General features: G+C 47.0%; 1 protein-coding gene and 1 long non-coding RNA gene across 9 annotated transcripts; one reads left to right on the top strand and one right to left on the bottom strand.

Moving 5' to 3' along the window:
* The first annotated feature begins 28,424 nt into the window (after positions 1–28,424).
* On the top strand, positions 28,425–45,791 carry LOC132007390 (uncharacterized). Its single transcript, XR_009401334.1, has 3 exons — positions 28,425–28,563; positions 34,501–34,588; positions 45,589–45,791. It is a non-coding gene; the product is annotated as an uncharacterized LOC132007390 (long non-coding RNA).
* PNPLA4 (patatin like phospholipase domain containing 4) lies at positions 37,236–63,615 on the bottom strand. 8 transcript variants are annotated; one of them, XM_059386157.1, is made up of 10 exons: positions 62,259–62,342; positions 61,290–61,457; positions 60,423–60,933; positions 60,005–60,185; positions 58,994–59,191; positions 58,559–58,653; positions 58,256–58,391; positions 47,609–47,674; positions 38,214–38,366; positions 37,237–37,510 (listed from the first exon to the last, which is right to left on the bottom strand). In XM_059386157.1, exons 5-10 carry the CDS (start codon positions 59,003–59,005, stop codon positions 37,379–37,381), a joined length of 594 nt encoding a protein of 197 aa, XP_059242140.1. In that variant the 5' UTR covers positions 59,006–59,191; positions 60,005–60,185; positions 60,423–60,933; positions 61,290–61,457; positions 62,259–62,342; the 3' UTR covers positions 37,237–37,378. The 8 variants fall into 8 exon arrangements, with proteins under 8 accessions (XP_059242137.1, XP_059242138.1, XP_059242140.1 ...); XM_059386152.1 differs by lacking the exon at positions 58,994–59,191 and having other exon boundaries at positions 60,005–60,933; XM_059386154.1 differs by lacking the exons at positions 58,994–59,191; positions 60,005–60,185; positions 60,423–60,933; positions 61,290–61,457 and adding an exon at positions 63,557–63,615 and having other exon boundaries at positions 37,236–37,510; positions 62,259–62,443.
* Positions 63,616–71,236: the final 7,621 nt, after the last annotated feature.

The following is a 71,236-nucleotide window of genomic DNA, read 5'->3' as shown; positions in this document are numbered from 1 at the left end:
CATGATCCCCGAGTCCTGGGATGGAGCCCTGCGTCGGGCTCCCTGCTCAGCGGGAAGCCTGCTTCTCTATCTCCCACTCCCCTTGCTTGTGCTCTCTCTCTGCCAAATAAATAAATAAAATCTTAAAAAAAAAAAAAAGTTGAACTAAATAGTGCCATTCTGTTGGACTTTCCTCTGCTTACCAAAATGAAGATCCTTAGAGCTGGCCGTCTGTGGTTACATAAATTTTGTGACTTTGTTTCTTTAGTGAAACTGCTTCCTACTCTACAGTGTATTTTTTTTTTAATATTTCATTTATTTATTTGACAGAGAGAGACATAGAGAGGGAACACACACAGGAGGAGTGGGAGAGGGAGAAGCAGGCTTCCCGCTGAGCAGGGAGCCCAATATGGGGCTCGATCCCAGGACCTTGGGACCATGACCTGAGCCAAAGGTAGATGCTTAACGACCGAGCCTCCCCGGTGCCCCTAGTCTACAACGTATTGAATCTGAGCTGTATGCCGTGTATGGCATGGTTCATTCCTTGGCCCAGCTAATGTGCAGATCTGATCGTGGTTTCACTTGGCATTTCTTGTTCCCTGTTTAACCAGATTCTAATGGCACAAACCGCCCACTTTTAACAAAATTCCTTCTCTTCTGTCTTTTGCAACTGCTTTTTATCAGTTTCCTCTTGTGTTTGTATCATCTCTTGTGTGTCGTTCAGCTGGGGCTCACTGATGGACACAGATGAAGAAATAACTCCTACAAAGGTAGAAATCTCCTACAGGCTTAATACTAGGGGAATGAGCCAATGTGGGTTCATCCACTGGCATTTGTGCTTTTCTTGGCCCGTATGGATTTTGGAGTAGATGGAAAATAAGGTCCATTTGGAGCATGCACGGACCCGAAGGTTGGTCTATGCTTCTTCCTGTTTCTGTCCTAATCCACCACAAACCCAAACCCACAGTCTTCATCGAAATGAAGGCAGAGTGTCTTATACACAACAGGCTTTTATTTCTCATGGTTCTTCGGCTGGAAGTCCCAGATTAGAGTGTGAGCAGGGGACTGGTGATACCTGACTTCCTGGTTTGTAGTCTCCATGACTCCTCTCTGGGTTCCCTTTGTAAGGTCAGGAACCCCACTCATGATGACCCTCATCACCTCGTCACCTGCCAGTGACCTGTCCTTCCAAACAGCATCCCATTAGGGCTGAGTTCTCACTTGAATTTTGCGGGGGTGGGGGGTGGTGGACAGAAACATATACTTTGCACCAAATTTGGAAACCTAAAACGTGACTGCGAAGGGAACAGAACACCACGGCAGGATTTATTTCTCTCTAAGAATGTCATTTCTTAGAGGGACAGAAACAATGACATGTTATAAACATTTGATATAAAATAGCTATTCCTAAAAGAGCTGTGAGTCCCGGTATCGAGTCCTTAAGGTCCCATTTTTACAAAAATGAAACTCGAGAACCCTAACGCTGTGTGATTTGTATTTATATCTTGGCTTCAGTGGGAGGGAGGGCAGGAGACGTAACGGGAACTTCAGAGTCTGGCAAATGTGAGGTCAGAACCAAGCTCTGACAGGGGACTTGACGTTTTACGTCTCTAAGCTTTCATTCCATTCTCTGGAGGACACGGAGAATACCATCAACAGAATCTGTAAAGTGCTTAGAGGGTTAGACCCACGATCTTTCAAAATGGTTGTACCAATTCACCATCTTCTAGTGCCACTTGAGAATTCCACTGACTTCTCTCCGTCTTGGCCCATGACCAACGAGCTGCTAAGCTCTTGGCATCTGGAACAGAGACATGAATGGCCATGTGGTGGAAACTTTGGGTACCCGCGTGGGACGGTGTGTGGCTGGTGAGATGTTGCCGAGAATGCGGGAACAGCCAGTTCGTGGAGAACCCAAGGGTCATACTCGGTTAATGTTGGTCTTCACCCTAAGAGGTGAGGCTCTTTCAACGTCTTCTCCCCTTTGGTCATCTGATCTGTCTTCCTTCCCACGTCCCTTGCTTCCTGTCTGGATTGGCACTTGTCTCGTGTTTCGAATCACCTTCCCCAAAATGGAACTTTCTTTTTTTCCTTCTCTCTCTCTCTCTCTCTCTACCCTACTTTATTCTAGTCCATTGCAAATTCCTGGTTCATCCCTGATGTGACTTTCTCCAGGAAGCTTGACTTACACCTGTCCTTGACTTGGGTGGCGTTCTGAGTAAAATCACGTGTCCCTCAATGGAGATACCCATCCCCGCAATGGTTTTCAGAAAGGCGCCTGTTTCTCCCCTATGCCTCGCATCCCCAAGGCAGGAAAGGCCTGCACTCTGTTCTCCATCCCTTACCAAATACTCTTTCGTTCTCTTTGCTTAATTCCCGCCCTCCAACAACGTCCCCCTTCCGAGGCTCCTCTGCCACCAGCCTTGGAGGATCCCTTGACCAACCCACGTGATTTGAGGATCCATGGATCGTGCCTTACAGAAGCAAGCCCCCAAATCCTGATTGAGCGACAGAAGACAGTGAGATTTATAAAATGTAAGTGGTATCAAGTCCATTTGCCATGCCTCTAGTGAACTGTGTTCACAGCTTCGCCTGCGCTGTTTCTTACCGTGTTGTTTAGAATCGGCTTCCTTTCTCTTCCTGTTTCTTTGTTAGTGAGTTTCCTCATTTCCCCCAGAGACATATTGAATCCTAGATTTTGCGGCATTTAATTAATTTCTATTGAGTATGGTCTCAGCATACGTCAGACGTACAGGCAGCATCTACGGATCTCCATCAGCGACTTCCTGGCACATCCTGAGTTATCCGCCCGCAGAACAGGACACGTACAGCCTCATTAATCTCGCCTCAGCTACCCCAGAGTCCCGCTCCTCCCAGACCTCCGTGGGAAACGTATTGAGTACCCAGTTTCATATATTATTTAGAGAGCCCTATTGATTTCTACAACTTTTCCTGGGTCAGAAGTCTGGTGATTCACTGCCTCCACATTCTGTTTCACTGCGGGAAGAGAAACCGTTGACGCGAGTACAAGTTCTCCGTGCACGAGACCATGGCAGAGGGTTTTATCTGCTTTCGGCAAAGAAGAGCTCTGTGTAGGTACAACCAACCCCTGAGCCGTGGGGACTGCTTGGGGAAGACACTTTTCGCAGATAAGGAACAGTGAAAATGGTGGAAGCGATCACGGCGACGAAGCTTTCCCCAAGTCAGAGATTATCCCAACACTGATGTGCGGATGAAGAGACTTGAGAGTATTTTGGATCCTATTTCTAGACCTTTCCACAGTAGTGATGAACAAAGGAGTCAGATGGGTCCACAAACAGCTCCCGTTTCTTAAAGCCATTTCTGTATGAGGCAAGTGCCCATTCCTTACTAAGAAGTCCGAAGTCCACTTCCATTACGCGTTTCTTGTGCACATCCTAGAATCCCCACCTTGGCTCACCAGACGTCCCGAAGTTAGCCAAACAAGCAAATCGTGCCTCAGTCCCTGTATTTTGTGATGTTTGAGAATTTCAACATAATGGTACAGTGAAGAGTTTAGAAGGAACCTGAATGCCAACATCTTAACACCCTTGGAAAAGACAGGGCCCCCGGGGCAGTCTGGCAATCCATTCTTTCCTTTGGCTCTGGACATGGAGGAGAAGAAAGACAGGTGTCAGCTCTGGTCACTCTGTGCAATGCTGTCTCCTAGCGGGAAGGGCCCCATGCTGTCTCGTGGTGGGGAGTCCGTATCTGTGATCTGCTTCAGCCAAACATAGCTGGCGTACATAGGATTCTTTGTGGATTTAGTATTCTTTGTGGATTTATTCTTTGTGCATTTAGTATTCTTTGTGGATTTCTGGATTTATTCTCCCCAGAAACTACTACAGGATCTACGTCACCATCTGACCACAACAGGAGACGTTTTGGAGACCATGTTCTTTATACAGACTGTTCCCACCAGCAGTGCTTAGTGACTTGGAACGTTAAGCAAGGACCAGAGAGTGTCCTCATGAAAAAAGACAGAACTAGAACAGTGTGGACGACCCCAGGCCTTGTTTTCCAGTGTTGAATTATTAGGAAGGTTTGATCCTGGGTAGGATCTGAGGATCCCGTGGAGTAACCCAGTGTAGCTCATCTCTACGCTGATTTTAATTTTCTTTACTGTTGCCTGTAAACATACACATGTCACATTTTAACATTTTATATAAATCTTCACTTAGTTCCATCATATTTGTGAAGAAGAAAGGAAGCTGTTTCACGGTGTATTGTATGGCTGGACTCTGAATAATAGGTATAGAGCCTTAATAATATAAACTCATAAGTCTTCTGATTTAGCCAAGAATTGTGATTGTTACATGGGGTTATGGCGTAGACGTGTTGGAGTAGAAATGTAAGGGACAGAAATCCGTAAGTAACAGGTGGATAATCTCTAAAACTAAGAAATAAAAAGAGCACATCTTTGCTTTAAAAAAAAAAAAAAAAAAGGAAGTTAATTCTCAAAGAAATAGCTAAAATAGTTAAAAATGCCTACCTCTCGAGTTCCAGAGACGGGGAAGAGTGAGATAAAGGGCTACAGGTTTTAATTATAGCACGAGTAAAGTAATTTTGCTTTATATACACACGCACATACGTGCCTTTAATACATCTTTAAATTAAACACTTTTACAAACTAAAAAGGCTGACGTAGCCCTGCTTTCCACCAACACCCTCGGTTTCCAGCTCCCGGGTTTTCTGTCCCAAGCGTGCATACCGCACACGTATGCAGGAGCCGACTGATCAGGGTCATCACTTTGGGGCCGTCTGACGGCGAAGCAGACTCGTCACTGACTCTTTGTGAAGCAGACTCAAATCTGATTTTTTTTTCTATTACCGCTAAGGAAATGCGTGTTTTGTCCTGTGTCAACGTAATAGTTTAATTTGCATCATCTTTACCAATTTTGTCCCTTCTCCGTGGTGGCGCCATCAGGCCACGCTGGGTCCCTTCATTCTAGCTAACACCCTTCTCACTTTTCGTCTGTTCTATGTTATCCCACGCACTGTCTCCCACTGTGGGCGATGTTTGAAGCTGTCCCCCAGCTTTTTCAGCTTCCTGGGTCACCTACCACTAACTTCTTTTACTCACTCTGAGAGAATGAAAATCTCAGAATGCATTTCTTAAGCTTTTAATTCTTTAGGACTTTCTAAAGCCAACACTGCATTCATATGCGTCTGGTCCGTCTGTTGTCCCTCCTCTGCCTACAGGGCTCTGTTCTCTTAACCCTCAACCACATACCTGGTTTCCTGTCTGAACTGAGATCCTCCAAGGTGGGGAATTCCTCTTGATCGCTTGGTTACAGGGTGAAGAAGTCAACGGACAAATGTCTAGCCTTCTCGTGGTGTAAGGGAACAGCGATCATTCTTTCTCTCCTACGCGCAAACTCTGCCCGAAACCTAGAAACGCAAACCTACAATGACACCAACCATTGTTCACAGGCTGTTTTTATGGACACCGAAATGAATTAGTTCCCTTTCCAATTCTCAAAGCATCCCCTTTTATACGAAAACATAATGGCGTTTTCATAAGACGGTTGTCATAGTGGAAGCAATTGTGTCTATCAGCAGAGGACGCTCGGTTCTGTAATGGAAATGAAACCACATGCCGCAGGACGCACCTGTGTTCGCTCAGACTGAGCTTCCCGAAGTACTTTTTGTGAGACCTCATTGATGTGCGACTATTTATCTGTCTTTGCCGTATAATTACACATTATGCAGATGAGGCAGCCGTGGTAGAAATCGTCTCTGAACGTTGCAGAGAAATTACGTGCAAGCTCTCGGAGCTGATCGGGAGCTATTGTTAGTCTTCGTTTGGTCTGTGATGTGCGGAAGGGAACGCTGAGCATTTACTATTTGCTAAACCAAGTCGACACGTTGACGTGGAGGTCGGTGTGTGTCCCCCCTTGAGCAACTGAAGCTGGATTGTGACCTTCTGTCTGTCCTTTTTTCTTCACATTTATACAAACGGATGCCTCGCTGACGCGGCATGCTGGGTTTCCATTTATTTTTACATAGTCAGCATCTTGTACCTGCTTGGATACGAGTAATTATTATTATTATTATTATTATTATTGAGTCAATGTAGGGAAGAGAAATGCCGTCTCTGATGGTGAAGAGAACACAGACGGACCACCAAGTTGCCTGTGTCCATGAGGACCAGGAAGAACACAAAAGGAGTTCTCTTCTTCGCACCATTTTATACGTTTCAGTATTTCTAAAGGCCAAAATGTCTTCGAAGAGCTGTCATTCACCTCGTGGCCCGCAGACCTGCTGCCTGCCCTCTGCCTGTCCCCTGGGAGCCTCTGAGAAATGCAAACCCTGAGTCCTGCCCCCAGACCTTCTGAATCAGGTTTTGCATTTTGACAGGCTCCCCTGTGTTTCATGTGCACGTTAACGTTTGGAAGGCACGAGTCTAAAAGATTTGCCTCGAGATCTGGCAAAACATGTGTCTCCACACCCCAGCCCCAACTTTTATTTATTTATTTATTTATTTATTTTAAAAGCAGGCTCCGTGCCCTGGTCGGAGCCCAGTGTGGGGTTTGAACTCAAGACAAGACCTGAGCTGAGATCAAGAGTCAGATGCTTAACGGACTGAGCCACCAGGCACCCCCTCCCCATTTTAAAAAGATACTTGATTGTGCCAATAATGCTTTTTGCTTTCTCAATATACATTAAAATCATTGAGAAATGGCGGGGCACCCGGTGGCTCAGGTACGTGTCCAACTCTTGACTTCAGCTCGGCATTACCTCAGGGTCAGGAGATCGAGCCCCAATCGAAAGACACACTCCGCGGAGAGTCGATCTTGTTCCTCCCCGGTGCTCGCTTTCTGTCTCAAAAAAGTCAATAAGTCTTTAAAAAATATCGAAAAAGACTTGGTGAAAAATATGACTGCCGACTTCATCAGGTGCTGCAGAAGGTCCTGTCTCCGACAGCCTGGAAGGTCATGAGGAAGGAAGCCAAGCGGGTATAGGAGGAAAATCCTAGTGAGGGATCGTGGGCATTGCTCGTGCCTTTGGGCGGGGACATGGCAGAGAGGTGAACTTTACGCCATTTTGATTCATGAGATCTTGGTGGGAGTTCCTGGAGACCAGCAGCTCGAAACCTGTGAAGACCAGGAGAGTTGCGTACCCAAGAAGAACCGACCAAGGAGGTTGGAAACAAACCGCTATGGAAGGACGGAACTGGACAGCGAGGTGTGCACATGAGGAAAGGTTTCCAAGGTGGAGACCATGAAGACTGTGTCCAATGACACACTGAGTCCGGGTGGGTGGATGGTGGAAGCAGGCGGGGAGCTGGTTGGATGCGTTGAGTCACTCTATTGTGTACCTGAACACATTATAACTCTATACACTAACTGGAAATTGAATTTTTTATATGGTGTAGTAAGTTCACGTGGCTGAGGAATGGGCTTGGCCTAGCGTGCCACGTGGAGGTCACTGGTGACCTCGAGAAATGTGTGATAGAGATCCAAAGACGTCATCATCAACCAGGTTCTTTCCAGGGTGTTTTACCCTCAGGAGAGAACTGGGCAGTTCCTGGAAAAGGAATTGGGGACATTCCCAATCTTCCAAGAAGACTGTTTTTTCTGTTTCATTTGGTGGGCGTGAGGTTTGATGGCAGAGTGATCGCCGCTGCTGGTTGGAGGGGTCTAGTCCCGTGCGAGCACCTCATAATGACAGGGAAGGTCAGGAGGGCTGCGGAAGGCTCAGAGACATCCACGCTGACCGGCCAGTGGAGGGGCACCGCGGTGGACGGAGCTCACGGAGGGACGGCTGGATTGTGGGCGTGACGGTGGGTCGGTGGGTAGACTCGGAGGCAGAGCCAGTGGAATCTCTCTGCTGATGGCTTCATACTTTTTCAGTAAAAGAGGAAGGTCATGAACCACAAGCAAGAATGGGGAGAAGGTCCCGCACATCGGACGCATGCCGACATTGAGCTGGGAGATGTAGGATCCTATTAGAACCCCGCCGTTGAGAGTGTGGTCTGCGGACCAGCGGCATCGCCACGACCTCGAGTCCTGCACTTAATGAGTTAGAAGCCACAGGGTCTCTTGTGGGTTTTTTTTCTTCTTTAAAGATTTTATTTATTGACTTGACAGAGAGAAAGAGAAGGACCATGCATTGTGGGAGGTGGGGAAAGGGAGAGAATGTCTCAAGTAGGCTTCATGCCCAGCACGGAGCCCATCATGGGGCCTGAGCTCACGACCCTGAGCTCGTGCTCTGAGCCGAAGTCAAGAATTGGATGCTTAACCCCCTGTACCACCCAGGTGCCCCAATCAGCCATTGATTTCTAAGCCACTTGTTTCCAGATTTGCACACTGGATCCAACTGGGACGGTTGCCTAGGCTGCGCACAAGACGAATTCCGTGAGAATACAAACACAGCATTCTTTGAGACCACCCCCACCCCGGGGTTCTAGTAGGAAATCCATCTTCCTGAGCGTGTTCTGGGTCTGGAGGTACGTGGATGAACTCAGGAAAGCCCCCGGAGGTCCGTGGCCGTCCTGTGCTTGAGGAGCCCGTTCTGCTAGGTTGGATGTTTTTCTCCAGCTCTCGCCTGTGGCACCAATGCAGGTGTGGAATGCGCCATGAGGTGCGTTTCAGGAGGACGGGGGTTTTGCCAAGCGATGGGAACGGGAGCTGAGCTCCGCGGACCCTCCTGCCTCCCTCCCCTGCTCTCTCCCTCTCGCTAACGACAGCAGGTACATTCGGAGCTCTCCTACATTTTCGATTTCTGCACAGGATTTCAAAGAACGTTTTTGAGAGCGGAATGTGCTGATGTGTTGTATGCTTCCCCGGCCCCGTACTCTTGACCTATTGGCTTCAGAACCATCAGAGCATGTGATAATAACAGTGCAGTCCCATCCTCTGTGTGTGTGTGGGCAAACGATATTTTGTTGTTTCCACTTGAATAGACTTATCAGTAAATCTATGATACCCCAGAATCTTTTTTTTTAAAGGCTTTATCTATTTATTTGACAGACAGAGATCATGAGCAGACAGTCAGGCAGAGACAGATGGGGGGAAGCCGACTCCCCACCAAGCAGAGACCCCAATTCGGGGCTCGATCCTGGGACCCTGAGATCATGACGTGAGCCAAAGGCAGAGGCTTAACCCACTGAGCCACCCAAGTGCCCCAGTGACCCCAGCATCTTGACTCTCATTTCCTGATATTTGTTTATCTTTTTTGCTTTTTCATTTGTTTTATTGATTTACACAGATTTCCATGTTCCTCTCGAGGGCTTGATTTAATTTGGGTAATTTATATTTTCCAAGGATTATTCCCAATTTCTACGCAATTTTCTGGTGTCTCTGCACAGACTCGCACAAGGCATTGCCTTACGCATCCTTAATTTATTTTCTGTGTCTCTTACATATTCTGTTTCTCATGTGCAGGTTTGTTGATTTCCTTCATCTGCCATTTCTTTTTTTTCTTGACTCCTGCTTTTTCGTCATCTTTTACAGAGTTTTGTCTGTTTTCCTAATTAAACCAAAGACTAATTTTCTGGGGGCTTATTAGTATTCCCTGTTTTCTTTTTATGAAGTTATATGTATGTGTATATATACATACATATATTAGACACACATACTTCTCGTGGAGCAATTCGACTGCCCACGTAGGAAAGGGGAGGGAGGAACAGCCCTCGGATAGAAAGCCCCTGAGACATTGGATGGCTGTCTGCAAAGGGGTGTCGTGTGCTTTTGTGAACAGATGCCCGCTGCCTACGTCGACTTCATCTGGTCCCTGAGTATCGTCCTAATCCCGTGCTCTGTTTGTGGCTTCTTTCCAGTTTGACAGTCACAAAGTTGGAAATGCAGTCGTGGAGCCCAGAATGCAAATGTTCCCAGCTTCTCACTTTGTACCTACAAGCACATTTCTGTGCCACCGGGCGAGCCTTCCTCCTCCAGAACCTTCTGGGGGAGTCAGAGACCGTCACACCTGCCCCCGGCGATTGTGAATGTGAGCATTAAAATGTGAGCAGAAAAACGTGCATTAAAAACGCACCAGGTCAATGCCTGTTGTATAAGCATCTCTTGGTCCACGCTCGCTGGTTTCAAGGTTTGTTTTATGATTGTAAACAAATTATTTCTGAATCTCCCAATTCCCATCTTGTATGGTGATCTGACTGTGTATACATTTTCCAGAAGCACGACCGTGAGATAAAAGGACCGGAGAGGTTTTAGGTAAATAACCCTCCGGAAAATGCAATCGTTGACAGGGACACACAATGCTTCCCCACTGTATAATACGGCATTTTCAGAGATGAAAAATTGGGTTGGTTTAATATGACTTCATTGGACTACAGTGGGGTTAAACACTGTATGCACGAAAAGTGAGTCCCTATAACCCTTTTCAACACAGATTCTTTGAGAGAATGAGGCCCTGAGGGTCATGATTTTTTTTTTAAATTTTTTATTTTTAAGTAATCTGTGCACCCAACCTGGAGCTCAAATCAACAGCTCCCAAATCAAGAGTCATACGCTCTGTAGACTGAGCCAGCCGGGGACCCCAGGAATGACTTTTCTTCTGTGCGTCCATTTCCGTGCTAGATTTAAGACAATGGTCACTAAAATCCCTGTTTGTATGCTATGGGTCAGATCAACAACCGTCACTGAGAAGGAATTAACAGGAAAAATGAATTCAAAATTCAAATTGGCGTTCAAAAGTGAATGCAAATTCATTTACTGTGCTTAAGATGAATTTTCCTTAAAACTGATTTCGGGAAATTTCATAAATTGGGTATGTTCCATCGTTATCAATTGCCTTCAAAGAACTCATTTTTAATACTGTGACATTAGATGAGTTAAATTGCAAAAAAATTGGCTATTTAGTAAATAGACCCGGGGCCATATTGTTTGATATGTAGCAGTTAGTTCAATCTTATTAATTATTCATTTTCCTTGTTTATTTTTGCCTTGTAATTAGTCAAAAGAAAAGGTTTCTTCCTTCAACTGTCCTCTTTCTGTTTGTTTGCCCATTATTTTTTTTTTTCAATTGTAGAGGCACATTTTTTCTGAACTCATTAGTTGCCATGTTCATCTATATTTGGTTTGCTGTGGTGTTTTAAGGGTCGTTCCCTTTCCTTTTCCGTTTTATAACTAATTAAGTTGAATGACTCATGAATGTGCAGTTGGTTTTGCTCGTTAGCTCTCTGTGAGAAACTTTTATGAGTATGAACTTGCCTCTAAGTACACCTTTGACCAATGCCCGTACATTTCAGTATTCTGCTAGTTCTGGTCACCCGCACCACCAGGGGCCACTGACATGCCTCTCCATTGTGTCCCTGTCACCTTATGCTTCTAAATGAGATGAATGAATGAATGGAGTGGACATTTTGTCTTCTCTAACCCAACTTGTCCAATGTATGTATTTCAAAACATTTAATTATGGATGGCATTGTTGAGTAAGACCAAGAAAACTGAGGGAAGGGCCAATATATCAATATATAAGCCAGTAAGCTCGTGAATAAAAAGGTTATTCATCCTTAGAACAGTACGGCGTGAGCAGGCGAAGAGAGAAACGGGCGAATGGAACAGATCAGGCAGCTGAGAAATAGACCCACACAGAGTCAAGTGATCTTTGACAACGGAACAAAGGAAATACAATGGAGAAGAGATCATCTTTTCACCAAATGGCCCTGGAACAACCGGCCCTCTGCGTGCCAAGAATTAACCCTAGAGATGTTCAGTGAACTCAGTTGGAGAGCTAAAGACTCTTGATCTCAGGGTTGTGAGTTTGAGCCCCATGTGGGGTGTAGACATGACTTAAAAATCCCACAGGGTCGCCGAGGTGACACTTAACTTTACCCTTTACATTCTGTTAAGTGTCTGACTCTTGGTTTTCGCTCAGTCATGATCTCCTGGTCATGATATTGAGCCCCAAGTTGAGCTCTGTGCTTAGCTGGGAGTTTGCTTGAGGTTCTCCCTCTCCTTCTGCCGTTACCTGCAGTCCCTTTCTAAAATAACTAAGTAATTTTTTTTTAAGATTTTATTTTTATTTATTTGAGAGAGAGACAGTGAGAGAGAACACGAGAGAGGAGAAGGTCAGAGAGAGAAGCAGACTCCCCATGGAGCTGGAAGCCCAATGCGGGACTCGATCCCGGGACTCCAGGATCATGATCTGAGCTGAAGGCAGTCGTCCAACCAACTGAGCCACCCAGGCATCCCAAGTAATGTTTTTTTTTTTTTTTTTTTAAATATCTAGAATAAAGACCTTATACCCTTTTGTTTTTTTTTAAGATTTTCTTTTTAAGTAATTTCCACACTTAACATGGGGCTCAAATTCACAAATCCCAGATCAAGAGTTGTGTGCTCTACCATCTGAGACAGATGGCATCCCAGTTAACTCAACTCCATCATAGATGTAAAATGCAAAGCCATAAACATCTAGAGGATAATACAGCCGAAAATCTAGATGATCTGGGTTTTGGCAATGACATTTAATTACAACAGCAATCCCTGAAAGAAAGAACTGATGGCCAACATTGCATTAAAATGAAAAAGGTCTGCTCCACAAAAGACACCATCCCAGCAAAGAGATGACAGGCCCCAGGTTACAAGAAATATTTGCAGAAGACACATCTGTCGAGGGACTGTTGTTTTCCAAACGTAGTCTTCACACTCAACAGTCTCAAAGAAGTCTTAACACTCAACAGTAAGAAAATAAACCACTCAGTTTAAAAATAGGCAAAATAAGTAGACATCTCAGCATAAAGATATACCAATGGCAAATTCATGGATAAAGAGAAGCTCCACAACATATGTTACTAGGAAATTGCAAATTTGAATAACAATCCAGTACACAAATGTTGGCATGGTAAAAATGCAAAATGTTTACAACACTAATTGCTGGTAAGGATGTGGGAAAACAGTACCTCTCATACACTGCTTATACCCTGATGTCAAGCACAGTCTCTTGGGTACTGTGGGTACCCAAGGTGGGTCGATGTTCATTTGTGGATTTTAACACCTTGTGTGAGATGTTAATCGTGATAGTGCACCAATGGCGGCAGGGGGTGTTTGAACAGTCTGATCTCTGCTCAGCTTTACTGTGAACCTAGAATTGTTCTAAAAAATAGAAGCTCTTTTATCTTAAGATTTTATTTATTTATTTGAGAGAGAGAGAGCGAGCAGGAGGAGCGGGCAGAGGGAGAGGGAGAAGCAGACTCCCCAGTGAGATGGGAGCCCAACGCTAGGCTCTATCTCAGGACCCTGGGATCATGACCTGAGCCAAAAGGCAGATGCTTAACCAACTGAACACCCAGATGCCCAGAAACTTTTTTTTTTTTTAAGATAATTCACAGGTTTTGAAGAAAACACCTGAAGTTACTATGATAGAGAGATGTGGAGGGGGCAAATTTTGAAGGGTAATTGGTGTTTTCTCTGAGAGAGTTTAAATTCTTTTTTTGGGGTGAAGGAGGCTGTCTAGTCCCAGGCTTTGCTGCTGCTGTTCAGGTGAGAAGAATATCGTTACTACCATATTGTTGGCAAATTGTATGTGTTCCAAACAATATTTTCAGAACTGTTTTTCTTCAAGCTAATATCATTTTCTTTATTACCTAACATATGATCCTTCTGGTGAATCAAAACCGAAAGAGTGTTCTCTTTCTAGGACTCAAGGTTTCATTTATATCTATTAGCCAACATTATTGATCAGACTGTGCATATTCTCTACATTTTCATTAATTTATTTCTATCCACTTCTTCGGTCAAAGACTGGGAAAGTTTGTCAAAGTTTCCCCCAAACAATTTAGCATTTTTGCATTTTAAAACACATTTTGTAATGTGTAAAACACATTTCAAATATATTTGGAAGCTTTGTCCTCACCTCATAAATATTCATGAGGATAATAGCTCCATTGACATTTTATCTTAATTGATGAGTGCTTTCAAATTTAGTCCTTGACATATTTCACCGAATCAAACTTTGTTCAGTCTTAGAGTTGCCTTTAAAAAAAAAAAAGAACTTTTTTTTGTGTGTGTGTGCAGATCCATTGGTTAAGGACTTGGAACATTAATTTTCTATATACATTTCTAACAAAAGATGAACAGAATTACTTAAAATCAACTTCAGATTATGAGAAATAGGGAAAAGTACTTCTCAATAACCTTTCCTAGGCTGATTAAAAGAAGCACAACCACCGAAGCACTAAATGAAGTCATCATTCGATATGTGCTGATTCCGAAAGGAAGTGGGTGTGACAGTCCAGCCTATATTTTTTAAAATAAGAAAGAGAGAGAACTAAATAGTGGAACACATCACTGGATGTATTTATGTGGTTGAGACATTGGTAGTTAAATTTTATTCAGTGTGTTTCCGAGTGTCTCATCAAATTATGGTTTTCGGCGGGGAGTGCCTAGCTGGCTTGTTGGGTAGAACATGCAACTCTTGATCTTGGGGTCATGAGTTCAAGCCCCACCTTGGGTGTAGAGCTTACTTCAAATTATGGTTTCCATGTTACCATGCCATGGACTTCATCTTAGAGACTTTGTGCCATGACATGCCTTGTCTTGTATTTATGGATTTCACTTGGCAAATTATTAACTGTTAATAGTTATAGGCTTAGAGGTTTCAAAATAAATGCATGAGATTTCGATGTTTTCACATTTTGGGTGTTCCTGCAATAGGCATAGAGAAGATTCCATTTAACAACATTATCGTTGGACATATATATCAGAATTAGATATACATATACACAACAAGAGCATAGCTTTAAAACGGAATGATGTGGTTTTCAAAGTATAATCTAAATTTTATGCCTAAAATCTCAATCTCATTGGCTCTATATGCTTCAGTTTCAGATGTGTGACACAACAGGAAGTAGATGATTGCTCCGCTGAACAGAGTAATGCCCCTTCCCACAAAGATGTCTGTCTGGTTCTTCCCCAAAGGGTGACCACATCACCTGGAAAGTCGAAGGAGAATTCAAGCTGCAAACACAATGAAGCCCGCTAATGAGTAGACCTTAAGATAGAAGGATTATCCTGAACTTGGTCCAGGTGGGCGCGCATAATCGTAATCAATGTGTAAGTGGGAAGCAGAGTCAGTGTTTGAGGGAGGTGACATTGGAGTGGGGGAACTCAATGGGTCAGGGTTGGCTTTGAAGAGGCGAGGGTCCCCAACCCAAAGAATGTGATCAACCTTCCTACGTTGTACAAGACAGGAATCCGTGTTCTGCCCTGGAGGCTCCAGATAGGACTACAGCCTTGCTGACATCTGTGGAGCTCGTTGTGGATTTGCAAAATCCAGAGCTCTACAAAGATCGGTGAATTTACGGTGTTTCGATCATTTATTAATTTGCACTTGCTAGATTGAGTCCCTTGGTATTCAGGTATTTGCCTCAAAGCAAAAACTCCTCTTGGTTGTCTAGAATGATAACCCTTCTGTCCACAGAGCAGCACAGTGATGGTTGGTTGGCCAGGTCAAACATGGTCCACTGGGAGGGGGATCACCATGTGTGTAATGCCGCTGTATCATAACTTCCTTCACATCCCCCGTGCGGAGCTCAGAGAGTCCATTCTGTAAATGGGGATGCTATTGCAATTTTGCAATCTCAAGCATTTAGAGCTTTGTTGGAAACAGCGTGAGGCCTGCCCATTCTTTATTGTCATGTCATGCTTGGCTTTCATCCATGCCATTGCTAGATTGAAACAGAAGGAGAAGAGCTCAATGAGCTTTTTATTTTATTATTTCCTTTCAGTTAGTCAGTTAGTGAGGCACACGCCTGAAGTTAGCAGAAAGCCTTCTTGGCGATGACGTCCTACAGCCATATTGAATTTCATAATTTAATCAATAATTTTATTATTTTATGGGGAGCTCTATATAGCTCCCCTTTCTGTGTACGTATACACATAACTAGTTTTGTTGTTTTGTAACATCCGTTCCTGTCCAAACTATTTATATAATTTTAAAATACTAAAAATGTCCATGTTTTGTTCCTATCAGCATGCTGCCTTGATTATATCCTGGAAGATTGCTGTTGAGATCTAAAATTTTGACCAGTGACCACCACAAATCTATCGATGTTTTCCATTTTACGTTACAGGAAACATCTGTGTGTTGACTGTGCTGCTGAGCTTCCAAAGCATGTTGTGTTCAGCTGATTGGAGTCCTGGTTTTCCCTCCATTTCTGCTTTAGCTCATGGCTCTGACACACAACAGTGTAGCTGTATGAGCTACACCTGGAAAGTGAAAATCTAGGAGATTCTCCAGGTATTTTTCCTCACCACTTACTGCTAATTCCCACCTCAATACAATGCAAGGAAATGCACAGATAATGTCATGTCTCCACTTGTGACATGTAATAATTGTTTTTATTTTTTTTTTAAGGGGAAAAAAGTACTTTTAGGTTCTCTGGCTTTTGTAAGAATCTTTCTACCTAAGTAATGTTTACTCTCACTTTGAGTCCTAGAAATGTTCTGTATATTTATCCTGAGTGATTCTAACTAGTTTATGGGCAGTTTCTTATTCCTCCCAAAGTGGTATTTGAAGATGATTCCTTTTGTACAAGAGCGTAAGTGTGCTTTCTCTTTGTGACGGTCCCTTGTACCTCCTGCATACTCATGCATCTCTTTATTCTTACTTATTTTTTAAAATTTTAAAAACATACAAAGGCTTCAGAGTTTTGCAAACCCACAAAAACCCCCTCTGTTACAAATCCTCTTGTATTTAAGGAATTTTAAACCTCGTTTCCAGTTCCATTAATCCCCTGCCCTTCTTACCTTGAGATAATTATCTGATTTCTGTAGTAGAGGAGAAGTTGGTTAGCATTTTGGCCCTCAGATGTCCAGGTGGCATTTTCCATTGAAAACATCTGCAAAGCATTTTTGGGATCAGGGAAAAAGGAAACCAGGTCTGGTCTGGTAGGTCTTCCTGCTTTGAAGAGACGGCTATCTACCTTATTTTTAGAGAAGTAACAAATATGTGTTGAGCTGCCATCGTCCCCCATGTCTATAGTTTTCATAACAACGTCAGAATGAGTCCCGTATTCATTTGTTGGACCCATTCTGGTTGAGGAGATGAAGGGACTTGCAAGAAACTGAGAGTAGAGGAGAATCGTGTATTGTCTGTGCACCAAGTCCAGGCTCCCGTGTCTGTCTTCTCCCGTATTTCTGCCACAGAACAGGGACGGTTCTCCAGGCAACTCATGTCCCCGGGCTGTGAGGGAGTACGTGGATACACCGTTGAAACATTGCTCTCTGTCCGGGAAAGCCAGAGAAGATGGGGTTAAGTGGATAAAAAAAGAAGAGTCATTTTAGGAATCTAGGTTTAAAAGAGGAAATGAAGCAAGGCAAGATGATAATTTGGTTATAATACATAATGGATTCCTCAAACACTTAAATGTCTTCAAAGATATCAAAATGGGAGCACCTGGGTGGCTCAGTGGGTTAAAGCCCCTGCCTTCAGCTCAGGTCATGATCCCAGGGTCTTGGGTTCGAGCCCTGCATCGGGCTCTCTGCTCAGCAGAGAGCCTGCTTCCCTTCCTCTCTCTCTGCCTGCCTCTCTGCCTACTTGTGATCTCTGTCTGTCAAATAAATAAATAAAATCTTTAAAAAAAAAGATATCAAAAGGGTAGAGGGGAACATCAAAATGTTATGAATACACAGCACTGAAATTAGTTGCTTTCTTGAGACATACTCTAGTTGAGACTCTTAAAAACAAACAAAACACAAAACAACAACAACAATTCCAAGAGAGAAGGCCCTTTGGGAAGACAAAGATGAGGTAATGGAGCTGCTGCAGGTGGTCAGACCGGGGAAGGCGGGGCAAGCGACGGAGAACAGGGAGGTTCATCATAGGCTGGCCTTCAAGAGAGCCTCTGAAGGACGGTGACTTTGTCCACAGCGCTGATTCCATCGGCAATGGAATAAAAGTGGATTCAATTCCATTGCCATCAGATCCTTGAGATTTTGTATTTTCAGTTCTATTTTCTAGAGCGTAACGAATCTGGAATTTATGTTTGGCAGGACTGTCAAGAAAGCAACATTTCTCTTGATCTGCCTGCTCTGATGATTATCTCATTATGAGCCTGGAATCTTCCAAAACGTTCTCCCGCTTTCAAAGGCACAAGGAATCATCAGATTTCTCCCTCAGATTCATATTTTTCCTAAAAAATGCAGTGTCTTAGCATGGGTTGATCTCCGCCAGATGATGGTGCTGGTCAGTGCCGCAAGGTTGTGCAAGTTCCATTCTTTCCTTAAGAAGGCATTTTGAGATTGGAAATTGGATTATTGTATATACTTAAAAAAAAAGTGCTGAAAGGTATACGCCTTTTCTTCTTAGAAACAAATAGTAATTTTTAATCTTAAAAAAAACTATTGGAATTCCAAGGCACGTATGTGTATCAGTGAGAGCACTGTGTCTGGACCTCAGGCTTGCCAACATTTGTGTCTGGATCCTTCCCTGCGGTGGTGTCCTCTGCTTCAAAGGACATATTTTTTTTTTATCATCTGAGGTCTTTCTACCCTCACATCGCAGAAAATGTAAGCTCTGTGAGAACAGGGATCTTGTCCATTTTTCCTTAGCATACTCAGAGCCCCGCGTTTTAATAAATACTTCTTGAATAAATGAAATATAATAAAAATAAATCTGCTCATGCTTTATTGAGTGGATAAAAGAAGATGTGATTTCATTAATAATATATTTAACTCTATTTGAGTTCTTAAGCTTTGTGTTAAATGGAATTTTACTGACCTTGGATTAGTGAATTTTACAAGTAATATAAATCTTCTGCTCTTTCCCATTCTCCTCTCTGTTAATTGGGTTAGAAACTCAATGGATAGGCATTGTGTGCAAGGTTGTAGAGAGATAAATAAAAAATATATTAGATATTGTGATTGCTTTGTAATTGATAAGTGGAAAAAACACAAAAGGTGAGGACACCTTGTTGATTGAAACGGAAAAGGGCATTCGTATCATTTAACTGGTTGCTTGGCTTTGATTAGTTTCCAGCGGGATGTTCTGGGGTCAGGCAGCTTGTTCAGACTTTGAGGAAGGAACTGATGGCGGCCAAGCTCATAGACTTCAAGAGGAATGGAAGCCACCAGAGCAGCTTCACGACAGACAGGTTACCCAGCAACGCTGGAGAGTCAGGGATGGAAGCAGATGAAGGACGTGCTGTCATTCCAGGGGCCACACAGGCTGTGAAGAGGTGAGTACTAGGCTCTGTCTGCAGCTCCAAAGACACCAGACTCAAAGGTCAGAAGCCAAAATGTCAGCAGTATCCAAAATCTATTGTTTATTCATGAAACTGTGGGCAACAGGCCTGGCCGATCTGGAAGCAGCAGGCAACCTGGGGAAGCCATAAAAGGTAGGTAGCTGTTGTTGGGGATTTTGAAGAACAGATAAGGGGAAGTTGCCCATCACTGGGGTGTAGGCACTAGGGTAGGTATTCAGTCCTCTCAGGGGCCAGAGTTACACCTGCCGGTAGACCTGAGGGCTGACGGTCCTGTTGCCTTGGAGGGTTGTCAGGGCTGATGACTGGGTGTTTCCAGACTCATGGATCTCGGGAGATGGGGGGTATGCTTATTTCCTCTGAGGACTTCACCAACTGAGCTTGTAGTGGGGCCATCGAGTCAGAAATGCATGGATCCACGGTGGCCACTGGGCACCCTCTCCAGCCCCCACACACTAGGCCACTGTCTCCCTTCCCTCTCCCGGTGGGCGTCAGAGACATGAGTCTTCTGCTGACGCTGGGGACTCAAGGGTACCACGGTTGTGCCATATTGGAAGGGAGGGAGGAAGTGAAGGGAAGACAAGGGATGGAGAGAGAAGAGGAAAGAGACAGGAAAAATGCAAAGAAGGAAAAGATGGACGGAGAGAGAGGAAGAACGAAAGAACATATGCGGAGTTTTGGAAAAGTCTTAGGTCTTTCATGGGTCTCGTGCTGCAATTACAAGGATAGATTGCACAGTTGAATATCCAACCTGTCGATATTCTATCTAACTCGTGTCTTGCAATCTTCTGTGGGTTCGATAATGTTGGGAGTGTAGACAGTCCTTCTGGGAACTCTTCAGACAGAATCCCCTGGAACAGGCCAGGCTTCCCCTGCCTGTGGCCTTCAGTGCGCCGGTTCCCGGAACAGAGAACGCTCGGTGAGCTCCAGCTCTCACGGAATGCCCCTTCGTAAGTGTGATTTCCAGTCGGAGTGCACAGTTAGGGAAGCTTTCCACAAATGTGAGTTATTGGCCTTCTTTGACTATTAAGATATTCAGGTGCATTTTGTGAATGGCTCTTCCCAACATGTCCCCTCAGGACAAAACTTTCTGCCTCCATATTTCGCTGCTCAACAGCCCGGCTGAGAGCTTCCCCTTGCTGTTATCGATTAGCTCTGCCTCTTCTCTTCAGCGCCCACTTTTAAACCTCCCTCATTCCCCTGATCTCCTTGGGTGCTGGAGCCCGTGGCCCAGCTGCTGCTGGCTCCACTGAGAGATCCCCCCACCCCAGAACTTAACAGGAGGTACCGGTCCCTTTCCTTCCTGGTTTCACTTCCTCCCAGAATGCGTTGTCCCAGGACCCTTCCATTCCCTTGCCTGTGAGTTGTGGGCCTGAGACTGGATGTGGAAGAATCGGATGCACCCTGCTCCTTTCCCTCCATCTCTAGCACGGCGTTGGGTCTTGTCTTCTCTTCCCGAGCACCTGCAACCAGGCCTTTGGAATCTCCCCACCCCCAAAGCTCTACAGCTGCCAAGGCAGCAAACGCAGATACCGATCCGGGTCCCAGAGCTCCCAGCCGGGCTATTTTTAAACACCATGTCTCCAGTTCCTGCACTGAGTTTGTGCCAGAGCAGCCCCCTCTGGTCTAGACCGTACTTCTGCAAGGTCATGTTGTTCACCATTTTCTTCCTCTTGTCCTCTCCTCGGGGCCAAGGCTGCGTTCTCTGTGGCGCCGAGGCTGGGGTTGTTTCATTCTGGTTTGCACTGAAGGGAGGCTCTCGCTTGAAGGTGGGAGCACATCATGTGGCACTCCAGCCCGTGGACGGCTGCCCCCTGGGCAGAGCAAGGGCTCCACCGAACTCCACGCCCCAGTGTGAGCCATGAGTCACTCCTCTTGGAGCCAGAGAGTCTGGAAAGGTCCAGCGTCCCCCTGATCTCTCTGGCTTTTGGCTCCTCCCAGGGACCAGCGGTGTGCAATTCTGTAGTCTTTGCAGCTCTTCAGCTCTTGCAACAAGTCTTTGAAAGCTTGATCCTCATTAATTCATAATTAGGGCCACTAATATTTACGATAAATTTCTAAAGAGTATATAATAACTCGCTTGAGCAGAAAGAGTATTCCTAAAATATCCATTCCCAAAAAAGTATGAAATAATAATGACAAATTTGTGGATGCTTAAAAAAGAGAGAGAGCGTCATTAAAAGGTCATTTCATCCAGATTTAGAAGAATTATTTTGAGTCAGACTGGAGACATCTGAGGGACCCGAGTAGCATTAATGGAAGAGGAAACGCCATGATTGCTGTTTTCTCTGCCATTCCTTTAATCCCGACCCCTGTCCTGCCTTCCCGGAATTGTAATTCTCTCTCATTCTGCTTACTTCAATCTTTCCTGGTTCTCGCTTAGGGACTTGTGGTTTCTGTTCATGAACTGAGGTGAGGCTGCCTTCCTGCTTTCACAGAGATCCTCCGTGTCTCAGACCACTGAAGCACTCCGTGCACAGGGTTCATGTGGGCCAGCACAGCTCTCTCTCCAGAAGGGGCTGCACCGTCATGTCCCACCACTTGCCGTCCTGCGTCTGGAGACACTTCTGATGGACGAAGGTCACGTGAGCATGGCCCCTGCTTCCAGGTATCTGTGTACACGCTCTTTGTTCTCCCAGAGCCATCTTCCCCGTCTTCCCCAGCCGTGCTACTCCACGAAGGCTTCCGTTAACCACCTGTCCCAAGGCACGGACGCCTTCCCCAGTCTCATTTCCTGGGCCTTAACACAAAACCTTCCCGTTGTTCCCGGCTGGCTCTGTTGGAGGAGCCTGGAACTCTTGATCTTGTGGTAGTGAGTTTGAGCTCTAAGTTGGGTGTAGGGATTACTTCAATAAAAACTTAAAAAAAAAAATCTTTCAGGGGCGCTCATGTAGCTCAGTTGAGTAAGCCTCTGACCCTTGGTTTTGGCTGAGCTCATGAACTCAGGGTTGTGGGACTGAGCCCTGTATCGGCTCCTCACTTAGCCAGGAGTCTGCTTGCAAGAGTCTCTCTCTTGCCCCTCCACCGCCCTCCCCGCCCCCATGCTCCTGCTCTCTTTCTCTAACAATAAATCACTCTTTAAAACAAGTCTTCCAGTCTACTCTACATGTCAACACGTGAGGACTGCTGTCAATGTCGTGGTCCTGGTGGGTCCTGGAGCTGTGTGTCACCATTTGCGTACCCCGTTTTCCTCCCTCCATATAGTGCACGCTGTATATATGACATAGAGTAATCCATCCTTAATCTTAGTTTTTTTTTTCTTTTTAATCATTCTAGTATATAGGATTAATGCACGTATGTCTTTGTAGCAATGAGAATTGTGATCCAAATGAATGTCACCCTTAGCAGGAGAAACTAGTCATCGACCTCATTAAGAGGCCACCAAACCAGATGCTGAAGAATCACAGAAAGGGCAGTTAGGGATGAAAGAGAAGCCCGAACAGAGGTGCGCTTTTTACAGTAGGCCTCGGGGAGGGACCCTAAGCTTAGGGAAAGTAAATCCAGGTGTTAGAACAGTCTTCCTCTCTGTTAGAAAGAAGGATTCTCAGACGCAAATAAGAGAAACCCAGAAGGTGTGTTTCAGCCCAGAATCCGCACGGTCAGAGCTAAGCAAATTGGCCGAAATTTTCAAAAAAATTGAAATTGCCAGCTGAAAGTTAAAAAAATAAAAAGTCTACATTTGGTTGTTATCCACTTAAAGCACCCACAGAACTCTGTTCTTCTGGGGTGGTCATGGGAACTCGCACACAATGCTTAACATTTGCATGTCATCAACTCTGAGACATAAGGAACATCTGGTTCCAGAAAAAAAAAAAAAATTATATCCCTCCCATCAAACTTCATTCACCAAAAACGATGCTCACTTTTAAGCATTAACTTAAAGCTACAGGGAAGGAAAATCTTGAAACAGATTTCATGAGCACGAGACAGCAGCCGGTAACCCATCGTAGAAGTCCCCTAACTCCGACATTTGTGTCATTAACATGCTTCAAAGGCAAGACGTGGGTTTGTTTTAATGGAAAATTGTACTTATCTGGAACTTCCGTGATACTTACTTGTCAGTGTGGTCCCTCTAACCATTTTCACAGAAGGTCTTCAATCATGCCTCCGACGGGCACATAGTTGGTTTGAGGTCGTTCCTGGAGATACGTTGCTGTGTTGTCTTTCCGCAGTGAACGGTGAATGAGCGAGTGCTTCACGGAATGCCGCACGCAGGTCTCTTGGCATTTCTTCCTCTTCAGATCCTACCTACCTCTCCAGTGAGATTTAAATGAGGACAGAGGGCATTTATTGGCTTCCTGGCTGTAGCATTGCTTCCTAATTCCGTTCATCAGATTTTCTGGGAGTGGTTAATTTTAGAAGGACCCTAAGCAAATATCAAATTGTGAGGTTGATTCTAATGTTGATTAACACTTAAGCATGTATCGATCGTGTTTATGGGTGTTAATCTGACATACAGACCTTGCTCTCATTTGGAATTACTTTTTAGGACTGGGCAGAAGCACGGCAACATTTTTGTGAGGTACTCCATAAGAAATATCCACTTTCATGAAAATTTAATGAGCTTACCAAATGTTTATCTTCAAATTTTATAAAAACTTGGGACATTTCAGATGGTCCTTTTTTCCTTGTCATATAAAAATTATTCCTTACTCTCCGTTTTAGAAATCAGAACTCAATTAGAAATATTAATTCAAACATCACATTGGTCTTAGAATTTTAGTTTATTTAGACACAATCTGTGAAGCAATGTGCAGACTTCCCTCCAGCTGGACACCATTTGGTATAAGCAAAGAAATTCAATAAAGTAGAATTTCACAAATCCCATTAATCACGTACAAGCCCAGCAAGTATTTGGCTCACAAAGTCTGAGGAGCATGGATATTCGTCCATATGTATCTCCTGTTCTCTTAATTACCCGAGCTCAGACAGAACTCCGGTGCAGATCTGCAGAAAGACCCGTCTCTTCAAACCGTTCCATGTCATGTGTATTGGAGAATGATGTCTGAGGAAACTTCTCACTCCCCAACATCTCCTCCTGTGTAAACTGTAGAGTCCAGCTTTGGACACATCAGGGCTGGCAGAGAAAATTCTAAACAGACTTACCAAGGTAGATGGGTTACAACTCATGGGCTTCTTGGCGTCTCTCATGAACGAAAAGAAAACCAGACGTGGCCTTCATGCTTGAATTGGGAAGTAGGAGTTGAGGGAAAGCCTTGTTTCAAGGCCGAGAAAGGTTCCTGGAGAAGCATTGGGCAATGAGACAATCTGCCTGCAGATGACTTTCAGGACACTTGTGTCTTGGATAGATGTAAATGAAGGAATAAGAAAGAGATGCTGCAAGTTTCCCCCCATGACCCCTCCCCTCGAAACCACGGAGAAGAGCTTTACCCCTCCCTGGGGATACACCATCGTGTCCACCAGTGCTAAGAGGGAAAGGAACATATTAACAAGGAATTCAAATAGTGAAAATTGCACAAGGCATGATTTTCTGAATATGCACAAACTTGATCTTTACTGGGATAAAATCAACCCAAATGAAGAGTAGTATGATCTCTAGGTTTAAACAAAGGCCTACTTCCCATTTGTTTATTTTTGTCTACGGGGTCAGTGACCTTTGAGAAGACTGATACTATCCATTGTTGGTGATGGTGGGGTGAAAAAGGTTCCAAAATCTGTAGAGAAACCTTTTTTCGTTACAACCTTTTTTGGAAGTCAGTTGGCCCAGGAGCTTTTGGAATGTTAACTGTGTTCCCTGTAGCAATTGTACCTGTAGGAGTTTTTCCTGATGTAAATATGTGTGTTGTGCAACGTTTCATGCATAAAGATTGAAAGCTAAGTGACCACACGTAGGAAATGGTTAGTTGACTTTCAGGGTCCTGAGACAAGGCAATTTAAAAGTAATGAGTGAATTCAGGGGAATGATTTCTGTGATATGCTACTGGATATTGAAAAAAACAAAGTTGCAGAAGAATATATACTGTGTATAAACTGTGAACCAAATCTATTCTTTATCTCAAAAAATGTATTTCTGTGTGTGTGTGTCACACAAAAAACAAATATATAACAAAAATATAACAGGTAATATTCCTAATATAGGGATATGAGGAATGAATTGAAGACTTTTTTTTTTTTTTTTTAGATGTAGAGAACGTTCTCATTTTGAATTCAAACACACACAACCTTAAAATAAATACAGATAGACAGATTTCAAAGTAAGATTAGCCACCATTTGCAAACTTTTGACAAACACTCAGAGGGAAATTGGAAGGGGCGGTGAACCATGAGAGACTATGGACTCTGAGAAACAATCTGAGGGTTTTGAAGGGGCGGGGGGTGGGAGGTTGGGGGAACCAGGCGGTGGGTATTGGAGAGGGCACGGATTGCGTGGAGCACTGGGTGTGGTGCGAAAACAATGAATACTGTTGTGCTGAAAATAAATTAAAAAATTTTTTAAAACGTTTGCTCAAATAAAGTCATTTTTACTGATTGAAAAAAAAAGAAAACCAAAACACTCAGAATTTGTGCAGTAGGAGGTAGCTGGGTGTTTGGGTGCAGTTTATTGACCACTTATGGCTTGATAGCCCAAGAATTCTTTCTGTATATTCTATTTAAAAATATATATGGGGGCACCTGAGTGGCTCAATCAGTTGGGAGTCCGACAGTTGGTTTAGGCTTGTGGTCTCGGGGTCTTAGGATCGAGCACTAAGACAGGCTCTATGTTGGGCGGGGAGTCTGCTTGGGATTGTCTTGCTATCCCTGTGTCCCTCCCCTTCCTTTGTTGTCTCTCTGTCTCCCTCTGCACCTCCCCCTGCTTGCATTCTCTCTCTCTGTCAGATAAAGAAGTCTTCTGAGTCATATTGATGAGGTAGACCCCACACCCCAAAGCTAACATGTCACATCTTGTCCATCACAGACCTCCCTCTTCAAAATAACCACAAGGGCACGTCGAAAGCATCTGTAAACCCAAGTGAATTTTTTCCCCTACAAAATTTCAGGAATATAACCTTCTGTGAATATTATTGCAGATTCTCTCGTGTCATGAAAGTTGAAAGAATAAGAAAATTTAGCTAAACACAAACAGCTTTAAATAAGAGAGTACTCTTCAGGGGTATGAAGACAGGGGTGCCTGGGTGGCTCCGTCAGTCAAGCGTGCAACTCTTGGTTTCCACTCAAGGTGGATGTGGTCAGGCTTCCCGGTCAGTGTGGAATCTGGTTGAGATTCTCTCTCTCCCTCTTCCTGTGCCGTCCCGCTACTTGTGGCACACACCCTCTCTCTCTCAAGTAAAATAAATAAAATCTTAAAAAAAAAAAAAAAGTACGAAGATAGGTCTTTTACAGATATGCGTCAGAATCAAAATACATTAGCAAGCCCACGACTAAGGATAATATAAATGTTAACAACTATGAATAGTATTTCACTGCTTTGCATGGGTTCTGCCTTGTATCGGATTTTCTGTATTTTGTTATTTGCTGTAAACAAAAGTTTGTTTCCCTTTTTCTTGGCTGTTTTCTCCCATAAATAGCATTCTACTGATAGTTGTGGATTATTCAGGAAGACTAAGATAATGGCAACTAAAATAAGTAGGTAAGGAGTATTTTTCTTGATTCTAACCATTCCATCTGTCTGACTATATTTATAGTATGTAAAACACCTGTTTTTATTTCCAAGGGACCAATCTGGTTCTAAAGTCGCAGCTGGTGATAGTCTGTGAGGGTGTTTAGATACTATTTCTTGAGCAAGGCAGATGGCTATCAAAAGCAACTTCATAGTTTTTCTTTTCTATCACCATCCCCAGATTTGGACAATCGCATGTGGACAGAATTGACAGGACGTGAGCTTGAAAAGTACAGGGCATGTGTTGTGCTGGTAATGCACAAGGGATCACCATAATAAGCATGGGAACGTCGAAGGGACCAAACACGGAGAAGGTTCATGTCATAGAAATAATGCTAAGAGAAGTCAGTACCCAGGACTAAATGCAGGTAAGCAAGAATCATTGTCACTTCCAAGACAACATTGACCTCAACTGTCAAATTCGCTGCCTTTGATGACCAGGTCCATTTCAGCACTAGCGGTGGTTGAGAACGGCCCTTCATGTGTATACCGTGTATATTCATACACGGTATGAATATGTTTATGATGTTTATGCATCATGAATATGATGACCTGTACTAAGAACATGAGATGTTCAGATCAAGTGCCGTCAGGGCCAAAATCCCCGGTAAAATCAACCAACTGTTGGAAGCAATGACTTGGGTAATTCCTTCTGTAAAGGACTAAAGATAAGATTAAAAGTAGGACCCCTCCGGTTGAGGAATCGACAGAAGGAAAATCGACTGGGAACGCACAGAAATTTCCATGACCTAGTCCAGCGGATACACCAGATCGTTGAACCATGGGCAGCCATGTGCAACCATCTGAATACTCTTTATCTTTAGGGTTAGAAATATGGAAATAGTCAATGTATATACAGTTGCTAAAATCGATGAAATGCAAGAAACACAATTCTAATAATGAGTAAGTGAATAAACATATAGATAATAAAGAAATGCACATTATATTTAACTTATTAGTACTTTTGATCTTATTATCCTGAGTGAATCAGTCCGATTTTCAACATATTCAATATTACATGCACTTACTGTGTCTGCTCTTAAAGCATTTAAGAAAGACACATCAGACTGTGATTTGAATTAAATGATTAGAAAATGTCATTAGTTGTGTCGTCAATGTTGAAATGTCTATAGAAACCTAATCTTTTTGTATAATAACTTTTTGCTTTATTGGTTCCATAAATAAAATATGGGTCTTTCGAAGAATGCCACAGAAATAAATTGGGTATCGAAGTAAAAATAGTGGTATTCTTCACGCACATAGATATGAGGAATTTAGCAACAGTTAAAAGGGCAGATGCATCGGTATCCTACCTTGTTCGTAGCTAGTAGAAATGGAGATTGAATTTAAGTTCTAGAAATAACTGCTGGAAAGGAGAGGTAAAACTAAGGAAAGACTTCCATCTGGAATATGGTAAAGAAGCTCCTAAAAATATGAATTATGATCACTATTTGAATATATGTGATTTTAGAATATTTAAATCAAGTAATGGGAAGCAGAGAAGACCACTCCATGGAAATATTTGTTGGATATTCATAGAATTAATTCTTTCTCTCTCTCTCTCTCTCTTTTTTTTTTTTTTCCAAATAATCCCTGTGCCCCACATAGGGCTCATAATCCTGACTCCAAGATCAAGAGTTTCATGCTGTAGTGACCGAGGCAGTCGGGTGCCCGTGGAATTAATTCTTAATAGAGGTGTCCACCATTGAAGAGGAAGGATGTGATAGAACTCAGCAGTTCAAAGCATAAGAGGAAAGAACTCAAAGTCAAAGGATAACAGGTAAAATGGAAGACTGTCTATAGTTAATCCTATGGAAACCACTTGAGAATGAAGAGCATAACAGAGGGCCACTCATGACTGCAGGACAGGAGGGGTGAAACTGGGAGTTCCATGAAAGCCTTGTCAAGTTTGAAGGCATTTCTGAGACCACCCAGTGGAGGCATTCAGTAGGCACTTGGATGGATGGATCTGGAGGTCAGGTGATGGGCATCTGGGCCATGGCTAGGTCTTGGGCACCATGTCTGATGGACTACATGTCAAGGCTCACACTGACCATTGGGAAGGAGTGGGAAAAGTGGGAGCTTGCAAGGTTTTGTGATGTGCTCCCCCCCACCCCCAAGATGTGTGCAGAAGAAGATGCTGGCACAGGGCTCTTTGAAAAGAGGTGAATGCACAAATCCTCTCATAAGAGAGGAGAGACTTTCTCTTCATTTGAGCACGGAGGAAGGAAGGGAAGGTGGGAGTGAGTGCCAGATGTGCTGGATTGGTTTTGAGAAGCTAGTGGGATTCCCACTGGAGGCACTTGGTTTTCATGGCATGGAAGATGAAGTTCCTGGCTGATTCTGAGAAGAACAGGGGAGGGGTGATAGTTGAGCACAAGAGACAAGGAACAAAACTTTGATCACAGTAGGGTAGCCAAAGAGTGAATTCACTTGCGAACATTTGGCATTGACACCTTTCAAATCTTAGAAGTCATGTAATAGAACTCGAAAACAGATTTTTGCAAAGTTTGGGTATAGAAAAATGATAACACATAAACTTATGCCAACTCTTAAACTTGAAATTATTGAGTGAACTGCTAAGGTCGTTCTACCATTGGAGGGAGCGAGACCAATAGCATTACCCGCCATTAAAATAAGTTACTACAGAACCTCCCAGCCTTTATTAACAGACTCCTCAAATGGTAATGGGATTTGGATGTTTGTTTTCTGTGAATGTCAAAGGTAAAATGATTTTCTCTAATGAGCTTAAAGCCTTGCTCGCCGACACTACGGTCCGAGGTACAGAAGGTTTTATGGAATTCATCCAAAGGAAAATAACTTGTAATTGTAGTATTCTCCTGTTTCTCTCCCAGACAGGAGTACCTTACTTCTTCTAACCCGTTATCCTACTCACTAAAATCAACATTAGCTCTGCCAGTAGAGGTTTTCTCTGTTGCCACCCTAGGAGCCTTCACTCCATAAAATTCTACTTTTTGCCACTTTCCCACCATCGGGATCCTTAGTCTCTGTTTCCAAGTGTCTGCTATTTCATCGTGCTAGAAAGCCATGGAAGCCACAGAGTGGTTTCCTGAATTGTAGAATAAATGATCCAAGCTGGCTGGGCAGACCCACGTTTCCTTCATAGCTGTTCTAAACTTGAATGGTCTGCCTTTTGTTCTGAGATGAAAGCCAACACCCCGTTTGTTTTTCTGGATCGCTCAGAAATGTTTTGCATAGCCAGCGAGTCTCCTGAAGGTTCTGCTTTTCTGAGAGTTCCTCCTCTGTTTTCCACTAGTGCTTTTGAGCTGGTTTCTACCACCTTCTGCTGGGTCCCCTCTCTGCTCTCTGCCTTTTCCCTGGGCACTGGATTCCCTCACCTGGTGACAAATGTGTCTTCCTCTTCCTTCCCTGTCTCCCAAGTGTCCCCAACCAAAAGTAGTATCTATCCACACATCTTCCATGTTAACGGTCTTCTCTCCATCCCTTTAATATCAAACATCCTGGGGAAAAATCTGTCTATAAAATATAGCAATATTGTCTATGCTGTCTGCCATTACTGCCCCCCCCACCCCAGAACAGTCTCTTCTTCCCATTACTATGAAAACCACCATCTGACCAGTGTTTCTCAAAATTCAATGAATCACTTAGTCATATAGTTTAAAATGCAGATTCTATTTATGAGGTTGAGCCTGAAGCCTGAGCTTCTGCATTTCTAACAAGTTCCCAAATGATGCCCCAGTCTTGGTTGAAGAACCACAGTTTGAAATCCAGGAACCTGAAGGAACATCACTCCAAGATTTATTCATGTCTTTGGAAGCTGTCCCTTGAGAACTAAAGACTAGACTCTCATCTACATTGTTTCAACTACTTTAACTGTACGAGTCAATATTGGTTTCTTGAGGCCATCCGTCCACAACACTGGTTCTCACTGGATCGACAGTCCTGTGGTGTCACGTTCAACGACTTTTCCATCCATATCTTACAGGTCTTCTCTGCTGAACTCAACACAGGGTACCACTCAGGCAATTAAACTATACAACTCTGGCTCCCTTGGAAGAAGAGCTTCTTTTAATAATATTACTGTGCAAACATCCATTTTATTGAAAGCCAGTGATTAAAATATTTCCATATTTCTCCCTTCCCTTTGGGCTCCAGGACTGAACTTTCAGAATATCCAACTCAAAGTCCACAGGAGGACAGCGATGATGCATGACCCACTGGAGCCCAGTGAGAATGTTCTCTTGGACTTTATCTTAGACCTATCGAAAAAGGAATCCCTGCCTATGTCCTATGACCACTTACATGGTAAAATAATGGGTTTTTCTCAGAGAGCAGCCACCTGGAGAAAACCTGTTCTAAAGCTAGATCATACCTGGAGAAGTGATTTGAGCAATTACACACAGATGTGCCTGATATACCCTGGATTGTACAGCCAAAGGTACCAGTCCGTGCCCTATTAACATAGCAACTGTTGTTCTTATATTTCTTTCTCTCTCTCTCTTTCTTTCTTTCTTTTTTAAAGAATTTATTTCTTTACTTGACAGACAGAGATCACAAGTAGAGAGGCAGGCAGAGAGAGAGAAGGGGAATCAGGCTCCCCGTTGGGCAGAGAGCTCAATGCAGGGCTTGATTCCAGGACCCTGGGATCATGAACTGAGCCGAAGGCAGAGGCTTTAACCCATTGCGCCACCCAGGCGCGCCTCTTTCTTATATTTCTCTTTGAATTAAGGTCTTTTGAATTGGGTTTCCTTCACATGCAACAATAGCTTTCAACAATTAACTGCCCTGAAAATGACCTTTATTTGGCTTTCCTTAAATAAAAAAAAAAAACATCTCTTAATGCCTCCTTGGAAAAGTGGACAAAAGATATTAAAGAAAAAAATGAAGAAGCTTAAGGTCACAAAATTACTTAACCTTTCTTGGCTGTCATGGAGTGTTTCTTCTGCCAGCTGAACTTTCACATGCATTTGTCACATTTCGAAAACATAAACATTGTGGGTGTGAAAGAAATGTGCAACATTTGTCCCTTAGTAGGAAGAGACTAGATACCATCCGGAATTTGAGGTTCCTATTGCAAAACATTATATTGTATGATCCCATAAGTAGGTAAATCTGTAGTGATTGTGTTTCTTTCCCATTTAAAAAATTTGTTTAAAAATTTATTTATTTGAGAGAAAGAGCCATAGGGGAGAGGGGGAGGGGCAGAGGGAGAGGGACAAGCAGACTCCCCGCTGAACATGGAGCCTCGCAGCTGGGCTCCATGTCTCCAAGAGATCACGACCTGAGACCAAAATCAGGCTTCACCGACTGAGCCACCCTTGCACATTTTTTGAGGTGATGGGCATTGTTTTGTTATTGTCAATGCACTGTTCCATCTCTTAAGTTCTGGTAGAATAAAAGCACCATTTTCATATATTTCTGTCGACTTTTTAATGAATACTTCCTGCAGTACTTTTTAGTTGATCGTCTTGTTGTTCGAGGCATGGAGTCCTTCATACCTTAACTGTGGAGGATTTTGGTGTCCTGGACCCATCTCCAAAGGAAAATGTCTTTGCTCTGTTTTTCCACCATAAATAGAAATGTCATTTTCTGGCATAAGGAATTCAAACAGTTGCAGAAATGACAGATTCCAGAGCAGAGGGAGAGGAAGTAGAAGACAAGCCTAGAGAATCTTGTTCCAGAAAGCAAGGAATTACTCAACGGATGAGGAGGATCTGACAAGGGATGGTGACAGGGGAGTCGGCCAAACTAGGTTCCCACTGAGCAAACAGGTCACTCTGGGCATCAGAATAAATCATGACAGTAGCTGATTATAATGCGTTGAATAAAACAGGAAACCACGAGTCCACACGGAGATAAACTGACAGATTGACGAAGCAGGAGATATGTATATGCTTTTGAAAACGCTTCTCCACACACAGATATGTGTTGATTATAAAGGGGGATAGAATAAGTTTATGGGGGAAAAGCCTGGTGAACATCCCTTTCACCAAGGTCAAGTCACATCCCAACTGTGAAGATACCATGAGAAAGCGGCAGCATTGCATCTGTGATTTCCTTGCCAATCATGAGGATACGCGAGATAAACCTAAACTGAAGGAAATCCTTTAAAATCATTCACGGGACGAACAGTGACTCCCCAAAGTCCTGTCCATCCAGAACCCCAAAATGTGACCTCACTTGGAAATAGGTCTTTGCAGATACAATTCATTAAGAAGGTCAAGATGAGGTCATCCTGGAGGTAGGGTGGTCTCTGGATGCACAGACGGGCATGCTTATGAGATCGTAAACAGACACAGACACGTGCTCAGGGAAGAGACCCAGGGGAAGGGAAGCAGATGTTGGAACGATGCTGCCATAGCTAGGAAATGCCCATGACGGCCAGCAGCCCCCAGAGGTTGGGAGAGAGTCATGGCGCAGAGTTTTCTTCAAGCCTCCAGGAGCAACCAACCTGGCCCACCCCTTGGTTTTTGGATTCTGGCCTCCTGAGTCTGTGAAAGAATAAGTGTCTGTTGTTTTAAGCCAACCAGTTTGTGGTCCTAGTGATGGCCATCCCAGGGTACGAATGGAGAAAAGCACCCATCACCTTCCAACCTCCCACTGATACTCCCAGTGCTGTGAAGTCAAAGAAAAACTGCATAACGGGGCCCTAATGGAAGGAAACAGAAGAGACATGGTCCAGATCAAGGAGACCCCAAGGTGCTCGCTCATCCCTTATGCCTTGTAATGAATGACACAGGGAGAACTTGGCTGGACTTCGTCTACGAAGCTGGACGCTGGTGGCTCAGTGCTTTCATCTCCGACTTCAGCCTCTAGAAGCGTGAGGAGTACATTCCTGTCATCTGTATGCTACTCAGTGTGTGGTTTTGTTCTCGCCGCCCAAAGGACTAGCACAGCTCGACACGGACGACAACACTGATCAGGAACGGCCAAGGCAAGCGCTTGCTTCCGCTCGCTCTTCAGGAGGGATCAGCTCTGCTAACTGCCTTGGATTTGAAACCGCCACCGGCTACGTCTGCTTCAGGCTGGTCCGCGCGCCTTCGTCTCCCAGCTGCACAGCCTTGCTAGGAGCTACGGTTTGGGAGGCCCTGGGAAGGGGGCCCATTGCGATTGTCTCCCCCATGTGAGTAAACCCGGGGAGCATTCTCTCTCTGCGCAAATATGCCCCTTCGTCAAGCCACTTCTGCATTGGAACAGGTGTTATCCCTCTGCCTCTCTACTAGCATTGTGGTCCCCCGCCCAGGTGAGTGACAGGTTGGGGGAGAAGGCAGAGCTCTGATCTTGGCTAGCAGTGGACACCAGTATGTCTCTGTGGTCTCTACTTACTTTGTGACCAAAGGAAAGGCAGCAACCCTGCCCCCCCTCCATTTCTTGCATCTCGAGTTCCTCGTTGATCACAGGAGCGGCACAAAGGCAGGAGCCCACACGTACATCCTACAGAACCCTTGTATGGCTCAGTCCCGGTCTTCGGACATAGAACTTGTCATCTGACCTCCACTCTTCAGGATGGGGTCACGTGCATGTCTAAATGCATGAGGCTTCTCAGCCTACAGACCACAGCCCTTGAGCTGGGGGTGGGGAGGTTGGTGGCAGGGAAGGGGGCACAGCTGCAGAATCGTACGGCAAAGCTGAGGGACCCATCAGGGGAGGGCTACGTTCCTGCACTGGCTGCACCTTTGTGGCTTTCTACATGTGGCTAGTACACCGATTCCCTCTTTCTTTCTTCTAACCACAGAAGTGAACTGGACGGTGTACAGCTCGAAGGACACTTGTAAACGCGGCGGAGAAATGGAAACTTCACAGGAAGCAAGCGAAAGAACTCAGTAAGTGCATGCTTCCTGTCCGCCCTGTTGAGAGGCACACGCCCCGCGCTTCCGGTCCCTGCGTGCTCGCGTACAGAGGCGTGTAAGGACGCTCGTCCACATTCGTGGTGGCTTTAGCTGTGGATGACGCTGGATGCGCAGTTATGTAAGGAGGGCAGGAATGTCCCTTCGGAAATCCTGTCTACGGTGCCGAAAACACTGAGCCCTCTGTTTGCCTCTCCGTAACTCAGGCACGTGCCTGAGGATTTACACTGAAGGGACAGGTGTCAGGAGTGCGTCGTGACGCGTATTAGCGCGGAGCAAGCCAAGGTTTCGGTTGTGTCGCCAGAGGCAAAACTGAGGGCAGAGCTCAGTGATTACATGGTGAATTCGGCCCAACTGAACGGTCGATCTGCAAATAATAATAATAATCGTGATTAATAATAATGACTAGTGATTATCCGTAATTGCTACTGATCCTTCGTAATTATTACTGTTGTTGTTTAAAAACGGGTCCACTTCTGGTGGCCCGCACAGACCGCTTTTCCAGTCCTGCTTTGGGTTATGTGGATAATTGACGGCAACTTTCAGTTTTACTTTGCCAGAGTGCAGACACGGCTTAGGCAAGAAAAACCTCCAAACCGTGAACGTCCTTAATGATTGGTTCCTCTGCTGTAAAATTAATAAACTGGATCCAAAAACTTTCTGGGACTCATATTTACAAATATCAAAAGGGAAAGGGAGTCTGTGTGTGTGTGTTAACTATCGGGGAAAAAGTGAAGAGCAGAAAAACTGAAACCGGCCGCAGAGAAGGGCCCTGGTCTGTGCAGACTCCTCGTTCGATGCCCAGAGCGGAACGGCTGTTCTCTGCGAGCTGCTGGTGGTGCACACAATACCCCGGATATTGTGAAAGCAGAACGGAACGGAGGTTGTATTTTTGTTTGTTTGTTTTAATACACTGCTTGTTCCTTTAGAGCATTATTTAACTTCAAAACCAAATCCAGTTTCCCTAATTGCCCATGGAAACAGGGGGTGACCATAGTTACACAGTAAAGAGGGTTCCTGAAGAGAAGAATAGAAAAACTAATGAAATTTTAAATGACAGATATGAAAGCATTAGGAAACTGCCCCGACCGGGGACCAGGGACATATCAGGCTGACAATCACAGGAATTACCCAGCAAACCTATCAGGATCTGGGTCTGTTCGGAGTGCCTGGTTTCTGTCAGTCCAGACGCGTGAGGACGTGCTGTGAGCGGCACAGAGCCCGCGTCGGGACCTGCCCCACCGGAGAACTCGGTCCAGGACCCCTGGCTCGCAGAAAGCAGCATTGCAGGACGCTGCTACGATTCCCTCACGGCAGAACACGGCTGCCCTGCACGTACCTGTCCGCGAGCTAACCACGGTTTTCTGGGGGAGTAGTGTCCACCAGGACGGTCAGAGACATAAGCAGTGCGTGATTTCACTTTGATGTCTAACAGGCTAACATTTGTTTGTGCTCACGGGGGCGCCCATAAAAATGGGTTGAAATATCCTCGAAATAGGAGAGTCACATAAAATGATAAAAAGGGGGGAAATGTAGCGGACAGACAGATGTGGAACTAAACTGAAGATGTTCATGTCCCGTCTGAAGGGACGTGTTAAGATTCAGCTACCTGTTTTCTAGAGGAGCAGGAAATAGACACCCCAAGGACGGTCACTACCGAGGCCCGAGTCTCTGCATAACTCGTAAGGAAAGAGGCGATCGGTGGTGGTTATGTGCTAAAAATTGTGTATTTAGAGCTTTTAGGAGCCATAAAACTGATTTAAAGGATGGTTTCAAATGTTAAAAGAGAAATGCATAACAATTAAATGCAGGCAATGAAACCGGTTTGTTTCTAACTGCCTCTTAGTAATTAAGAGTTTATGCTTGGCAAAGCCCCACCAACACAGATTTAAGACTTGAGACAGTGTCCAGGAATTAGTATAAACCCACATCCAAGTCCTCAAAAGTGATAGGATTGCTACTTAGGAAGTGGAAAAGCTAAATCAGTGTAACATGACTTAAAATAATGGATGAGTGGTTATTTTCGATTGAATTCTTCTTTACTGGACGACCGGGTGGACCTGGTTCTTCATATGTAGAAGTGTATCTTCTCAGTTCCTAGAGTAGATTTACCCACTACCGAGAGTGATGGGTCAACATCTGATGGTATGTGGCCTGGCTGGAGACAGAGAGGAAGCAAGACTTCAGCTGCAAGAGACAGAGATAGAGATATGGGTAAAGAGACAGAGGTATTACGGAGAGCTGAGGGTTTACAAGAGGGAACCCTGAAAGCAGCCTGATAATCATCTTAGCGGGGATGCCGGGGGTGGGCTGTGGTATAAAAAGACTACGGTGGGCAGGAATGCATGTCTGCTGAAAAGTAAGGCAAACCCCCCCAGTGTCCGAATCTGCTGGGCTTCCGGGCTGCCACGTCACATTGTCTGTAGGAAGAACGGCGACCTCCAGTTTCAACATCCCATGCATGGTTCACCCAAATGGCTTACCCTCTAAATTTTCCAAAGGACCTGCCTCTCCCTGGAAAGGACTCCTCAGGACCCGCGTACATCCTGCCTAATAAAATACCTCTCATTTCCTTGCACAGAAGAAATAATCAGAAATATTACAAAAACTAGTAACAGAATCCCAATAGGTTTGTGTTTTTTTGTTTTTTGTTTTGTTTTGTTTTTTTAATGATTTCATTAGAAACCTCCATCAACAACGATGTGGACAAAAATTTAAAAAAAAACAAACAGACGAGTATGCAGTCTTCTCTGCATTATATGCATTCTATTCAAACCAATTTTCTTTGAGGAGAAACCTAATGGCGTCATCAAAGCCAAGTTGATACAGGGATTCCATTTTCCTCTTGCATGGTGGGAAGAGGGCTTGGTTAAGCCTCACCAGGTTTGCCACGGACAGCTAGAAGAGAACAGATTGAAGGTAGAAGACAGCACAGGTTAACGGCACTGACGATTTCTTACCGTAGATATAAATTTGGGCTTTAGAAAATCAGTTGGAGAAAATGGAACTTTAAAAGGTCTAACTTTAGCCCTAGATGAGCTGCGGGTTTCTCAGCCCCGGCAGTGAGGATGTTTGGGGCCAGACATTTGGCTGTTGTGGGGGCTGCGTGCTGATTCGTAGCGCTCACCCCTATGTACCGGATGCCAGCAGCACCCCCAGAGGAGACAACCACCCATGTCCCCTACCCGTAACATCGCCTCCTGTCCACAACCACTGGGAGTGGAGGGGAGGGAGCCCATATTTTACCTAAGTTATTCAGTTGAGCTCCAAAGCTTTTGTCCCATATTTTGCCACACTTAACAATCATTTTTAAACAAATGAGCTGATTTAAAATTGCACTGAAAACCTGCCGTATGTTCTCTGTCCTGAGGAAGAGAAGAAAAACAGAGCTTTCCCCAAACAGATAATACAGAGTGAAAGGCTTGTGCACTCACCCGGGCCCATGGGCATGGGTGACATGACCTGTGTTGTCGACTAGTAAGAAACTATGGCCGAGAAGATGCCATTGGCATATAAAATTATCAATGAGTTTCCAACGTTTCGGAAGCGCGTGGCAGTTTTTAGGCGATTATCTGCAAATGTAATGGTGTCTCGGGCTCACCGTGACGTCCTGATTGGTGAGATTCACGTAGAGGTCCAGCTGTCCTTTGTCCTGCGGGGAGATGTCCAGGCGTCCGCTGAAGGGTGAGATGGTCACTGTCCGGCCGACGGGAAGGATGGGCAGGCTGTTCGTGAGGCCTCCATCCACCCACGTCTGTGGAAACAAAGACCCCTCGTCAGCGCACGCCAACGTCACGGCGCCTACGAAGAGGAGCACAGACTTTCCAACAGGGAAATTTCCTTCTCCTCGAATCCGTGCCCTGGAAATGCTCTTAAATTACCACCAATCATCACCCATCAGATGGCTGATTTCTGTACAAGTCCGTGCACACATACCATTTACCTATATAATGAGAACCTCACAGAATCGGGAAGCCTCTCCAGCTGCTTATTAATTTTGTAAAACATTTTATTTATTCATGAGAGACAGAAAGATGGAAGCAGGGGCAGTGGGTGAGGCCGACTCCCCCGTGGCCAGGGAGCCCGATGTGGGACTTGATCCCAGGACTCAGGGATCAGGACCTGAGCCGAAGGCAGACTGAGCCCCCTAGGCACCCCTTCTCTAGTTGTTTAAAAGCTTTAGCTGGATTATTGTCCATAAGGAGTACCTAAATGTTTATAACAGTGCATAACACAAGAAGCCATGGAATAAGCTTGGGATGCATCATTAAGTCAAAGTGGAAAGCCACCTTCACAGCTGGTACTGCGTAGACCATCCACCATCACAGGACATTCTGGGTCTATTACAGGCAGTAGAAACTGGCATTTCCTGTCGCAAACTTAAAGGCAAGCTGAGCAACCAGAAATCCTTCTATTTCTAAAGTGGCACCCGTTCTTCAAGACAGGAGGTTTCAAAGCCAGAAATAATGGGAAGTATGACATTTATAACAAAACAAAACGACACAACAAACGCTATTGAACTCCGAAGAGGTTCTGTGTTTTCAGACCCCAATCCAAACGGGACAGATAGGCAGAGCAGGTAAGAAAAGCTTCCAGAAGCTCCTGGATAACTATGTTAGGAAAAAGGACACAGAAACAGAAATCCTTATGCTACCCATTTCAAAGCAAGTGAACGGACAGCATTGACATCTTCGGGTCTAACAACAGACACGCAGACACACACAACAGAAGTACAAATTCTCCAGGTTGTATCTGTGATGGAAATAACCTTCAGTTGACAGGGAAAAAACACAGTCTGATCACGGCTGAAAACCCCTTTGAACAGAACCTTGAGTGGAGAATTCTGCTACGCTGTTTCCCCTGAACATTTGGAATGCGACGTAGGAAAACCCAAGCTGTTCTGTTCAGCACAAAGGCAGTGCTAGGAGAGAGAAACGAGTTAATACAAAATGCCCTGAACTTGGTTAAAACATACATTCGTTTTGTTCTAAGGTATCTGTGTGTGTGTGTGTGTGTGTGTGTGTGTGTCTGTTTTACTCCTTTTTATCGGTAGAGCTAGTGAATGATCAGTCCCTGTACAGTTCACAATGGCTTCGCCCAGCCACTAACTCCCCCCGCCGCCCCGCCAGAGGGAATAAAAGTAGATCCATGAAAAGGGAAAGCATGTTGAAAATTTGTGCATTTTGGTGTCGGAGAAAACAGAAGTAGAGTGGATGATAATACACCAACCTGTGTAACTTGCATATTGTTGCTCTTTCTAACAGAACATAACAGACATCACCATGTAATTACGTTCTATGTCTCATATAGACACATTCGTGTGTGTGTGTGTGTGTGTTCAACACACCCGTGTTCCCATGTGTTTGTGTCTACATATGCTTAAAAACACAGTTCAAAATAAGGGAGATTTGCAGTGAGGAGCCCCCCAAATTCTGCTTCCGTGCCTCCTGGTCCCAAAGCCTCCGTTTGGTTTTCTGATTGCTTTGGGCATGGATACGGATTTCTGGCATATGTTCATTGCTAGAGAGGGGGAGAGGAAGAAAAAAAAACCTTCCAAAATCATCGTTCATATTCTCAATAGACTATATCACCAGTGATCGAAAAGTCTGGGTAGTTTTCATCAAGCGAAATTAGAAATATGTACGGTGTGTCATATGAGCTCATCTGACGCGCTCAACTTAACGGAAGGGAGGCTCATCAGGGCGCAGAATGCTCTCATTTACCACAGGGCTAATGACTGCCGTCTCCGGGAACTGAAAATTAGTTCTCCGAATTTTCCTCACTCTCGTTAGCTTATTCTGATTGGATAAATGATGGTGGAAAACGTATAGCTTATCCAATGTCTTGATTAGATTTGCAGTATCACCAGCTCCGCTAGAACCGTCCTCGGTACCAGCTCAGGTTCTCCAAGAGCTCTGGACTGGGTTCCTGATTTACACTCTCAGGAGCTGTATTGTTCCCAAAACCACGCATTCCTGCAGGCATGCGGATTCTAGCAGCATCTCTAGAAACAACGGTTACAGCAGGAAACGTTCCTCACCCCCAAATTAAAAGTGGGGATCTTCTATATCTAGCGTGCTCTGGTTTACAGGTTTACAAGCCTGCACTTACATGCCGCTGTCCGTGAATTCGTGGGCAGTTTGCCACAGGTTTCTGCAAGTCCCTTCATCCTTAACCCCTTGTGGGAAGCATTCCGCAAGGCGGTAACTACCGCCATGAGCTTCTGTGATTCCGGAATCTTCTTTGGGGAGAGAAGCAAACTGTGCTGGTGCTTCCCGTGATGGCTTGGTACCACTTCTAAAGGCACAGGGGTAACTGTCCCATCCACACAGGGCAGGTTATGACGTGGCAGGACGTGTCCAAGTTTGCCTGACACACGGATGTGCTCGGGAACAGATGAGGAACATGCCCCGAGATTCATAAACTCAGACAATTCTTGGTCCATATCTAAAGGGCGAAAAACTAAGGAAGGCATCTCTCTTCTAAGGGCCTGTGAATTCATTCTGCAAGGACCTCAGCACATCTGATGTGGACACGGATGAGATACGGATGTTCGTGAGCAAGACGGGATGCAGGGCTGAACTGTCTTCAGGGGTTTTGTTCAGAAAGCAAGTGAGTTCAGAATTCTTTGTCAGGAGAATGAACGCGAAGTTGAAAGCTAGAATTACTGGAAGTGCCATGGCACAGGGCCTCACGGTTTAGGAAACCAACCCCCTGTATGACTTGGTTTATCTTCGAGAATGCCGGCAGATGGGTAGGTCATGCTCGTATCCTCAGTTTTCCCGTCTTACAGGAGAGGAGACGGAGGCTTGCAGGGTTCGTCACGCTAGGTTGCTGCTAGCGTGCTTTTGTAAATAAAGTTTTATTGGCATACAGATGCGCCCTGTAGGTCACGTTTTGCTGTTGCTGCTTTCCCACGGCAACAGCAAAGCTGAGCGCCCGGGTCAGCAGAGCCTGCCTGCCCCACCGTGCCGCGAGTATCTCCTCGCGGGCGCCTTCTGGAAATTCTGTGCACCGCCATCCTGCGGAGTAGGCACGCGGGAGGTGGGCGGCGGGTCCCCTCACTTGCACGCTTCCTTCTCGCACACGATCAAACAGCCCCGGAGATCAGATCTGTTTCCGGAAGGGGCATCAACGAAGTCCTGACGAATCACTCTGCATTTGCAGGCCTGTCTGATCTTGTGTGATACAGAGGAAGAATCGTTATGTCCAAGAGAACATGCTCGGTCCTTGCGTCTCAGAATGGAGGCTGTGAGGAGAGACAGAGAGACGAGGAGAGGCCTGGTCTCCGCGACATGGGTCAGAATCTCCCATCTGAAGTGAAGAAACACAAGTGGGAAGGAGAGACCGACGAACTTTCCTCAAGAAAAGGGAGACGGCTGAAAATAAATAAGAAATTTCGGAAGAGGTGGAACAACCCTGCTACTATTTTACTAAAGATTACTGGTACATTGTGTTAATTTTGGAGCTTTTCATTTTTTAGTTAAAAGATGGGGACATTCAATTTTGAGAAAACACGGAGTGTTACATCAAAAATATTCCCTGGAAGACTAATAATGTGTTTTTTCAAAAGGACCATGCAAAAAATTTCAGAATGTTGCTGAAAAAATAAGGTCTTCTCTTTCCGATGAAGTGAGAATCGATGCGCAGATTTCCATCCTGCCTGGTGGCTGGTGACCAAGCCTTTGAGGGGACTGAGCCACCTACCCGTGGGAAATGTCTAATCATAAAGAAATAGAAGCCTAAGGTCTGTAGTAACGATTTTATACAAATACACAGTGACGTAGACTATGCCACAGCTCTCCTTCCCACAAATGTCAATAATGAAAGAGTTAATAATCCGTAGCCCATGAAAAATGCTCAATAGACCAGAAGAAGTCAATGTTAAATTTTCTTCATATAAGTCAAAATATTCCCTGAATTCTATTTCAGACAACGAATAAACAACAAGACCCCCCAGAATTCTGAAGCTTTTCTTGAGATGTGCATCTGTCAGCTCTAGGGATGCTCTTATTCTGTTATTCTGACATTTTAGTCACTTGCCAGTCACAGTGCCATCTCTTAGAAACAAAACAACTTGCTAGTCCAGAGCTCCTCTTGAAAATGCTCATTTGTGTTCCAAACTGATGGCAAGAACCTGTGAAGACGTGGCCTGACAGCATGCATGTCCGGAGGCCATACGTAACGATAGAAACGTCATTAGTAAAAAACACAAGTCTGACCTTCAGTGTGTGTGCATTCTCCGTGTATTCAGCTGTAAATGACTCCCTACCATAAATAAGGTTTTGCAAATGCTCTTGAAAGATGAAGCCAGGAAAAGCTACAAGAACTTTTTTGTTGTTGTTTTTTACGATTTTGTTTATTTATTTTAGAGAGAGAGCGAGAGCGCTCTCAAACTGGGAGAGGGGCAAGCAGAGCGAGAATCAGACTCCCTGCGGAGTAGGGACCCTGAACTGGGGCTCCATCCCAGGATGCTGGGATCATGGCCTGAGCCAAAGACAGATGCTTAACCGACTGAGCCACCCAGGCGTTCCTATGAGGAGTTATTTTTTTAAAAAATTAGGTTAAAGGAAATAGAGGTCATTCCACTTCAAACAGCTGGTGGACAGGTTCGGAAGGAAATAGACTGTTAGTCAAGCGAATCCTCAGTGTTAACAAAAGTATGACACTTTTAAGTGATTAATAATTGATTTTTAAAATATCAACATTCAGTCCACAAATATATATTAATGAAATCCACGATGTTCAATACGTCATTTCTCCCAGATGTAGAACAAGGAGGTCTGTGCGTTGCTTGGGGCCGGCAGGAGCAGAGTCTGCATGTGGCCTTCTTGGTCTCTGCCACACGGGCACTGCTCTGTGTCCCAAGCCTCGACGACGGCCCCAGTGAAGTCGTCCGTTCCCTCTGCCCTCACTGTGGGCACAACCTCCCTTGCTTCCGAGAAACCACCTCAGCAAACACCCCATTCAAGACCCGAGTTCCACAAAAACTTTAAAACCTGGAACTCGAGAGATCAGCCTGATGGAAGTTTTTCTGTAATTTAAATCCTAGGAAGAGCTCACACCCACAGCAGGACACTGTGTTTAAAGCACACATCCCATTTCCTTGAAAATGGAACAGTTCTGGAAAATAACTTGGCCTAGAAACCCTCTAACACTGTGGGAGGCTGTCAGGCTGATGGAGAGTCCAAGATGAGCACAGAGCGAGGCTGCCCTGTTGTTTGGGGTCTGCGTCAATGGACGAGATCTCTGAGGGCACTGTCTGTCCTTGGCTACATGCCCTTTCCTCTTGGTGGACATCAGTAAACCACCAAGGAAAACCGAACGCTGTCAGAAGGCATCAAAATTAAGTAGTTATCATGTGTCTACTATGCACAGATGCAGGTCATCAGGAAGACCTTGTCCTCCTGCCCAAGGTCAAGGGCCTCAGCACTGGTCTCCATCCTTTTCCCGGCCTGGAGGCCGCATCCCCTGCTGCAGAGCTGCGGCTGGGCTTCCACAGCCATGTCCAAGTGCTCAGTCACGTAAGGGGAAACGCAGCTGAGAACAGCTGACCCTTTTAACCACTGCTCGTCGTCAGCTCACAAACCGAAGACGCAGGAAGATGGAGGGAGATAAGCCGAGGGAGATGGAGGGGCACACTACGCCAACTGGGGCAAGAGGCACGGACGGCAGAGACACAGTGGTTGGGGATCCTCCTGGGAAGGCTGCCCCCTTAGTAGCTAGGTGGCCTCGGGGAAGTAACCAAACATCTCTGCATCTGCATATCCTCATCTTTAGATACCAGGGAGTAATCCTTTCTGTTGCCGCTGACAACAACCAGTCACAGCACAAGTTTTACTTCCTTTTCTGGGAAAGAGAAAATGCACGGTGGTGTGCTACAGGTGGCCTCCCCAAATCATTTAGGGCCTTTCTAGCTCACTCTGTGGCCATCTCCAGGCGGTGATTTCTCCGACCTCATGATCCACAACAGCTGCAGTGGTTCCAGTCATTGCATCAAGGTTCCAGGCAGCAGGAAGTAAACCGAGTTAGGTCCCTCTGTAATTCAGCTTATCTGTCTGGCCTGCACTTAGATGTATAGCCACAGCTGGTGATAAGGGAAGCCAGGAAATGTGGCCTTTTAAGCACAGTCCTCCAGGTCCAGCCAAGAGCTGTGACTCCGTTGTAAGGAAGGAAAGAAAAGTTGATGGTGCAGAAAAATAGAAGCCTCTCCCACCTGCCCCTGCTTCGTGATACTCTTACCAATACTTCAACGGGCAAGTGTTGAGCATGGTCTCAGGGACAATGTCTGGGACTCGGCTGTGCGGTCCGCTCGAGTCCATCCGCCCTCTCTGAAGTTCCCACCTGGTTATCGTCACGTGCTGTATGGACATCCGCCCTGCCCAGTCACCACCTCTGAGTCCTTGATCACACTGGCAGCTCTCCTGATTGGACTCCCGCACCCCCCTTTCATAATGCATAATCTGGAAAACACCTTACCATGGTTATTATAAATTGAAGCTCTGAAGTAAAACGATGACATTTCAGATCATTATAAAATTAACGTTCCTAAGATAGAGTTGATTTTGATGGTATCTGTGTTCAAAATTTACAGCTAAAAGTAAATATGAATTTTTACTCTTATAGCAAGAAAGAAAAGGCTAACTTACTTTAAGTCAACTAATTATGTAACGTCCAATACCTTCCTAACAAAATTTTAGATGACAACGTAGCCCACGCTCCTTGGGAACTGGATCTCCCTGCTTTCATGCGCTGAAGTTTAAATCATTTTATGTTGCTCTTAAAAAAATGTATCTTTTGTTTCTAACCAGTCACAGGGAGGGCTTGAGCCTTCTGTACGTACCGTATGCATACTGCTAATCAACAGAGTTCGAGTCACAGTAACGGTCACACTTAGCCTCTGCCTCTTAGTACCTCCATGGCCTTCCCAGTTACTTAATGTCTCTGTCCCTCGCTCTCCTTCCCCGTCCCTTTAGACAGCCGTCCTGGGGCAGAGCAACTGGGGCCCACCATTGAGCAGGGAGCAAAGGACTGGAAAGCCCAGGAGAGCTCCAAGAAAGAAAACCACGAGGACTCGCGAGATCAGAACCCACACAGGTTCCCAGTCACGCCAGGTGAGAGATCCGTACACGTGCTTCCTTCTGTGCGGCGACCGTGCTGGGCCCTCAGAGTGAGTGCGTGAACGGACGAATGAATGAATGACGGATAGCAAGCGTTTTTCACGTACCCACTAGACACTAAGTACATATTACATACATCATGAATCAATAAAACGCGTGGCCTTTATTCTCCCACAAGTATGTGCCTGATCTTGGGTGTTAAATCGGTAACTGTATTTGAGGGCACCCTGGGGTCTCAGTGGGTTAAGCGTCTGCCTTCGGCTCAGGTCATGATCTCAGGGTCCTGGGATGCAGCCCCGCATTGGGCTCTCTGCTCAGTGTGGAGTCGGCTTCCTCCTCTTTCTTCCCTTGCTCATGCAGGCTCTCTCTTTCTCAAAAATAAATAAAATCTTAGGAAAGATACTGTATTTAACTCTACAATATGTATCTTTGGTATGTGTTAAATGGATGCTGTATTTGATTAGAAATACAGATCTCTGTTATGTGCTAAGTTGATAGTGCATTTGATTATAAAATAATTATAAAATAATTATCAATTATAATATAATTATAAATTATTTCTGGTATGTGTCAAAGAGATGGTGTATGTGACCATAAACACTTAACCCTTATAAGTGTTAAAATGATACTGTGTTTGATTACAAACATGTATCTCTGGCACCTGTAGTTAGTGTATTTCATTGTAAGGAGCTAGTGTATTTCATTAGAAAATTGTATCTCTGGGGGCACCTGGGTGGCTCAGTGGGTTAAGCCGCTGCCTTCGGCTCAGATCATGATCTCGGGGTCCTGGGATCGAGTCCCACATCGGGCTCTCTGCTCAAGGGGAGCCTGCTTCCCTTCCTCTCTCTCTGCCTGCCTCTCTGGCTACTTGTGATCTCTCTCTCTCTCTCTCTCTGTCAAATAAATAAATAAATATTAAAAAAAAAATTGTATCTCTGGCCGTGTTCCATGATAGCATGTCTGATTATAGGAGTGGGTCCCTGTGCAGGAGCGGGGCAGGTAGGACCGTAAAGGAGCTGCTAAAATACCTTCCCTTGAGGTGCCTGGGGGCTCAGTCGGGCGCGTGGCTGCCTTGGGCTTGGGTCATGATCCCAGGGACCTGGGGAGGAGCCCCGCATCACATCTAGCCCCTGCTCTGCAGGGACTTTGCTTCTCCCTCTGCCCGTCCCCCCGACTCCTGTTCATGCGCTCTCTCTCTCTCTCTCTCTCTCTCTCTCTCCTTCTGTCCTTCTCTCTCAAATAAATAACTGAAATCTTTCTAAACAATGAAAAGAAACCCCCTCCCCATAGTGCTGACCAGGAGCAGATTGCAGGGGGTGAGCCCGTGGGTGCTCACCTCTCGTCGCCTCCCCTCCCCAGACCCGCTACAGCCGTCAAGGGCAGCCCTATGCAGCGCAGACCGTCTGACAAGGGCCTGGGTAAGTGACAGGCCTGGCAGGGGAGGGGGTTGCTCCCCAGTGTGGGGCTCCTGTGTGGCGGACCGAGGGGACAGGGCTCCAGCTTTGGTCAGGTGGGTAGGATATGGGGGACCCTGATGCTTCTTCCTGACAGCGCAGTTCTGCTAACAGAAGGAGCGCTGAATGGGACTTAATTTTTTTTTTTAAAGTCTTTCAGTCTTTTTTTAGAACAAGGAATGAAGCTTTTAATCAAATGAAAAGAGAAGCTCCCTGATCATTCTGAATCTCGACATCCCGACTGTAAGGTCCCAAGGCCCCTGTACTTGATTTTTTTTTTCCTGTTGCAAACAAAAGTATTATGAAAAAAAATCATATAAGCTGATCTGGAACTACCAGAATCATGATAACATCAGATCCCCTGAAGGAAACCTGGGACTGCAGGAGTCACGGGTAATTCACCGGTTACGAGCGACCGTCACCTGTCCTCTGTACTCCACCGGTTTCAGTCCCGCGTAAATGGGCACGAAGCTACTGGCCAACAGCACCTACGTGAACAAAATAAAGAAACACCTCATAAATGTTGGCATTCGCATGCATCCAACAGATTTGATAGATTGACTCTAAAATGTGGAATTTTAAAAAAACAGAACATCATCTGGGAAGACATGACGTGAGTTCCGTGTATCTCCAGGGCACACAGGACACTGAACTGGAAGACGGCACGTTCCGTATCGGAGACGACCTTGGAGGGACACGGACAGTTCAATGTTCTGCGGCTCCGCGGGCTTCACGCGAGGAAGATCGGGATTTGAATTACAGACAATGGAGTCCCTCCCACAGTAAACTCCGGGTAAGGCTCCGTTCTTGAGTAAGTCCTCATGAGCTAGTCACAGCGCGTGAGCTCAGACTAAAAATCATTCTAACATTGCACCCGTGTGGTCCCGGCTGGCTCAGTCCGTACAGCCTGAGTCTTTGTCTTGGGCTCATGAGTTTGGGGCCCACACTAGTAGCAGAGTTTACTTAAAAAAAAAAAAAAAAAAAAAAAAACCAAGAAAGTCAGGGGCACTCGTATTTTTCCGAGGAGCGGACCGCTCTGGTTTTCACAGCAGAGACCAGCCTGCGGCGTGGGGGTGTTCTAATTTGTCACAGGATGTTGTTAAGGGGAGCGAGACATTTCGTGGGCTAACAACACGGTCCGGAGACGTAATGAGGCAGTGGCAGGTACGGACCCAATTATCTTTTATCTTCCTTTGGGAAAGTCAAAAAAGGTTGCCCTTGAAAATATTACCATTTCTTCCAACGGAAGAAGCTGGGCATTGGGAACCTTTGACATGTACGTGTTTTATTTTCCAGTATAGTTTCCAGATCTCTACTGTTCTGTTTGGTAGACAGAAGACACTGAACATTTAAGCTATAATCTTCCAGTTAGTAAGCGACGATGGTATGGCTGTTCACTGTGAAGGATTTCCTGAGATTTGGGGGCGGGGCATATAGTATTCAGAAATGGGTTATGGCCCCAAAACTGATGTGTAAATCAAGTATGTAGAATTGTTGAGAACTCAGAGGCCATTTCCTCCAAAGAAACGGTATTGTAGGTATGTTTTCTGAGGTTAACTCCCAAAGGTCAATTTATTCTGAACTGTGAGTAAACAAAAGATCTGGTTGCCCGCAACATGCGCTTTCTATGGGAAATGTCCTCTGGGTTGTAGCCTGCCACAGCTGAAGCCCACTCGGGCCTCCATCCTGTCCTGCAAGCTGGCCCAGGATTCCCTAGCTATGCAACGGCTCCTGCTGGCTCCTCGCCGCCCAAAGCTGCCGAAGGGAAAGGCTGTGTGTCTCCTGCACCGTCAGTCAGCCCTTCCCAGGGTTGATCCTCGACAGATGGCCGTTGTCATCTCCCCTCCCCCTCTGGTGCTTCCCCGCCAGTCTGACCCGCAGGAGAAGTGAGGCTTCTCCCGTGTGGTTGGGGGCACGTCGAGGACAGACAGAGAGGGCCTCACAGCACCGGGCTCCTGCCAGGGGGCCCAGAAGCATGTAGGGCGTCAGATTTGTGTGGTCGCAAATTCACTGGTACCCTAGCACAACGGAAGGACTCCAGCGGGAATGGGGGGAGGGAATGACACGGGTCACGCACCTCCGTGGTCCCAGGCTGCTGCTGGGTGCCGGAAGAGCTACCTAGTTAGTGCAGAAAGAAGAGCCAGGTATCAAGGACTGCGGGATGTGGAACGCAGGGCATCAAACCAAAGCACCAGGGCAACCTCGCGTGAGATGGGTGCCCGGTCTGCAGAGAAGAGTGAGTGTCGACAGGCCCGTCGTGAGGCATTCCTCTCGGCACGAGTGGCCCAGCGTGCAAAGCAGCAAAGCAGGAGGGGGCGCGCGCTCTGCCTTGGCGGGACAGTGCCTCCCAAGCCCGCGGGGGACGACAGGACAGAGGCCAACCTCCTGAGTTCCAAAGCATCAGCAGTTGGGTGCTTTTCAGAGAAAGGCCATTCAGCGTGCGGGCCCTGCGTTCGCCCTGACTAAATCTGGCTCTGCCAGCTATCGGCTACTCCTTTCAAAAAACAATTACAGACTCTCGGTATGTTTTGTGGGCACACTGTGGCCACTTAATGACGTTATTTGGCAAAACGCCCCATCGCACTGTGGCAATAACGGACACAGTTTGTGGATCGCACGCGTACTGGGAAATGGCACTACTTAACGCTCTTTAAAGAACCGAAGGCGCTCTGTAAGCATAGTGATTTATTTCATTATGCTGCATAATTATATCTGCCCTGCAAAAAACCAAAAAACAAAAAATCACTACCATTAGAATCAGAATTATGTGTATTTCCTCCCCCACCCCGTGTCAGAGTATAATGCAAAGTTCAGAAGTTAATGCTTGGAACACTTTTGCGGCATTTGGTTGAAAAATACTATTCAATTACTTTCCTACAGATAAGAACAGTTCCCGTCCTCGCTGATAGGGAGAGCTCACCCAATGGGAAGATGCCTGCCGCTCCTCTAAATCAATGTATTTACTCTGCCATCCATCACTTGCCTTGACATACGCTGCTGGTTCGTGGGTCAAACTATGTTTGGTGGGAAAATTAGCTTCCACAGTTAAGAACAAAGTGGCTTTTCTTATTCCTGTGCGGTCCGCTTCTGGCCATTTTATGGCAAGCAAAGAGGATTTGCTAAGGAAAGAGACAAGCGCTCATATTCTTAGGCGGGAGGCGCACACGCGTCCTTCTGCTGTGTCTTACCGCGTCGTTTTTCCAGGGAGAGTTTTCTCAGTCTCAGGCCCTGGAGAGCAGAGGTTCTTAGCAAAGGGAGGGAGTGTCTTCATTTAGCGATGTCTGGAGACAGTACTGTATGTCACGTGTGTGTGTGTGTGTGTGTGTGTGTGTGTGTGTGTGTTGGGAGGGTGGTAGGTACTACTGGCGTCCAGTGGGGAGAGCCCATAGATCCTTCTACACATGCTGTTGTGCACAGGACACCCACCACAGAGAAGCAGAGGACCCCAATATCAGGGGTGCCGTAGCTAACAACCCTGAGGCAGAAACTGGAGTCTGGCCATTCACGGCCCGTCCCAGGGCCCCGCGCCTTAAGCGATGCGTGGATTTGCTTTGTCTCCTTCTTACTAAATACAAATGATGAAGATAAGTCAGTCACTTCCTGCGGCAACTGTGTCAACGTTGCCAAGTGCATATGCAATCCACGTTCTGACGAGCTCTTTTCATTTCACATTTTATAGAAAAGGGGTGTTTAGAAAATTATGTGGCCTGGCTTCCTTGGAGAATAAATTCCCCACAAGTTCCGTTTATGCCTGAAGTTTGCGGCGGAGTTTAATGAGGATCTGGCTGTTTATTCAGAACCTGCTGGCGTAGTTGAAATGCAAAGACGGATTCAAATTTATCTTCCCCGGTCTTCTCAAGAAAAGGACCATCTTAAATTCAGGCCTTACTTCACCTTCAGAAGGCTCCATGGGAGAAGATCTTGCTATCAGAGCATTCTCGCTATGTGCGCAGAAATCTAGAACATCCTAGCAACGGAGACAGAGTTGTTCTTCTTAAGGGGGACACGGGGGAAAAGCCTTTCTGGGAATACAGATCAGGGAGCTTTCACTTGGGTGAAAAGACCAGCTCAGACCACTCATGTCCATCAGCTTGAAACCTGAAGAACTCAGTGACTGATCCTAATTCAGACAAGTGGCCGGCACCAGCGCTCCACGGCACGGATAATTTCAACATAATTTCTGCTCAGCTGTGCAAGTGACTTACGAGTTTCTTATAAACAAAGGATTTACCTCCCTAATCACACTTGGCTGAAGGCTAATATTAAAATGTGCTTGGATTTCCTGATCGCATCTTTCCTTGCGAAGACAAATAGCGCAGACATCAGGCGACCATGTGTAAAGGGGCTCGCAAGGAAAGGACTTGACACAGACCCATGGCACACAGGAAAAGAGTCAGAAGAGCCAGGGTCCCTGAGTTGGTAGGTACTCAAAGGACCTGAGGAAGCACTTCCATGGACGTGATCTCCGCCTCAGACTGTGGGATAGATGGCACAGCGTGGATTCCAACTTACAAAGAAACCAAGGGACGGAGAAGTTGTGCCAACGATCCCCAAGAGACCAAGGGATGGAGAAGTTCTGGCAATGATCCCCAAGAGACCAAGGGATGGAGAAGTTCTGGCAATGATCCCCAAGAGACCAAGGGATGGAGAAGTTCTGGCAATGATCCCCAAAAGACCAAGGGATGGAGAAGTTCTGGCAATGATCCCCAAGAGACCAAGGGATAGAGAAGTTCTGGCAATGATCCCCAAGAGACCAAGGGATGGAGAAGTTCTGGCAATGATCCCCAAGAGACCAAGGGACAGAGAAGTTCTGCCAATGATCCCCAAGAGACCAAGGGATAGAGAAGTTCTGGCAACGATCCCCAAGAGACCAAGGAACGAAGATGTTGTACCAATGATCCAATCACACTCCACGCAACACAAGGGCTAAGCTCTTCCATCACCAAAGCACCATTGCCTCTGCAAAATGGGGCCTCGATTTGGTACTCATCTGTCGAAAACAACCGACCCACAGCCATAAATGATCAGCGGACTTCATCCTCCAAGGGAACACTATTTTCATCCGCCCCTCAACTCACTCCCCTCCCCCGAAAAAAGTGCAGCAACCAAAATGAGTCTCTCTGGTTGAGGAGAACAAAAAGTGAGGCCTTTGCAGGAGGGGGGCCTCTTGGGGCTCTGGTCTAACTGTATAAAGGGATTCTCCGGGGTGGGGGGTTCATCTCCTCCTTGTGTGGTAGCCAGATCACATGATTCTCCCTTTCTTGGCTCAGTCACAACAGGGGAGCAGGGGCGGACTTGACAGAAGTAAATTCTGGACAAAATAATATGTGAAGACCACATGCCTGCCTTGCAGTGGGAGAGAATGGGGCGGAAACACCACCGCTACCAGCCCTGACGGTCTCAGTCTTATCCAGGCTGCTCTAACAAAATACTATAAACTGCGGGACTTACAAACAACACCACAGTTCTGGGGACGGTAGAGCCCAAGAACCCAGCCTCAGCAGGTCTGGTGTCTGGTGAGAGCCCACTTCCCATCTTCTTCACTGTGTCCTCTTGTGACCGAAGGGGCAAGAATGCTCTCTGGGATCTCTTTATAAGGTAAGGATGCTCTTCCCGTTCATGAGCGTTCTGTCCTCGTAATCTCGTCATCTCCCAAAGGCCCGACCTGCTAATACCATCTCGTGGGGGTTAGGTTCAACCCACACTTTGGTGATAGAAACATTCAAAACATAGCATTCCACTCCTGGCTCCCCCGAATTCATGTCCTCCTTTTGTGCAAAATCCATTCGATCCCTCCCAACAGCCCCCAAAAGGTCTTCATTTGTTCTAGCAGCAACTCAAAGTTTAAAGTTCCAAGTCTCCCTGAAATGTCATCTCAGTCAACCCCGGCGAGCCCCGAGGTACCCTCCATGCGGAGGCAATCTGCTCTCCCGCTGTGAGCCTGTGAGATCCCGGTGTTCTGTGCTTCTAAACTCAGCGGTGAGGAGGCACAGGATAGACATTCCCCTTCCAAAAGGGAGAACTAGGGAAGCAGAAGGAGGGGACACGTTCAGAGCAGGTCCGAAGTGCAAGGGGTTAAACGCCCTTCGACCTTCAGTCTGGACGATAATCGTCCTTGGTGTGCCGTGCGGCCTCCAGGCCCATGGCGGCGGGTCCTGCCCCGGATGCTCTGCTGGGCGGGGGAGGTGCCCCACCTCTGAGTGTCCTGCCAGAAGCTCCCCAGAGCTTTCCTCGTGTCTGGGGTCTCCACGCCCATGGCTCCGAGCGGAGGAGGGTTGTCCGGTGAGTGGAGAGCGTGTGTCTCTAGTCGTCCTTGTACTCTGGGCTTCTCCGGAGAGGGGCAGCCCTGAGGACGTCTGCAGTGGCTCATGGGTCATACTTCCATCGTCGTGGACAGTCGCTGTGGCTTCTCGCTGGGTGGCCGGCCGCCTCCTCATCACGTGGCCGTGGGCCGCCCCTTCCAGCTCCGTTCTGAAGACGTAGTCCCTGTTCGGGAAGGACAGGCTGAGAACGGGCCAAGTCTTTCAGCTCGACCTTGCTTTTGATAAGAGATTCCACCTCGAAGGCCTTTCTCGCTTCTTGCATTTCACACAAGCAGGCAAGAGACGCCAGGCAGCATCTTCAACACTCTGCTTAGACTGCAGCCTCGTCAAATACCCATTCTTATCTCTCGCAGATTCCATCTTCCAGAAAACACTGGAAGCCTTCACGGATCCCCCACAGGAGGGAGGGCCTTTAGTCCAGTGTCCAGGACCACGTCCGTGTTTCTGTCGGAGACCTCATGACCCCCAGTCCTACCGCCATTCCGCTCATGGGCCCTTCGGGAGTCCCTGAGAAGACGAGGCTGTCTCTGCAGCTCACGTCTCTCTTGTGCAAGTCCTCTGCACACGTGCCTCTCAAGGTCCCCTCACGGTGTCGTGGGCTCTTTCCAGCACGCGCCTCTCCCAGCCTCTGTCCGCTACCCGCTTCACAGCGCCCCCACGTCTCAGTGCCGCTTTTCTTAGTCCCTCTGGGATGCTGCTGCAAAACACAGACGCGTGGCTTCCAAACAACAGGGACTGATTCTTCATGTTGCTAGACGCTAGGACGTCCAAGGTCACGGTGCCAGCATATTCCATGCCTGCAGACAGCCTGCTTCTCACCATGTCCTCCCAAGGCAGAAAGATCTTTGGACCACATAATTGGTCAACACAAGTTCTAAGAGAATATTCAGCGATCATTGCAGATATCAGAGGAAAGACTGACCTTTTATGCAAAAATAAGCGAAGTTGATACAATTTCAGTGGGAGTCTTCACACAAGAGCACATTTATAAAAGGAAGCCAGTGGTCAAGGGATGCAAAATCCTATGCCAAAAGGTGGTAAAACCAGGTAATGATCCATTTCCCGAGATACTGTACAGGTAGGTCAGCCCACTAGTCATGAGCACAGAGGATAAGGTAGGGGCAGGAGGACCACTTGGGCAGGAAAGACTGACTCCCGCTCCGCAGAGAGCCGGCTGGCACACTTGACATCTAATGACCGGCTCACACCGGCATGCCGACCAGTCACGCGTGTGGCTTAGCACCTGACCTGTTTACTACTTGCTGAATACGGGCTGTGACCAACAGCCAGAAACGCGCTTCTGCTTGCTTTATTCATTGTTCTCCCTGGTAACACAGGTTGGGTTATTGCATCCATCTCACAGCTGGGAAAACTGCGGCTTGAACATCATTCGCGCTGGAGGGCACCGTCAGGAAGTGACAGACCTAGATGCGGTACTGAGAGACGCACATAAAACACGCAGTAGTGCAGAAGACCACCCACGCGCAGACGTGCACACACAAAGGACTGGACACACGTACACATATATACATGTGCACACACGCTTTAACATATAGAGACAGCCCGTTTGGAATTAAAGGTGGCCGTCACCTGGTGGGTAATGAAGAGCCCAGCGTTAAGAAAAAAATAAAAACACTAGTTAGAAAAGGAATAAACAAGTTAATGATAAAACGGGAATAAAATGCAACTTGCTGGTTGGAATCCGTAGTACTCAGTACTCCCGGCTCCTTCACCAGCGGCCAACGGACACCTGACGTCCTCTACCCTCTGGTTTTCGTCTCCGTCTCTCGGCCTCTGTCAGCGTTTGTCTCTCTCACCTCCAGAATCTCCGAACACTGGGAAGGACACCCAAGGCTGTGTGCGGAGGGCCAGGTGTGCAAAGCTGCCAAGAGACCCAAGTGCGCACCGTGGTGCTGCTTCCCCGCTTGGCTCCGGGGCCTCCCGTCTCCCCCGGAGGGAGGGAGCGGAAGGGCCGGCAGGCGGCTTGCTCCGGACCCTCCCCACTGCCCGAGGCGGTCAGCACGGCCAGCCTGCCGCGTGGCTCCTCACTAGCCATCCGCCCCTGGCCTCCTCGCTGCTCAGAGCACAGAAGCTCACGATGTCCCCGCCACGAGGGAGTCTGCTCTCTTTCCTCTCTATGCCTTCTCCTCTCAGTCCCCACCCGGTCTTACTGTGGAACTAACTGCTTCTTCGTATTCCTGGGACGGGTCTCCGACATGTCCTAGCCACTGCCTGCCGTCAAGGATCCGTCCATCCTTCCAATTTCTAGTTCTGAAAAAGGTTAGCGCATTCTGCTCAATGTTTAAAATGCTTCTTGTATAACCTAGGATAACTGTTAATTATTCAATTATTCTCCTTACAAGATATTACACATTTGTGTCAACCGTTTCTCTTCCGTTCAGTGAACTCAAGTAATTACACCAATTCTCTGAATAGTTATTATCCAAAACAAAGGAAATTGAAAAAAAAAATCATGTTTACTTACTGCAGTAGTTTGCTATTGCTGCTGTAACAAATTACTACAAACTTAGAGGCTCAAAATAACAAACACAAGTCTCTAACTACATAGTCTCGAGATCAGCTGTCTCGTGCAGCTACAACCTAGGTATCTGCAGGCCTGCATTCACTCCGAGAGGCTGTAGGGGACAGTGCTTCCTGCTGGGGCACTTAAGTCCCCTTTGTTTTGCTGGCCGTCAGAGGGGACGGCCCACAGCGCCCACTTCCTCTGTGCTCTACCAGCCTGAGAGCTGGGAACTGCAAACGTGCCTGGCATCCAGGAACGATCTCCATTTCCAAGGACTTACGGATTTATTTGGACCCACCCAGATAATCCAGGGTCATCTCACCATTTCAGGATCTTTACCTCGATCATGTCTACAAAATGCTTTTTGCCGTGGGAGGTGGCATGTCCACAGGTGCCAGAGATTACGGAGTGGACATCTCTGGAGGCCACGATTCAGCCAAGCACATTGTCATATGAAAGGAAGTGAGAGTGGGCTAGTAGATCCCGCACGGGATGTCACCGAGCAGAACGCTGGACAGCTGGTCGGTGGTCGCAGCCGGGCCACTGACCAGCTCAGTCATTTTGTAAAGATCCCTCAACATGTAGGATCCGGATGCTTCCTTCTTTTTCTTTCTTCTCTTTTTTTAAGTAGGTTGCACCTCCATTGTGGATCTCAGTGTGGGGCCTGAACTCACAGCCATGATCAAGAGTTGGATGCTACAGGCTCCTGGATGGCTGAGTTGGTTAAGGGACTGCCTTTGGCTCAGGTCATGGTCTCGGGGTCCTGGGATCAAGCCCCGCATCGGGCTCCCTGCTCAGTGGGGAGCCTGCTTCTCCTTGTCTCTGCTCATGCTCTCTGCTGTCTCTCTCAGATTAAAAAAATAAATCTTAAAAAAAAAATAGTTGGATGCTTTATCCGCCAAGCTACCCAGGCACCCCTTCGTTTGTTCCCAGGGAGGCCACTGTCACAGATGCCAGCTCATTCATCTACCTACCCATTCCCATTGTCAGGCACAGGGGCTGTCACAATGGACAAAACAGAGCAACCGCTGCCCGCTGGGAGCTTACACTCATGGGAGGAAAGACTGGCGATAAACACCGAGTATGTAAGGCAGTAAACGACACAGCACATGAACGGTGACAGTAAGTCAGGAGGGTTACAGCTTGCACGTCTATACCGGATTCGCAAAGTGCCTATTTTCTGCGATGGAGAGACTGTTCATTTGTAAGTGCAAGAGTGGCTTAGTCAGCACACCGAGTAAAAGTATTCTAATCTATGAAGTCACAAAGTGATTTGACTTGTCAGTTCAGCATTTCAGATTACATCATTCACACGGTGGAACTCCAACCGTTAGACTCGACAGTAAAAATCAATGCGTTTATCACGTAATTTGGGCAGAAGTTTCCCCACTTAGCCTCAATCCATCGCCCACCGCTGTGTCCAAACACGCATTCTTCACATGGTGTGAAGCCGGCCGTGACTCCCACCAAAGGGAAAACAGAGAAAAAACGGCCCGGCTTTTGTAAGAAAAGTGCACTCTTTCCAATTTACAAATATTTGATGTATTACCTTAGCAAGCACAGTGTTATTTGCACCTGTAGCCAAAGTATTTCCCAGAGATGATAAATTCGCAACCGAGCAACTTTCCAATGTGTCCGGGTAGAAAAAGCATGAAAACGGAATGGGAAGGTGAAACGGAACGTCAGATGGGGACATCAAGAGACCCAGGGTCCAGAATGCCTCCCACAGCCGGTCGGTATGACCCTGGTCATACCGTCACGTAAAATCTCTCCACCCGTATCCTCTCTTTAAAAGAAGACAGCAGTCAAAGGGCAGGAATCACAGCTGCCCTCCCTGATGTACAGACGGCCTGCGCAGGACTGAGTAAGACCGCACAGGAACGAAGTCTTCCAGGAACGGGGAGATCCCAGCGACGTCATGCAAGGCACTGAGTACCACTGTGCTCCCCGGCCGCACGGGCGACCCGCCTCCCAGGGGCTCGTGGGTGAACAGCAATCACGGGGAAAGCAGGGACCCAGTACGGGACGTCTCCGGGGCCTCCGAGGTGGCCTCTGAGGGACGCCAGTTAAGCCACTCACCACCCCCATCATTGATCGAGCCCTCATCGTGTCGCAGGCGTGATAGGAAACCTTCCTTCTAAAGAACACGGTGATGCCCATGGCCTGGGGGAAGGAATTAAGTCCTTGCTGAATCCCTCAGCCGTGAGATGCGGCTGTGTTACCTTAATGAGGTCCTCCCTGGAGCGAAAGCTGGACACCAGGTAATTTTCTCTGGTTTTGGTGTTGGTGATGGATACGTGCAGGCGGCTGTGGGCCAGCTCATGAGCGTTGGAAGGGAGAATCCGCTCCATTCCGCTTCTAAAGGAGAAAAAGTGGCCTGCGTTACTCACCTTGAATTATTGAACGCCTTGTAAATATTTTAGAAGGGAGAACGCTGCCCCGAGCGAGCCGCAGTTTACACAGAGTGTCCTCAGCCGTCTGTCCGCACGCGCTTTGAGGGAAATGGTCTCTATTCATGTATGTACCTCAGTCGGGCCATGAAATCGTAGCCGGGTGTCACTGCCCCAAAAGACTGCCTTCGGGTTTCTTCGGCAAACTCGTAGGTAAATTCATTACATTCCTGAGAAAGAAAACAAATACGTGAACCTCTGATTTGTAGAGAAAGAGAAAATTCCTTCTTTTTCCAGAATTCTCTGGCCATCCCACAAGGCGCCTGGAGGCCACATCTTCTAAACCCAACACTCAGCCCTCGGCGTCCCTTTCCTTCACAGCTGCGTGAGTCCACACCCGACCCGTCCTCACCCCACTATGCTTAGTCCCCCGGCAAGCTATGCGACTCCCAAATCCAGTCCCCCCCCCCTTTCTTTTTAAACCATCTCGAAGGGCTTTGCCCACATCTGGGAAATACTTGACGGCTCAGTTCTGATTCTCATTTAGCACGTGTCTTTAGCACAACTGACCCCCTCTCCCATGGCAATTCTGTGACCTCTGACACAGTCTGATGGCAGCGGTTCTGATTACTAAGGACGATAGCGGTGACCCAGAGAGGAGTCGTGACGATGATCGGTCTTGGGTATTGGGAGCCTCCGAGTGGTGAGGAGGGTGGACACGTACTGTGCTGGGACTCCCTGATGCAGATTCTGGAAGCTCTTGTAACCCTGGGAGGTGGATATAATACCCCACTTGACGAGTCAGAAGACCAAGGCCTGGGAAGATTAAACATCTTTCCCAACAGCTCATCAAAACTCATCCAGAGTTAGGGGTCTGAATCCAGGCCTCTCTTTCCTTTATTAACTCCCGCACAACACAACCTGTATTGCGCCCTCGGCACTGGGGCTCGGGTACAATGAAGTACCAAGAGGTCCTGCCCCCATGAGACCGAGGACTGCCTCGTGTGTAGATCCAAGAACACGACGAGGGGGCCTTGAAAGTGCAATAAGCCGAATCAAGCTCCCCTCCCCCAACGATGGCTACATTCTAGTCTCTGGATCCTGTGACGGTTTCCTTACAGGACCAAAGGGATGTTGCAGAAGTGAGTGAAAGATTTTGAGACGGGAGGTTATTCTGGCTTATCCAGGCGAGTCCGGGGTCATCGCAAGGACCCCTGTAAGTGAAAGAGAGAGGCTCGAGTGTCACAGCCAGAGACGGAGACGGGAAGACGCTGCGCTTCAGGCTTAAAGACGGAAGAAGGGCCACGCGCGCAGGCATGCAGGCTGCCCGCAGAAACCGTAAAGGGCAAGGAAACAGATTCTCCTCCGGAGCCCCCAGGGGCGAGCACTGCCTGGCTGAGAATTTGGTTTTAGCCCAGGGAGACCCTTCCAGAATATGACCTCCAGAAATCTAAGACGATAATTGTGTGTTGTTTTAAGCCACGGAGTTTGTGGTCATTCAGTGTAAAGAGCAAGAGAGATACTACACAGTGGGCGTCAGCCAAGGCTTCCCTCCAGGGAGACAGCTAGGCTAAGACCTACCATTGAGGAGGAGCGGGATTGGAGATGGGGCAGAAGAGGAAGACTGGCAGGGGCAGCTGGGAGCACGAGCCGGCAAGGGCCACTGGCCTGAAAGTCCGTGAGCCACTGGAGAACCAAGTCGCAGGGGCTCCCCGGAGGCAGCCCAAGAAGTCTGGATCCTGTCCTAAGTCCAAACAGAGCCCTGTGGGTGGCAGGGGAGGGGAGGGGGAGTAAGAGCCGGATTTGTGTTTGTGAGGTGGTGGTTTCTGGTCGTGAGTGGACACAGGGCTGCTGTCGGGACGCTGCCCCCAAGATGTGTGCTCCTTCTACCAGGCCACACTTAATGTGCTTTCTTGTATTCATTTTACTCACACACACACACACACACACACACACAATCCCCTGACCGCACTGGAACCTGATTAAGCAACGGACTTACTCATCTTTGTGCTCTCTGCTGTATGTCTCACACCGCGCCTTGCAGATTACGGGCTGACAAAAGGCCGGCAGCACTGAGCTGTTCCATACGGACGTCTAAATTTGCCTGCCTCCCAAAATACATCCGGCATCAGGTGCTCCTCTTAATTATACATGCATAAACTCAGAACTAGATTAATTACTCACGTATTTGTCACAACACCGCAAAGCTCGAGGAACCATCCGCAAGAGCTGAGCTAACACGGATGTGAGTAAGTAGAAAACAGTTTGCTAAAAAAACTCAAAGCAATGGTGTATTTCAGATGCTAACAACAAAAGAAATAAAATAAACTTAAGTCAATGGGCTGAAAATTTATTTTGACAAAGGAGAAATGAGGATCGTGCAGGTAAAGACGCAGAATCATTTCATACCTTCCAGTGTGAGCACCCCGTACGTCCTGCTCCTTTACGCACCCAAGAGCCCACCCAATCTCACCCACACAGCTAGACAGTACAGCAGGGTCTTGGATTCACTGAAAAAAGATACAAGAACAGGTAATCTGGCTTGAATATGATATCAAGTCTCAGATCCAAAGGAACCATCTGTGTCTGAACACCACAGATTGTCAGTTAAGTGGCTATATCGTGGCAGTATTTCTGAGTCACGTTACTTGTTAATCACACTTAATACAGTTCTAAATCTGAAGATTGAAAACCAAATCTGTTCAAGTGCAAAGCTGAGGATTTGCCCCACGTCAAGGAAAGATGGCACTGAGGAGAACACAACCCCTTCGGTGTCCCTGGCCTCAAGAGTTCTGGAAAGGAACTAGCTTGCAAATCCAGCTCCTATGGTCCTGCTAGCTTGGGGGTGGGGGGGTTGTGTTCACACCTTACGTCTACCTTCACTGCTTTCAGGTTCTCGTTCTGTGCGATCTGTACGGCACCGCATCCGTTCTCTGGTTTCCCAGAACGCAACGTGCAGAGACAGGAAGAAAACCCAAGTGGGTTCTTGTAGGACTGGCTTCAAATCCAGTGTTTCCTACGTAAGCAGCTCATCCTAGGTGATGAGAACAAGAGTCTGAAGGTTTCAAGTTTTGTAGTTTTGACATTTTAAATGGGACTTAAATTTATGCTCGGGCACACACGTGTTCATTATTGAGTTGTTGTTCAAAGCCACTAGAGTGTGTAAGTCACGAGTGAATAGGATTTTCGGCACCTCTAGAAGAAGACAGTTCTCCCAGTCAGCAAATGCAGGATTGCTGTCTAGAAGCAGAAAGCATTTTTACAACATAGATGGCATTCAGTGGAATACCTAATGAAGGTTAATCTTCATTACTTCTGGAGAGACTGCTTAGAATTCACAGGTTTTTAACCGGGAGAATGAAAAATAAAATCTCTCCATCATTCTGATGAATAGAAATTCTTGGTCTACATTTTCCTTTAGACACCTGTTTGTAAACGGGAGGGAACAAAGCATTATCGGCCCTGTGTTCCGGGTCTTGAAAACAGGGCTGGTTGTTCTCATGATGAGATAAAGAAGACATATCCTTTGCTTGAACGAAACAGAGAGCTGGGACCTTAAGACTAAATAGACACCCAAGGTGGGCAGGGGGGGGGGGGGGGGGGGGGGGGGTAAGGGGGAGGCATTTTATTTCCTTGTCTCATTTCAGAAATAATCTTTCCCAAATCCAAGAGACAGGTGCATAATGATTAATTTTTGAAAGAAAACTCTTAACCTTTTGTGTTAGCCAGGCAAAGGATTATTTCTCTGCAGCTCACTTGGTGGGGGTAGCCTTCATGTCGGTGTCCGGGTGTTAGTTTGCTGGTGAGGAATGCAGCCCGGTTACAAGTTCATTACCTCGATTTTTTCTGGTGCGGTCAGCAGCACGGAAGCCACCAAGGATCCCGCAGAAGCCCCTGCAAAGGCCTTGACAGCCTTCAGGAGCTTCTGGCCGTGTCTACAAAGTGCAGATGCTGCCCCCAAGTGGTAAATGCCCAGGAATCCGCATGCTGCAAAGGACAAGTTGATGTGCTTCATTCTAGCTGCAAAAAAATTAAAATTAAAATTAAAAATTAAAAATCCCCCAAACAAAAACAAACAAACAGAAAAGGCTGTCAGCCCGTACAGTTTATTGCACATGCTGTGTTGTCTCATGCCTCATCCTTCCAAGATTTTGTTTTAATACAAATGTTCTGTGCTCCACACAGTACCGTCCGTGAAAATCTCATTCAATATCAACATGTTCAAGGAAACTTTTTTTTTAAACCCTCTCATCTTGGCCCAATACAGCTGTATTAATATTAAAAAAGGGCAGTGCCCTATGTCCTCATCACATAGACTGTGCAAATCAGCTATTTGATGCACCTGGCGAGAAACCGATCACTAGGTTACATGTGGCAGGCCTCTGGTGTTTTTGTTGTTGATGAGGTTTTTTGAACTTCTTGGGGGACGGCTACTGTTGGGAAGGTGGATTGCCACACAGTAGCGAGTTGCAAACAAAGTAGCAAGTTGCAAACACGCGAGCTCGCGGCGAGTGCATCACCGCATCTCAGAAGCCCCTGCCTCCCTGGCCCCACGCTCGCGTTGCAGGCACCCGTGTGGATAGTGAAGGACCCCCAAACTCAAAGGAACACACAACAATGATGCCCCGGTTCTCGAGACAGACAGAGGTCACGGCCGGCAAGGGCACTGGAAGGCCCCGAGGCAGGTTATTCGCGGCAGGCGCCCACTCGTGATCAGTTAAACGATGCAAGTGTTTTCCCGGAGGCTCCGTGGGCCCGAGGGGCACAGGTGCACGCCATCGCGCAGCCGCAGAGCGGCTCACCTGCCCCCTCGCCCCCACCCCTCCCCCACGCCGGGGCGCTCAGCCCGGGCCTCGAGTCCGGGGGCCTTAAGACGTTCGTTGGGCTCGGGAGTAGCCGAGCCCCGGTTTGGGTTTCGTTTGGGCAGAGTGGACTGGAGTGGGGGCGCTCAGCGTCCAGGCGGCAGCACGCGCAGGCCCCGCATCCCTCTGGGGGCCTGGGGACCTGGTGGGGGGGGCGGGGGTCGCCGCCGCACCAACCCGGGGGCCGCAGAACGGCTGCGGCCCGCCCACCTCCGGGAGAGACCTGTGCGGACCAGAGCCCGCCCCGTGCCCGCCCAGCGCTCCGCCCTACCAATGCATCTCTGAGGCACCTCCATGTTGAAAGCACCCCCCAACCCGGAAGGCGGAGCCGCGCCGTCACTCAACAAGGCTCCGCCAATCAGAGCGGCCCTACGCTCGCGGAGGGCCTGCCCAGGAAGGTCTCGCGGAACAGAGTCGGGGGCGGGCCTAGCGGCGCGGGACTGCGACGTCATCAAGCCGACGCCCACCGCATTTAAGCCACCGGGTTCAAGATGGCGCCGCACATTCGGACGCTTGACCCCGGTGTCCGGGGCGCGGGTAATGGGCACCGGTGTCATCTCGCGCCCTGCTGTGTGGGATACGCGGCGATGCGCTTTCGTGCGCCCGCGCGTCTTAGCGGCACCTGCGGGCGGGCCCGTCACTTGCGAGGTTGCTCGCCCCGAACGGCCCTCGTTGGCGGCGCCCCGGAAGCGCTTGTCCCTGCTGGCGTCGCTGCCCCGGAAGTGGTTCTCCCCTTGTTTGCCTCACTCTGGGGGCGGTCCAGCCGGCCGCGAGGGCGGCGTCCACGTGCCAGGGCGCGGGCAGTCGGCGTCCGGGCGTGTTCGGCGCCTCGGGCTGGTTTTTACCTGAGCGTGTCGGGAAAGCTCGCACGTGGGCTTCGGGCGGCGTCCGCCCTGGACCGCTGAGGCTGGGTGACCCCGGGCAGCCTGCCTGACCTCTCGGAGTTTCCCGGGGGACGTGTGTGCCCCGTGGGAGGCGGGCATCGCTGCTGCTGGTCGGTGCTCGAGCTCGGGGTAGACTCAGGACAGCTGGGCGCGGTGGCCCGGCCCGCCGACCTGCCCCGTCGGCCGGCTGCCCTGTCCGGTCCGAATCGGCGCGCCCGGGGGAGCCGCAGAGTCCTGCTTGGAGGATGCCCGGGGCCCCTGGCTGCAGGACGGGCTTCCTCTGCGGCCGCGGAGCAGAAACAGCCGTGCCCCCGGGGCCTGCCTGCCGAGAGCCAGAGGAGGGCAGGCCCCCGCCCAGCCTGCACCAGGGGCTTTTTCTGTCCCCTGTTCGGGATGCCCGGGCGCACCTGCACGCGAGGACTCAGGGAGACCTTGTGTCCTGCGCTGACCCCCTTGGTGCTGGCGACCCCGTCATGCCTCAGCACGGCCAGCTCCGGGGCGAGTTCTTGACCGCCCCGAGAATCGAGGCCCAGGCAGGGCAAGCTGTCCTTGGGGGAAATGCAGAAGGACAAGCGCTTGGTTCTGGCACTCCGGGCCACAAGGTGGTCCTCGCCTGAGACCACCCTCCAGGACACTTCCCAGAAAGGACCAATCGGAGGTCTCCTAGCCGAGCTCCTGGTGCAGAATCTGCGTGTCAGCAGAGCCCCCCACCCCCGGGGCTGGCCATGCTTGTCAAGTCTGGGAAGGCCCCTGTCTCGCGGGTGGCCTGCTGGGGCTCACGGAGATGGGAGATGCGGGGACATCAGAAGTTTAGGGAGAGACAGAGCCCGCCCGGCCAGACGCTGGCGGGGACATAGCCCTTGCAGCTGGACGCTGCCACCAGGCGGATTCCCGAGATGAAACAGCTGTCACCGGGCAGCTGGGATGAACACGGGACTGCGAGAGCCTTGGCGGAAAGGGGAGGGCACATCTCCTGCTGGGAGCACACCTGCCGGTGAGTCACATTCCACTACCTCTGAGTGTCCCGGGACAAGGGTTCCCAAAGTTCCAAAAGTTCATTCTTACCGTGTTAAACTTTCTCTTAAAAATTAGCCTCCGACCCCCACCCACCACGTCTCTGCCCCTGATCATATTCAGGTGCAGCTCGTTAACACGCTCAGCTCCCCACGCTCAGTTCCCTAAGGTAAGGAAGGATTTCCAATGCATCACATTTCATTTTTGCAGTTTAAGGGCCAGCCATAACATTAAGGGTGTCGTCAATAAATATATTTTGTGTGTTAGATTTAACTAAATTCCTGTTCTGAACATAGAGTAATTGCCCTTTAAGACCTCTTTTTTTTTTTTTTTTTTTTTTTTTAAATTTGCCGGTTTTTGCTTCTCGGTGTTCTTTAGTAGTTTAGTTTCGAACTGGTTTATTGATTTAACCATTTATCTCACGTTTCTTAGGCTGCTGGTCCGGGGCTTAGAAAGTTGGGGGGAATTCAGTGGTTCCTCATCAGAGATGCAGACGCTAGCGGGCAGGGAGTCGGTTGATGGATCGTTACAGAGACCGGATCCTGTGCGGGGCCTGGGCACGCAGGTGCTCTGGATGGGAGCGCTGAGCTGGGGGAGTAGGAAACTCTTAACTCGGAGAGACACCTGGAGACAAAACAGACTGTTGGAACCTGACTCTCCTTTCCCTGTGCCCGGCGGCGTCGCATAAGATTTTATCGTGTGTTCCACAGAGAGGGACAAGGGGACAGAAGAAGGGGTATTTGCCACACTCTGGCCCCCAGGACAGGACCGTCATCTCAGCGTTTCTGAGTCTAATCTCTTCTAACAATCTGCTCTGCTCCTAGTGTTTTTTTTCCCATGTTACCCCCTTAACACCAACTAGTACCTCGGGGGGGGGGGGCATTCATTGCCCCTGCAACACCCGTGTCCTCCCTCCTTTTCCGGGAGTCCTCACCCTGTCACCGCCTCCTCGAATCTTGGATGCTGATCCTGATTTCAGGAGGATGCGGCCACACTGTTGGAGCGCACAGCAGTGCCCTTTTCGGGGGAGCAGGGGCAGTAACAGTTCGTGTTGGCCTGCACTTTGTGCCTACTTGAAGCATTCCCTTGTTTTAAAAGCACCGTGGAGGGGATACCTGGGTGGCTCAGTTGGTTAAAAGCACCGTGGAATTCAGGGAGAGGTGAGTTTGCAGTCATGGAGGAGAACTTCCCCGCTAAACAGAGGGAGACAGGCTGTGTCCCTTCGTAGGTGTGGCTGTCTCTAAAGAGGGACACACAGTCACCAGTGAATGTGGCCACCCAGAGGTGGCCAGCCCCCAAGTGAAAGCAGCCGAGGGGGAGTTAGGGCTGGAAACAGAGAAGCAGGGGTAAGGTGTGAGCGCATTTCTTGAGCCTGAGGCTACAGCTATGATTGTCCCAGAGTTACTCCCCAGTGGTTGCCACCCCTTTCTGTTTGCTTTCTGAAGGTAAGAAATCTTGCAAGACAGTTCTCACTGAGGGATGCACTTCTCCCACTGCATCTGACCATTTTCTCTACCAGTTTGCTAGAAGAACCGGTTATTCAAAGGAACACTAAGAGTCTCTCTCTCTCTCACACACACACACACACACACACACACACACACACGGGAGGGGCAGAAGGTGGGGGAGAAGCCGACTTCCTACAGAGCAGGAGCCTGTCTTGGGACCAGATCCTGGGATGTCAGGATCTTGACCTGAGCAGAAGGCAGATGCTTAACCAACTGAGCCACCCAAGCGCCCCTTAAGTGAATCCTTCCTAAATGGGAAAATATTTTTTCAAGAGATGCATGAAATATGTGTTTTATGTATTTTTTTCCGTTACATACGTGTATATGCACGCATAACAAAGGACGTCCTTGAGATCTGAAAACATTTCCAAGTAGACATTCTAAAGTGTGGTTTATTTCTGGTTGGACGCATCTAGGAGTATAGAGTCATCTATAGGTCTTTACATGACAGAGAAATCGAATACCAAGTCGTTTCTATGCAACAGACATCTTTAAAATTTGACGTTGATTTATAAGCTCGTTTTATTTCTAACTGTTTAAGCTTCATTCTGTTTTAACACATTCCCAACGTGCTACGCGTTTGCACTGGACAGCGGAGACGGTGAAGGTGTTCCGAGCGTTTCCGCTGTCCTATAGGAAAGAGTTACGGCACTTGTGGGTGATGTTGTACACAAGCATAAGATAGAGCATCTTTTAAAATGGGCGTTCTTCATATATTTTATGGGAAAGGGGTGTAGGTCTTTGATACGCACGTGGTGGGGTTGGGCTACCGAGTGCATTAGAGCATCCTAAATATCTCAGCACAATAGAGGAAAATCCGTGTCCTCTGCTCCATATGCTGTGTTGCCCAACGGCTGTACTCCGTGACCTGACCATACTCGTGGTCCACGGTTTGTACTGGTAGATGGAAATTGTCTCTCTTTCTATCCTTACGTGGTGTCCTTACAGCGGAAGAGATCATTAGGGAGATAATGTAGATGTCAGGGAAGCTAAATTGTTGAGTGGCAAACAGAATGTCAGTTTTGGTGCCTTCAGCTTTATTAAATTTACCAAAATACTCTCTTTTAATGTGGAGGACTGTATTTAAGCATCGCTGCTGCTTTTATCCAGAGAAACACCCTAATTGCTAAAACATCCAATTACCTAATCACCTCATTTCAAGGAGACAAAATAAAGATTTTAGTCTGTTTCCTATTTGCAAAACGCTTTCGTTTCCTGAGCACCTGTTTCTGTTTACTGGGATCTCGTTATTAACAACAACTTCACCGTTGACCTTCCTCAACCTGCCAGTCCTTCACTCGCATTGTCTTGTGTCACTTTTGCAACGAGGACGAAAGGAAAAAATACACGCAATAGGTGAAAATGTGGAGTTAGAACAATTTTCCCACATGCACACAGATGCACAGACGGTCCGCCCAGGTCCCTCTCAGCCCCAAGCACGCTCTGTGCAGAGACTCGGCTCTCCTACGCGGTTTCGGCCGTGAATTAATACAGACTTGAGCTCTCCTTCTGTGCTGACTTATGCCACCACAGGCTTCGGAACCTTGGACCGGTTCTTTCTCTGGTCAGAATTTGTCATCACTGTTCATTCCTATTTAGATATATATGATTTTACTGAAAAATGGTACAAGTCCTTAGTCCTTATGACCTATGAATTTGTTTATTTACTTAAAGCATTTAGAGAACTCGTTCATAGCTGGGAAAGAAAAAAATACAAGCAACCCAGAAATTAATGAAAGCTCGCCTTTCTGCGCTTATCCATCTCAGCAATAACTCATTTTGATGATGACTTTTCCTGGAAGCTGCAGCATAGAGTAGGTTATTGTAAAAAGAGGCTAATTTCCTGTAGGAGCAATGTTGTAAAAGGCCATCATGTCACTGACCAAGGTCTTAAGTCCAAAGAAACTGTTTATCCAATCACTTATCTTTATGCCTTTGCTCATGCTGTAAACTGTGTTTGGTGTCTAATACATGACAAGGACTTGGACTAGGCATTAGGGAAAAAAAATTTCTAAAGATAAACTTCTTGCCTTCTGTTCACTGGGTTTTCTTACTGGAATGTCCTTGCACATTTTTCTTTTCGGTTCGGTCCTACTTACTCTTCAAGGCTGAGAGCCGGCTCTGCTGCCTCATTGTCTCCTTTTGGGTGGTGTTCAGCCACCATCTGTCGGTGTTTGCCTTCCCTTCCTCTCTGTTGGTGCATGAGGCATTGCCATAGCATCTACGACTTTCTATTTTGGCAGACTTGTGTTGCCTCCACACTCTGTGCTCGGTTCATTTGGAGCAGGGACTGTCTTGTACTTCTTGGTTTTTGCCAGGTTCTGGTAGAGAACTCAAGACTTGTAAATATTCGTTAAGTGTGGGGGCATCTTTAGTTGGCATTTTTCAGATATCTAACTGGATTAAGCAGGAAGTGAACTGCTAGTTGAAATAATCTGAAAGTTAGACGACGGGCGAACTGCAGGTATGGCTGGATCAAGCACTTGGGTTTCATTTAGTTTCGTCCTGCAGGTAGGGCATCTCTAAGAGGTCACTGGCTCCATGTCCTCTTTGCCTATCACTGTCTACCTCCCAGACTTAGGAACCAAGACTCCTACTGGTTCTGTTTTTATCATTGGACTATCCCTGAATGAGTCATTTATTGGGATGCCTGGGTGGCTCAGTCAGTGAATCGTCTGCCTTTGGCTCAGATCGTGATCCTGGAGTCCTGGGATCGAGTCCCATGTCAGGCTTCCTGCTCAGCAGGGAATCTGCTTCTCCCTTTCCCTCTGTGCATGCGTGTGCGCTCTCTCTCTTTCTGTCAAGTAAATAAATAAAATCTTTTAATAAATAAAACAATGTATCTGCTATAGTATGTATTGTATAGTATGTATTGTATGTATATAGTATGTATAGTAAGTATTTGTTGAATTAAACCCAAGGAAAAATGCAGGTATAATCTCTCTATGAAATAGAAAAAATGTATTTACTCCTTAGCTCTATAAAACTGTACAATACATAATCATCTGATGAGTATTCCCCTAAAGAAAGAACACTGTTGTGGTGTTTGATGCCTTGAGAAGTTAGTGGCGGTGCGCCTGGGTGGCTCAGTGGGTTAGAACCTCTGCCTTCAGCTCAGGTCATGATCCCAGGGTCCTGGGATCGAGCCCCGCATCGGGCTCTCTGCTCAGCAGGGAGCCTGCTTCCTCCTCTCTCTCTGCCTGCTTCTCTGCCTACTTGTGATCTCTGTATGTCAAATAAATAAATAAAATCTTTAAAAAAAAAAAAGTTGGTTGCAATGTCAGTTCTGTTCATTACAGTATGTATAGGAAGTATTAGTTGGCATAAATGTTGTTTAGCATTCTATTAGCAAAAGTGTTGTTTGGCCTTTGTTTTTGAATTACCTGCGACACTTGGTATGTTGCTCATCAAGTTCGTGTAAATGGATGGAAATGTTTCACTGTGATACATTTCCTATACGAAGGTGTGGTACACTTGAAGCTGTGGTAAGCATCTTATCTTAGACCTAGGGTCAAAAAACGGATGCTGGCAAACGTTTGTTTTTGACACAGTGACCGTAATGGCAATGCCGTTCTACCAAAAATATTTCACAGAATAGAACGTGTTCCCAAATATCTTTTCATCTCTAATATTAAACCGTTTTGAAAAAAATTGTGGTCACCATTTAGTAAGTGTCCACTACAATATCTCTTATTTTCTTTTAGAACTGTAAAGAAGTATATAATTGATGCAAACTCTTGAAAACAATCTCTTTTTTCCCTTAAGATTCTTTTATTAGAGTGCACGCACACACATGAGCGGTGGGGGGAGAGGCAGGGGGAGAGGAAGAAGCAGGCTTCGCGCTGAGCAGGGACCCTGAAGTGGGGCTCGATCCCAGGACCCTGGGAGCATGACCTGGGCTGTAGGCAGACACTTCACTGGCTGAACCACCTCGGCGCCCCTCAAGAGCTTTCGTTACAGTCTCCTCACTGAATTTCTAAGGTAAAAATGACATTCCCAGCTACACAGATGTGCTCCGTATGTGGAACACTACAGAATGAACAGTGACGATGGATCAGAAGTCTGTGTTTCGAAAGGACGCAGCCTGACGTGTAACAGACTGCCGTAATTTCAAGATCTGTGATGGCTTGAACTTCCAGGACGCAGGCTGCGGAGTAGGAACTAATGACATGTGACCCTACAGCGTGGTAGCGTTTGTTGAATTAGATGGCCTGGTGTGGTTTTGCCCGAGGGGAAACTGTTCCCGAGTTCTAATGAACCGTCCTAGATCCCTCTAGGCGCATATATTTAAAATAATGAAAACATAGAATTCGTTCTCTGGAGAGAGAAGCTGGCAAGTTCAAAGTCATTCCAACCACATCCCTTGCCTCAGGAAGCCTGCCTCCAGGTGTGGGCCCGCCTAATGTACCTTTGTGTTTGTGGATTTCTCGTGGACGGCTGCTAGCTCCCCTGAGGCTGTCGTTATAAGCACCAGGCTTTCTTTCCAGTATGTTATGCTCGCTCTCTCTCTTCGCCTTGGGGTGCGCGATCCCACTGTTAACATAG

Source organism: Mustela nigripes, chromosome X, assembly GCF_022355385.1.
Source record: "Mustela nigripes isolate SB6536 chromosome X, MUSNIG.SB6536, whole genome shotgun sequence".
Lineage (NCBI taxonomy): Eukaryota > Metazoa > Chordata > Mammalia > Carnivora > Mustelidae > Mustela > Mustela nigripes.
The sequence above is the reverse complement of the archived record's forward strand: the minus strand, read 5'-3'. Positions and strand labels throughout refer to the sequence as shown.

Bases quoted from the DNA above. Each gene is read 5' to 3' on its own strand.
- PNPLA4 (XM_059386153.1), bottom strand. From the start codon at position 60,346: ATGAATACAAGAAAGCACATTAAGTGTGGCCTGGTAGAAGGAGCACAC. The intron at 47,675-58,255 runs GTAACACAGCCG...TTGTTCACGTAG, and splicing joins CCAGGGAGGACCTCATTAAG to GTGCTGTTGGCCAGTAGCTT. The intron at 38,367-47,608 runs GTGACGGTCGCT...TTGTTTCCACAG, and splicing joins CGGTGGAGTACAGAGGACAG to ACGTGGGTGGATGGAGGCCT.